Source organism: Ascidia mentula, chromosome 2 (genome assembly GCF_947561715.1).
Source record: "Ascidia mentula chromosome 2, kaAscMent1.1, whole genome shotgun sequence".
Lineage (NCBI taxonomy): Eukaryota > Metazoa > Chordata > Ascidiacea > Phlebobranchia > Ascidiidae > Ascidia > Ascidia mentula.
In genome coordinates this window covers 1591723-1663811 of record NC_138567.1, presented here as the reverse complement: position 1 = coordinate 1663811, position 72089 = coordinate 1591723, and the positions used below count along the sequence as shown (strand labels likewise).

The 72089-nt window shown below is 37.8% G+C and overlaps 5 protein-coding genes across 5 annotated transcripts; all 5 read right to left on the bottom strand.

Moving 5' to 3' along the window:
* Positions 1–31894: 31894 nt before the first annotated feature.
* LOC145889094 (adhesion G protein-coupled receptor E4-like) lies at positions 31895–32690 on the bottom strand. The gene is made up of 2 exons (XM_082979977.1): positions 32210–32690; positions 31895–32124 (listed from the first exon to the last, which is right to left on the bottom strand). The coding sequence occupies exons 1-2, from the start codon at positions 32688–32690 to the stop codon at positions 31895–31897; spliced, it is 711 nt and encodes a 236-aa protein (XP_082836103.1).
* A 12503-nt stretch (positions 32691–45193) lies between these two features.
* Positions 45194–47078, bottom strand: LOC145889090 (uncharacterized). Its single transcript, XM_082979973.1, has 3 exons — positions 47052–47078; positions 45646–45729; positions 45194–45545 (listed from the first exon to the last, which is right to left on the bottom strand). Coding segments are annotated over exons 1-3 (438 nt in total). The 5' UTR covers positions 47054–47078.
* Positions 47079–52256: 5178 nt separating this feature from the next.
* LOC145889088 (adhesion G protein-coupled receptor G3-like) lies at positions 52257–57524 on the bottom strand. The gene is made up of 13 exons (XM_082979970.1): positions 57442–57524; positions 57188–57256; positions 56940–56993; positions 56665–56700; positions 56408–56512; positions 56258–56317; positions 55288–55365; positions 54977–55204; positions 54011–54717; positions 53631–53856; positions 53090–53572; positions 52839–53029; positions 52257–52693 (listed from the first exon to the last, which is right to left on the bottom strand). The coding sequence occupies exons 1-13, from the start codon at positions 57500–57502 to the stop codon at positions 52673–52675; spliced, it is 2319 nt and encodes a 772-aa protein (XP_082836096.1). The 5' UTR covers positions 57503–57524; the 3' UTR covers positions 52257–52672.
* Positions 57525–60759: 3235 nt separating this feature from the next.
* LOC145889087 (adhesion G-protein coupled receptor G4-like) lies at positions 60760–67809 on the bottom strand. Its single transcript, XM_082979969.1, has 12 exons — positions 67722–67809; positions 65843–65911; positions 65597–65650; positions 65102–65140; positions 64838–64948; positions 64690–64749; positions 63684–63767; positions 63329–63583; positions 62366–63072; positions 61987–62212; positions 61446–61928; positions 60760–61369 (listed from the first exon to the last, which is right to left on the bottom strand). Exons 1-12 carry the CDS (start codon positions 67807–67809, stop codon positions 61170–61172), a joined length of 2376 nt encoding a protein of 791 aa, XP_082836095.1. The 3' UTR covers positions 60760–61169.
* Positions 67810–69720: 1911 nt separating this feature from the next.
* Positions 69721–70589, bottom strand: LOC145889086 (adhesion G-protein coupled receptor G2-like). The gene is made up of 3 exons (XM_082979967.1): positions 70547–70589; positions 70006–70488; positions 69721–69920 (listed from the first exon to the last, which is right to left on the bottom strand). Exons 1-3 carry the CDS (start codon positions 70587–70589, stop codon positions 69721–69723), a joined length of 726 nt encoding a protein of 241 aa, XP_082836093.1.
* Between the last annotated feature and the right edge of the window lie 1500 nt (positions 70590–72089).

The following is a 72089-nucleotide window of genomic DNA, read 5'->3' as shown; positions in this document are numbered from 1 at the left end:
TAATTTTCGTCGTACGATCAAATGAATGCATTTACACGACAAGATTATGAGCTTCCCTATGATTCGTAAACAGATTTAGAAAAGATATATCTTGCGAAAATAAAAGAAGTCAACTTACGAGCTTTCGATAGTGTTAAACGGACGCATCAATGTACGTGACGCCCTATTTCGGAACATTAGCCAACAATACCAAAAGAATGCTATTCAACCCTTGGCCAATATGCTGACAGAATATTGTTTAGGCAGAAGACAACAAACACACATATTGTCAAGAGCTGCCACAAACCATGTAGGTAGTTGGTTGGTATTGGCTGTTATTATTTTCAAGCAACATGTATAATTTACCCATTTAATAAATTTTCTTGCGGAAAACACAATAAAATGACCAACAACCCAGCATAATATAACAAACCAACTGCGACCATGATACCCAGTCGGAAACTATCCCTGCAATACCACCGTGCCATGTCTGCCTTCACTTGTATTAACCCCGAAATACCAACACAGTGCGGGTATGGGGTGTTTCACTAGATTTATCAACGGAATTTCGTGGATATTTCGTGCGTTAATGTGTTTTCATACCCGTGTTATCACTGTGGTGGCCTAACTAAGAAAACGTCTAGGGTATATAATGTATTGTCAGCTATATTACCACCATATTTCGTGCATGAGATGAGATACATTTAAAGACTTTGTTAAGATGCGCCAAAATAGATGTTATATTTCACTAAGTTCAAGTAAGGTTCGTCGGAAACAAAATTACCGACATATTGCGTTAACATTTCTGTGTTTGTCTAATTGTCCAAGAAAGCTGTTAATTCTAAATACTGATGCTTGCTAAAGATTGGTACAATACCTACAAAAATTAATAGTCTCGACATATTAGGCTAACTAACAAGTGTAATGGTGTTTCGTCACCATAGCAATGACGTGTAGACCGCCTGTTACCGGCAAACAACCCCCAAACAAAGCGAAAATCGTCAGCTTCGGTTGAATTGCAATATGTAATCCTAAGGGGGCCTGTGTTACTTTAAAGATGGTGTTTAATTATTCAACAATGCAAACAATTGTAAAACGGTATTTAAATTACAGGATGTTACGGACTGTCAGTGTGATTTGATTTCTATCACTGATTTTTGTGTTTAACGATGCGTGAAAATTGCCTCGTGGTTTTCGATTGCGATGATGCGATGTCGTCAGCATAGTTTGAAATCTTTTGTAATCGTTGCCGTTGGTCAATAATGTAAGTTTAATGTTTGAAATAGGGGTAAAAGTGATAGCATATACATTGTATTACTTTTGTGTTGGAATAAACAGGTAAGTGGGTTGAATGTTGAAGTAATATTTGTATTCTTCAAACTGAGGAAATATTTTAGTTCAAATAGGAACTTTATTAATGTGCTGTTAGCTAAATATTTATTTAATTTTTGTATTTGGTTTTGTCACATCACCATAACATGAATAAATATTACATTTCAGTTTGTATGGCTGGCTACAGAATAACAAATTAAGGCCCATCGTAATTTATGCCAAGACGTAAAAGTCGACGCACATACTATAAAAAGTATGATGCTTTGTCAGCTAAACAAAAGTGGGTAAGAAGAAAAGCTGAAAAACTGGCTTTGAGCAATGGTTTAGAACCAGAAAGACTAAATGAGGAAGCTGACCATTTGGTTATTCATGATGAATGTGGATTTAATGAAACTTCTAGTGTAACTGATGATGAATGTGAATTTAATGAAACTTCTAGTGTAACTGATGATGAATGTGGATTTAATGAAACTTCTAGTGTAACTGATGATGAATGTGGATTTAATGAAACTTCTAGTGTAACTGATGATGAATGTGAATTTAATGAAACTTCTAGTGTAACTGATGATGAATGTGAATTTAATGAAACTTCTAGTGTAACTGATGATGAATGTGGATTTAATGAAACTTCTAGTGTAACTGATGATGAATGTGAATTTAATGAAACTTCTAGTGTAACTGATGATGAATGTGGATTTAATGAAACTTCTAGTGTAACTGATGATGAATGTGAATTTAATGAAACTTCTAGTGTAACTGATGATGAATGTGGATTTAATGAAACTTCTAGTGTAACTGATGATGAATGTGGATTTAATGAAACTTCTAGTGTAACTGATGATGAATGTGAATTTAATGAAACTTCTAGTGTAACTGATGATGAATGTGGATTTAATGAAACTTCTAGTGGAGGTTATCCCTCCTTTAGACCGGGGACACGTGCGTAAAATTGGGATGTGCACTGGATAATTCAGATATTAACCGTGGATAATGCAGTATTAAACCAGATGTTTACAATAGTTTATATCAGTACTTGCCACGGCAAATCATAGGTTTTCACCAGATGTATTATGCCATGGCCATGTGCGGCCGGACATTACCTTTCGTGATATAATCCAGGCATATATACCAAGGCAATGTCCGTTTGGCCAGGTATGGGCATGGTGATATAACAAACATAGTACGGGTATAAATTTCCGACTGGGTACCTCCAACATTATCAAATTTTCCACATCGGCAATCGGGTTCATTTCGTTTACGTCATCATGTTGTCATAAAATGTGATAGGAGAAATTGTTGCGACAAAACGCGACAAGCGTTCGTCATGCGCGTTAATAACAAGAAGAGGAGAATTGTAAACTCGCTTTACTCGCGTTCCATGGAAGAAATCCGGAATAATTACCACAAATTTGTGGAGGGAGCATTAGCGTTCATTTACGTGCGACTGCTGTTTATCAGTGAGATGAAACAACAAATGGTAAAACCAATGTAAAATATACGAATGCATCGAATTAAATGTAGATACAAGGAGACAATCTTTAACTCTGTCTCTATCCAAATTTTTTTGGGTTCCAAATCTGTCATTTCTGGAGAACTTAATATTGCAGGTTTCCAAGGTGCACAAAATTCCGAAAATATCTGATTGCGAACAAATGTATAAAAGTTTTCTGCAAACAAACTAACATTCATGACAACGATGAAACACCACTCATATCAACTCTACTCATTGTTCATATGTTGCATCACCATTAATGACAACAAGTTATATCTTCAAAAAAGACAATCATTCAAAAACATACACAGAATCTCTAAGAACACTGAAGAACACACAGGTTATGAAGTTTAAACGAACACACAAGTCAATGACAAAAACGTTTCAGAATTTAAGCTTGAACAAACGTTTGTTACAATCCGCACTGTAGCAAATTTACAACAGAAATTGGAAAACTTGTAGCACAAATATATTGGTACAAGGTGGAAAGACACAAATACTCAGTGATGGACAAAGACGATATTTCCCACTCAAATCCATTCTACTCATTGTTAATACGTTGCGTCACCTCCTCACGCACACGCATATCTTCCATAGCAACGTTTCCTCCACTTCTATCATCACGTTTCGGTTTCTTATTGTCGGGAAGGAAGCGCTTTCTGATGGCGTCATCCATTATGCAGTAGATAACAAACAGGACGAATCCCTGCATCCCGTTTACCAAGCTGTGAATGTACATGAAAACCTCGTTCGAGATTTCGTTTCCAATTCCTGAAAAAGATTACGTTTTTTTATAACTCACATAATTTTGGGGAATAGATTCACACGAAGAAATGCTGAGAATATCGAAACTCACCAGTGAACAATGCCAAGCTCCAGGTTCCACCGAGCATCAAGAAGAGGAAAATGAACGTCTTTGCAGCTCTCTTTGCATCCTCCTGATCAGGTTCATCTCCTCTGTTCCGCATTCTTCGGGAGGTTAATGCTACATAAGATGTTTTCCCGATAATGAAGAGGTTGATGAGAAGGACGAGAGCAAGAGGAGTGATGACGGAAGTGTAGAAAACCGGAGTGTTGGGAGCCAACCAGGATCTGTCGTACTTGGGAATTGGTGAAGTGTTGTTTTGGTATTGGTGGCACGCCTCGTAATAAGGCTGTGGTTTCATGTAGACGCCGAAGTGGAATCCTGTTGGTGCGGATATTCCCACAATCAAGGCGGGAAGAAGCCACCCGAAGGTCATAGAGCAATTGAGTCGTTTTTTTGAATCCTGGGCTTGGAAGTTGATTGGATTGGAGGTAGCCATGAAGAGTCGTATTCCCTCGATCAGAAACCACATTCCTATGGTAAGAAAAGGCTCTGTAAACTGTTTGATTGGTTGTTATTTAAACATCTTTACCTGAACACATCAAGAAAAAATGGTTTAGCACTGTAAACGCCATGCATGGCTTATCGTGCGTGACGATAATATCGTGCAATAAATTGACGCCGTGAAGAAGCAGAAGTGATGACGTCAAACTTATCTGGATGTAAATTCTGTCCCCTCCCTCATTGAAACAGAGCAGGATGATTGCGGTGAGCAGGAGGAAGAAGACGGATGTTGATTCTGTGACGTATGTTGTAATCTGGAACAATTAATGCATTAAGAAGTCATAAATGTTGCAAGTATTTCCAAAAAACGACCTTAAACCAATTTATCATCTGTCAATATAATGGAACTGAATAATCGAATAATCGTCCACTTACCTTAACACCGTGTGGAACGACGATGGATTTTACCGCCAGGAGGACGGAGAAAACAGTGAGGTGGTTGCAACTGCACGTCACGTGATCAGGGCTTGCTTCGGTGGTACAGCCCTCATCCGAATATAAAGACACTGCTCCGTCGAAGAATGTGCATCTGGGAGAAAGTTGGGAGATTTTCTGGTTGCTTCCGTTTTTCTTCATGTTTTCAATTTCTTTGCACGCTGATTGTGGTAACGTGGTAGGAAGGACGAATCTCACGTTGCCTTGCAGATGATTGTTGAGTTTTGCTTTTCCAAGAGGTGGGAAAATTTCGTCCACGTTCAAACCGACAATAACAATGTAGCTCGTATTTTTGATGGCTATGTAACGTGTTGTGGCGAGGGAACCAACTTGGTCATTCGGACCTTCAACCTCCAAATCCTCTGGAATCTTAAACTGGAGAACTGAAAATGCGACTTGGTTTGCTCCGTTTGTTTCCAACGTTAAGTCGATGCGAGTTGAACCAAGCAAGATATTGGCAGTGAGTTGGGTCTGGGGACCGTTCAATGTCGTATGATTGAAGTAAAGTTGGGCATTACCATTGTGGAATGTGATTATGTTTGAAGTTTGAGAGAATCGGGTGATATTTTCCACAAGTTGGTCGATGTTTGTTAAATCATCCGGGTTAGTCGGTTGCATAGAAATCAGATTACTTTCCAAACCTGAGCAAATGTTATGTTGAGTTTCTTAGTTTGCAGTTTCAACTGCTGTTTGGTGTTTTTTGTAGGTGCCACGGTTTACCAAGCCATAAATATATTTAAACATTTTTTTGAGGATGTTCAAGTTTTAGAAAATATGTACTCACTACGAATAATTTCATTCCAGTTGGTGTTTGTTGTGGTCGATAGTTGGTTTGTTATTGGGATGGTGGTTGGTTGGGTAATTGTCGTTGATTGTAGAGTTGTCTGTGGGATGTTGGTTGTTTGCGAATTTAGTGAAAAATCTGCAATATTTTTTAATGGGAGACCCATAACAAAAATTGCTTTAATAAAATTTGACCGTATATTTTTTGTATTTTGAGAGTTCACTTACTGCAGTAAAGTGATAGATTGAGGCAAGTGGTTGGTTCTTGTGATAAGTAAGCTGATAAGAATGGGGGGGAAATCCCTGGAAAACCTGTAATAATGAACACAATTAAACTTGATGTAAAAACCAACACATAAAAGCATATTTTTTTAAATAGTAGGAATTGCGCATAAAGTAAAGATATTTTGATTAAGATTCCCAAATCCCGATATAAATTTTATTATGAGTGGTTAGTTACAAAACAAAAAGTTGTTTTAAATATTGTTTAAACCGGATAATGTGACATGCCAAGCTTTGATTGTACGCCCTACTGTGTTTTCAAAACTGCATTACAACAAGTTTAAGCATTTTTACTTTCACTATAATCGAGCATATATTCCACAGTCAATGTTAAAAAAGCAATGCATCTTACACTTTTCATATCCTTGTATGGAAATTGTATATCCCGAACCTGGAACACTGGGGATGGATCCTGCAATTATAAAGGGTTAGCATTGTTTCTCATTAGGTATATTTTATTGCAACTATAACAGACTTTACAATAAAAAAGGTGTGTGTAAAAATTGCTCATATATACAAAAAAGGTTGTAATGTGCTCATATAGACTTAAATGACAACCATATGCACAAGTATATTTTTATGGTAGAAAGTTGCTTGGGCGGGAAATCACCATGTAATGCGCATTTTTTTGTTCGGTTAGTGCAATTTTGTTCAAACAAAACAGAAATTTTTGTCGAAAGGGAAGAAAGCATTTGAATATTTAGGTCATCAAAGGGTTTGTATGTTACTTACAATTTTATGTTACCGTTTCTTTTCTAAAATCATACCACAAACTTTCCCGACGTAAACAAAGGCTTATTTTTAGGTCCGGGTCCACAAACACTCTTTGTTTGTTTCATTGCAGCGATCGTACGCTCGCGAGAAAGCTGGGAAGCGTGAGCGTTTGGTCACGAAATTTCGCGGGCTTGCAAGCGCTCGGCGTAATACGCCAGCATTGTCGCTGAGCGTATACGCCGGCAAAATCATTTTCATTTAGCTCACGCTCGCAAGCTTTGAAAATAGATTGAACGTCCAAGGTTTAGGCGTTGTAAATTGAAGTTTGATGTGGGTATCAGAAATTTTATTGGGGGAATTCATAACATCATCGTTTTTTTGAATTAAATTTTGGTCGTTGTATGAAGTTTTTGTGACATTTCTAGTTACAATCAGCTTTACAGGCAAGTTCTGTGTCTATGAAAGATATATTACCAGAGATATAGTGGTATATATAGGAGGAAACTGATGGTAAGTTAAACATTTGACCATGACAAGATTATATCTTACAGCTTTTACATAGTTTAGGTAGTTTCTTTTAATCAGAATAATGCTGTTGACATAAAAAATATAAATTGTCATCTGGCCTAATCACCTTAAAACAGAGTGTTCGGCAATTGGTTTTATTTGAATTAGTTTTGACAAACCTGCTGCCTCTCATAAGGTGAAGTTCATATCATTTTGATATGTACATGCACCCACTAACATCGAATAACTTTCCAATCCAAGTCAATTCAACTTTCGGGCTAAACCAGAAGTTGGAAACCTATGGCTCGCGAGCCAGATTTCGCTCTTTTGATGACAGGATCTGACTCGCAGATAAATCTAAGGTTCTCCATAACGTAACAATCAACCAAAACCATCCATTCGAAACAATCATGCTAAAATATGCCAGGCGTTATGAAACACATAAGATAAAATCCTTTGTTTATGCGCCAGATGTCGCCCGAAAAACCTCCCACAAAAATTCATAGCTGTGATTCAGCATAACCAAGTACTGCAAATAACTATATTTAGTGCAAGAAATGTAGAACCATTAGTGACATATTTTTGAAATAGATTTCGTGAGAAACCCTGTGAGAGGATAAATTTTCCATATTGCGGATTATGTCTGGTAAACTTTCCATTTTAAACTTTGTTTTAACTTAAACGCGACGAACATAATTATCAAATTTGTTTACATTAATTCGTGCTTTGCACACTTCATATGATTTGCATTATAAGTCTGTGGGTGTTTTAAGGAACAGAGATATGAAATATTTTAACTCAAATTGTTCTTACCTCCTGTCAAGAACTGCATCAATACGTTGACGGGAGGCTGTGGAGCTGTGGGGGCTTGGCCATTGATGGAAGTCATACAACATCCACTACCAGTGCACGTATGTTCTGCATTGAAGTTGAATTTTATCGGGAAAATTCTGATCAAAGTTTCAATAAATAATTTACCTGTTATATTTAGGCTTAGTATGTTGGGGGCATTCCCTGCAATGAAACGACAACGTTTATAGTTTATATAAAATTAACTCATCCACATTCAAACCGAAACAGCACTTCCATGTTATTGTATGGGACACACGCAAATATTATGAAGCAAAACGGAATAATTTGAAATGTACGTAACGCAGTCTAGATGCTATGTTCTCATTTAGGTCAATAGTGCCAGAAGAGCAATACCGATTAATTAACGTAACAAGAGTTTACTTACACGACCCACCAGATCCATTGTAAACTTCGTGTGATTCCTTTCGAGGAGCGAAAACTGAAAAAGTCAAAAGGAACTTTTCATTTCAATCTGGAAATATTTTATCAAACAAACTATAGCTTTCCTAGCTTCATGTTGGTTGTGTTATATTCAAAAGGTGAGCAGCATGTACAACGTTGTGGGATTATTTTGTTTATCAGCATCAAATATTACGGAGTCACCTCACACATTTTTTTAATTTAACGATAAAACGTCACACACTTGTGGCGCATACCCGAAATATTGAAACCATATATATATTGTTCGTAAACACATTTCTTCGCTTTATGCCAATAGTTCCTAAAAATGGCTAAAAATAGTAAATATTTACCACAGGGAAATGTCGTTCCACCGGTGTAGTTGCACAGGAGGACCACGCAATCTCTCGGTCCACGACCTGAAACACAACAGCATTCTATTTTAACCCAATAAATATAAATAATGCCACCTTTATTTCAAAATACTTGACAAAAAATGCGAAGATGGATTTAGTTTCAGTTTCCAGGAAACTTCGGCACCAACTTAAACCGACTTAATTTTTAAACGAACTTACCGCAGTAATCCGACGGATCGAGGGTTAAAACTCCACCAAATAATGAACAGATTAAAACCAAAGCAGTGACGTAACGAACCAGAAATACGTCACGAATTTTGCGACGCAGAACACAACGATTTACCATCTTCATTCTCAAGTGGGGGAACATAATTGCAAGCTGTACAAAACCAATGTGGAATTACAATATTAGGAGTGTTGGCTTAACTAAACAAATCTTTCTCCATTTAATACATTGCATATCCATGGTACAAATCACCTTCAATCATTTCATAAATTATTAGATTTGTTTGACCAGAAGCTACCAATGGTGCGCTGTTTTTGTGTTTCTGGGGCGTCGCAGGCTAACTTGGAGGCTTTGGAGTTATTTTCTTTCTATAATAAGCTGCGTAACCTTCTTGATGTTGCAGTGATAAATAACGAATTATCGTATTACTTAGTTCATGAATGAGTCACCAGTTCAAGAAAGCATGAAACCGCTGTTCTTGAGAAAAAGTAACTGCAGTAGGGAACAAACACCAGCACTGCCGCCCCTTGCATATCACACTTCTTCTGCCAAACCAACCTCAGGCTTCAAACTGAATCCTTTGTCGCTATTCACTGCGTATTCATTCAGTAATAGTACTAAATCGTGTGGCTTCAGTCTCGTTGCGTTGAAAATTTAACTGGAATGTTGATGACGCGAAAGGAACATTCGCGCGTGTTTTCGTCATTTCTCCACTCAACCCCCCTTCTATCACCTCGCATTTTTTTATTTTAAAATCGCGTTTTCGACGGAACCACTCTCGACGACATTTTATCTCATCGTAGAGTGTTGGAAATAAAGCCACCATATCAATTCAGAAATGTTGTGCATTCACTAACAACCACAATAGTCAGAGGGGTCTAATTGATATGCTCCCGTGAACAACACAAGCAGAAATGATATCACTGCAATATGACGTGTTTTGGTGACGTCACGACACCGGTTAAACGGCAAGACAACAACTGGAAACCTTATGTTTGTAAGAATTCTGCTTTCACAACAAAATTGTATCTTAATTTTTTCCCCAACAAGCTTGCTTTTAATTTCGAGTCGTATTTACAAATACATTTTCACGCAATAAATACAAAGGTAACAGACAAGTCGGCTACCAAACACAGAAGGAAATGCACGTCTGGTGTAATAAACCGGTTCCACAATTGAGCAAAAACAACAACCTAAAAAAGCTGCTGTTTTGAAATCCTCTAAACTATTTAATTAATACTGTTGTATCAAATACTTTCAATAACCTTTGAATAAACTAAACAACATCTGTCACTCGACAGGACAAACTCGTCAGCAGGCTCCACATATGACAATACGCTTACTTCAACACGCGTACATAGGAAGTCACGCAAACGAAAAACGGTTGTTCTATTGCCGACTAAATGTAGCATACATACTGTGAGGTTAAAAATAATTAATGATACAATAGCGCCACGTAGCGCCTTAATATAGTGTCTATATTGTTGATGTTTTTGTGAAACGGCATTTTTGTGCAAATTTTTGAAGAAAAACTATTCATGTATTGAAGCAAGTGTAATTGTTTCTCATTTTGAGATTTTAGTTTCTGTGTCATTTAGCTTAATTGCAACCGATCTGTGTGCTTGGTGTTGAACCAAGCTGAGAAGAAATGTGTAAACGTTGCTTGGATGAAATGTGAAAATATGTTTGCGTGTAATTGTTAAATGCTGATAATCAGACTACATCAACAGTTTTGTCGTGAGCGATCCACAACAGCACAAAAGCTAATGATGAATTTCAATGAAAAGTAAATTGTTTTGGGAAACATTTCCTCCCCACTTCTACTTGCAAGGCATCGATGAGTGTTTAGCTACTCTGCGTTTCATCGAATCCTGATGAAGTTCGCATTCAATGGCTATGAACGTGGACGTCTTTCTTTTTATCAAACATGACTTAGAAACAACACTTTTTATGATTACACAGAACACATGGTGCGTTCTTTGTGTCTCTTCTCACACTGAAACCACAAGAATATTTTCAACACATAGGATAATCTAATGCTAAATGTCTGTAGCTTCCAGGCAAAGGTAGATCATGGCTTCAGTAACTGATCTATTTTTGTACAAAACACAAATGTATTCGTTTAATTTTGCAGAAACCGATGATGAATATGCAGGCGAAGTTGTTTTTCCGATATTTTTAAATAATCTAGCTGGCATTTATCCACAGCATTTTGTTTCAAACAAATATATTCCTACACAAAGTGGAAGTCTTTGCTTGGCCGATTGGTCAGCAAAGTCGTCTTATAGTCACACCAGCTGCACTGATGAGACCTTATAGTTCGAAACTCTGGCCAGCTGTATACAGCTTAAAACAACTATATTCCTCTCGTCATAAATTGGTGTAGCTTGTATTAAAACAATGCACAATCAACGGCCAGATCTGCTACATTTAAGTATAGGCTAAGTATAGGCTTAATAATGTAACTAATGTTTAACATATGTTATAGGTATTTTTCAGGTTGGTCGCTGGCCTATTCGGCTCAAACACCAAGTCATCTGTGTACCTCCTCGTGGTGTGACTGGAAGCAGTTTCGGCTGACCGAAAATGACCACCCAACTTTATGATATCGGAAAAAATATTTTAATAAAATTTTTTATCAACTACAACTACAAAACAAATTATAATATGAACATATATCAAGGTTAGTTTTCATAGTAATTTTGAATTTTGCATAGCGTCCTCGACCGAATTAGTTAAAGTTGATGTTTGATTTCCATTGATAGGAAGATGTTTTTTTTTTAGAGTAAAACAGAAATGAAATCAAAGGACCTACAGCGCCGTACAACGAATACAAAAAAATATTATAATCAATAAGAATTCCAAACACAAGAATGAGAATTTATTCTTGTTACGTCACTGGCCGTCTCCAATCCCTTTGTACAGACAACAAGACAGCACCAATCCGAACATCTAGACAAATAAGATGCCTTTCGATGAAATGTTCACTTTCCAAATAATTTCGAATTAAGTTTTTACTTCAGGTATAAAATGTTTACTTTCAAACGTTTGCATCACAAACTTTTTTTTCTCACCTCGACGATGAAGACACACACGATAATGATTCCGAGCAACCAGAAGTAAATTCCAACTTTTCTTTTGCAGCCCTAATAAAAACGTGAGAAAAATTCATTGTAAAATTTCTTTTTTTGTATTTGAATTAAAAGATATACTGAAAGGTGTTGTTGCATTGCATTTTGAATGTAATATTTCCACCTCCGTCATGCATAATATTTCGGGTTGGGAAAAGGTAGATTTCAGAAAAAGAAAAATAATTAAAATATGAACTAGTTTTAAATATGTGCTTTTGAATTGCAATTTAAGAGAATCTGGCCCTCTGTAAGGTAGTGATGTTCTTAGTTCCAAATTATCCGGCCCGGCCGGATCCGGATAGTTATCAATCAAATCCGGCCGGATAATTTGGATCCGGCAGTTTGTTAACACCGATTCGTGTATTTTATCGGTATGTCAAAAATGTTTGATTGCCAAACAGAATGCTATGTTAAGGTTAGCTTATCAAGAGTGGAACAAATAAACGTGGGTATTTAATAATATGGTATAAGACGTCACAAAAAAACCTTAATAACCAACATCCGCAAAATCGGAAGTCGGCGAGTTTCACAAACCGGATCCCAAAAAACGAGTAATTTGCGAATGTTTGTCCGTTTTTAGGACAAAAATGCTTTCCCAACCATCCGGTAAAATCAAGTGTATTCTCCGACCGGGTCCGGGTATTGAAAATTGGTCAATATCCGGCCGGGTCCGGGTACCCGGATCCGGCGCAAGACATCACTACTGTAAGGCATTGTCTGTTTCTCAAATTTATGTGAGTGTTGCGTAAAGTGTGAAATCAACAAAAATTGCAAATTAATTTAACATCTGCAGTATAGACTTTTGTCCCTAATAATGGTTGGGATAATTTGACGATAACACATACAAGAGTGTATTTCTACAAACGTAAATGCATGTTTTTAAACCGAAGTTCCACATTTTGTTGTGGTAAGTGCTAAAATGTGGAAAAGGGAAATCCAAATCCAAACACAATTAACACAAATTAATTCTGCCATGCATTTTTAAACGAAATTTTTCAACAACACAAAATAATATAACAAAGCAACTGCGACCATGTTACCAACAAAATTATCAAATTTTCCACATCGGCAATCGGGTTCATTTCGTTTACGTCATCATGTTGTCATAGACTGTGATAGGAGAAATTGTTGCGACAAAACGCGACAAGCGTTCGTCATGCGCGTTAATAACAAGAAGACGAGAATTGGAAACTCGCTTTACTCGCGTTCCATGGAAGAAATCCGGAATAATTACCACAAATTTGTGGAGGGAGCATCAGCGTTCATTTGCGTGCGACTGCGAGATGAAACAACAAATGGTAAAACCAATGTAAAACGTACGGCAGCAACGACTTAAATGTAGATACAAGGGGACAAACTTTAATTCTGTCTCTATCAAAATTTTGCTGGGTTCCAAGTGTGTCATTTTTAGAACACTTTGCATTACAGGTTTCCAAGGTGAACAACATTCCGAAAATATCTGATTGCGAACAAATGTATAAAAGTTTTATGCAAACAAACTAACATTCATGAAAACGACAAAATACCACTCATATCAACTCTACTCATTGTTAATACGTTGTATCACCTTTCATGACAACAACTTTTATCTTCAAAAAAAGTCAACCATACAAAACATACACAGAATCTCTGAGAACACTGAACACAGGTAATGAAGTTTAAACGAACACACAAGTCAACGATAAAAACGTTTTAGAATTCAAACTTAAACAAACGTTTGATACAATCCGCACTGTAGCAAATTTACATCAGAACTTGGAAAACTTGTAGCACAAATATATTGATACAAGGTGGAAAGACACAAATACTCAGTGTTGAGCAAAGACGATATTTCCCACTCAAATCCACTCTACTCATTGTTAATACGTTGCATCACCTCCTCACGTACACGCATATCTTTCATAGCAACGTTTCGTTCCCTTCTATCATCACGTTTCGGTTTCTTCTTGTCGAGAAGGAAGCGCTTTCTGATGACGTCATCCATGACGCAATAGATAACGAACAGGACGAATCCCTGCATCCCGTTCACCAAGCTGTGAATGTACATGAAAACCTCGTTCGAGATTTCGTTTCCAATTCCTGAAAAGATTACGTTTTTGTAGTACACACATAAACTTTGGGAATAGATTCACACGAAGTGCTGAGAATATCGAAACTCACCAGTGAAGAATGCCAAGCTCCAGGTTCCACCGAGCATCAAGAGGAGGAAAATGAACGTTTTTGCAGCTCTCTTTGCATCTTCCTGATCAGGGTCATCTCCACTGTTCCGCATCCTTCGGGAGGTTAATGCTACATGAGATGTTTTCCCGATGATGAGGAGATTGATGAGAAGGACGAGAGCAAGAGGAGTGATGACGGAAGTATAGAAAACCGGAGTGTTGGGAGCCAACCAGCATCTGTCGTACTTGGGAATTGGTGAAGTGTTGTTTTGATATTGGTGACACGCCTCGTAATAAGGCTGTAGTTTCACGTAGACGCCAAAGTGGAATCCCACGGGTGCGGATATTCCAACAATCAAGACGGGAAGAAGCCACCCGAAGATCATAAAGTACTTGAGTCGATCTTTTGAATCCTGGGCTTGGAAGTCGATTGGATTGGAGGTAGCCATGAAGAGTCGTATTCCCTCGATCAGAAACCACATTCCTATGGTAGGAAAAGGTTCTTTAAATTGTTTGATTTGTTGTTATTTAAACATCTTTACCTGAACACATCAAGAAAAAATGGTTTAGCACTGTAAACGCCATGCATGGCTGATCATGCGTGACGATAATATCGTGCAACAAGTTGACGCCGTGAAGAAGCAGAAGTGATAACGTCAAACTTATTTGGATGTAAATTCTGTCCCCTCCCTCATTGAAACTTAGCAGGATGATTGCGGTGAGCAGGAGGAAGAAGACGGATGTTGATTCTGTGACGTATGTTGTAATCTGGAAAAATTAAAAATGAAGAAGTCATGAATGTTTCAAATATTTTCAAAACACGACCTCGACCTCCATTTTTCAAGTTTGAATATATTCGAACTGACTGATTTTATAAAGCACAAGGTGCAACTATGAATAAAATATTATGTGTACTTGCCTTAACACCGTGTGGAACGACAATGGATTTTACCGCCAGGAGGACGGAAAAAACAGTGAGGTGATTGCAACTGCAGGTCACGTGATCAGGGCTTACTTCTGTGGTACAGCCCTCATCCGAATATAAAGAAGCTGCTCCATCGAAGAATGTGCATCTGGGTGAAAGTTGGGAGATTTTCTGGTTGCTTCCGTTTTTCTTCATGTTTTCAATTTCGTCGCACGCTGATTGTGGTGACGTGGTAGGAAGGACGAATCTCACGTTGCCTTGCAGTTGATTGTTGAGTTTTAATTTTCCAGGCTGTGTACGTGGGGGAATTTCATCTACGTTCAAACCGACAATAACAATGTAGCTCGTATTTTTGATGGCTATGTAACGTGTTGTGGCGAGGGAGCCAACTTGGTCAGTCGGGCCTTCAACCTCAACATCCTCTGGAATCTTAAATTGGAGAACTGAAAATGCGACTTGGTTTGCTCCGTTTGTTTCCAACGTTAAGTCGATGCGAGTTGAACCAAGCAAGATATTGGAAGTGAGTTGAGTCTGGGGACCATTCAATGTCGTATGATTGAAGTAAAGTTGGGCATTACCATTGTGGAAAGTGATTATGTTTGATGTTTGATAGAATCGGGTGATATTCTCCACAAGTTGGTCGATGTTTGTTAAATCATCCGGGTTAGCCGGTTGTGTAGAAGTCAGATTACTTTCCAAACCTGAGCAAATGTTATGTTGAGTTTCTTAGTTTGGAGGTTCAACTGCTGTTTAGTGTTTTTTAATCTTAACTGTATATAAACCAAGTGTTTGCCACTTGCATAACAATGCATGTTTAAAAACTCTGTAATTGATTTTTCAAAATGATTTGTTACCACTTGTAGTTGCCACGGTTTATGTCAATGCACTAAATATATTAAAACAATTTTAGTCATTGGATTATTCGTCGACTCACTAGGAATAATTTCATTCCATCTTGTAGTGGGTTTGGTCGATTGTTGGTTGGTTATTGGGATGGTGGTTTTCGATACTTGTGCAGATAGGAGTTGAGTGGTTGGGATAGTTGATGCTTGTGGAGTAGTCGGTGGAATTTTGCTTGTGAAAAATGAAAAATCTGTAATATTTCAAATGCGGAACGGTAAAAAAATTGTGTCAAAAAACTTTAATCATATCGCAAAATATTAGTTTATTACATTTTGATTGTAAATTCACTTACTGCAGTAAAGTGATATATTGAGGCAAGTGGATGGTTCTTGTGATAAGTAAACTGCTACGAATGAGGGGGAAATCCCAGGGAAACCTGTAATATTGAACACAATTAAACTTGTAAGAAAACAACAAATACAAGCATGAGATTTTCTTGTAGTAAGTAGTAGTTATTGTGCATCAAATAAATATTTTTTTAATTAAAATTCCCATATAAATTTTAAGATGTGTTGTAAGTTACAAAACAAAAAGTGGTTGGAAATGTTATTTAAACTGGAAAATGTAACATGCCAACTTTGAATTGTAGGCCTTACTGTGTTTCAAATCTGCATTGCAACAAGTTTTCAATGAACTAACACTTAAATTTCTACAGGTGAATTAAGCTTTTTTGCTTTCATTGTAATCTAGCATATATTCCACAGCCAAAGTTAATGAAGCAATGCATCTTACACTTTTCATATCCTTGTATGGAAATTGTATATCCCGAACCTGGAACACTGGGGATGGATCCTGCAATGATAAAGCATTCGCATTGTTTTTGCATTTAGTACATTTCAATACAACTACAACTGGTTTTACAATAAAAGAAAGGTGTGTTTAAAAATTGTTCATATATGCAAAAAACGTTTGTTTTATGCTCATATAGACTTAAAATTTGTTTGTTTCATTGAAGCGGTTGCACGCTCGCAAGGTTAGAAAATAGATTGTATGTCCAGGGTTTGAGTGTTGTGGGTGGAAGTTTGATGTGGATCAGAATATTATTTTGGGAATAATAAACACAGCATTTTTCAAATTAATTTTTATCAAATAGAGGTCGTTTTGTCAGGATGCAGTGATATTTCTAGTTACTATCACAGCTTATCACGCAAGATCTGTGTCTATGAAAGATATATTATAAAATATATAGTGTTATATGGATGGGAAAAGCTAATGGTAAGTTAAACATTTGACTATGCCAAGATGATATCTTACAGCTTTTGCATAGTTTAGGTAGTTTCATTTAATCAGAATAATGCTGTTGACATTGAAAATATAAATTGTCATCTGACCTATTCACCTCAAAACAAAGTGGTCGGCATTTGGTTTTATTTGAATTAGTTTTGGCAAACCTGTTGCCTCTCATAAAGTGAAGTTTATAACATTTTGATATGTACATGCACCCACCAACAATGAATGAATGTGAATATTGCAGAGATATGAAATATTTTAACTCTAATTGCTCTTACCTCCGGTCAAGAACTGCATCAATACGTTGATAGGAGATGGAGGTGAATGAAGGACGTTGTTGATGGCAGTCATACAACATCCATTACCAGTGCATGTATGTTCTACATTGGGAGAGTTTTTTATCGGGAAAATTCTGATCAAAGTTTCAATAAATAATTTACCTGCTATATTTAGTCTGTGTATGTTGGCGTTACTCCCTGCAATGAAACGACAACGTTTATAGTTTATATAAAACTCAACCCATCCACGTCAAACCGAAGCAGCACTGCTATGTTATTGTATGGGACACACGTAAATATTGTGGACTAAAATGCAATAATTTGAAATGTACGTAACCCTGTCTGGATGCTATTTTCCCAATGAGGTCAATGGAATACTTTGTTTTGAGTATATTTTTAGTTCTCGGCATTTATAACAATGCATAGATAAGTCCTTCTGACTAAATCCGATTTTCGCGTACCATTTATTACCACTTATTTTGCTTTTTTATCGAAACGAAAAAACGATACTCCTGTTCTTCGTGGCGCAATCGTCCCCGAATTATTAATCTCGGTTAGTTCGACTCATCCGACGATTTTCACACAAATTTGTTCACACCACCATCAATCATCAACTGCCTTAACCAACAACCAAGTAGTTCAAGCATAATACCCAAACTAAACGTCAACAACGTAACAAGAGTTTACTTACACGCCCCACCAGATCCATTGTAAACTTTGTGAGATTCGTTTCGAGGAGCGAAAACTGAAAATGTTAAAAGGAACTTTTCATTTCAATCTGAAAACGTTTTATCAAACAAACTATAGCTTTCCTAGCTACATATTGATTGTTTTATCAACAAAACGTGAGCAGCATGTACAGCGTTGTCGGATTATTTTGTTACTCAGCGTCAAATATTACGGATTCACCTCACACGTTTTTTAATGTAACGATAAAAACATCACACATTTGTGGCGCATACACGAAATATTGAAACCTTAGATATACATTTGTGAAAGCTGCGGACAGATGGCCACTGTTTCGATCTAAAAGATCTCATCAGTGCAGCTGGTGTGACTATCAGACGACTCTGCTGACCAAATGGCCAAGCAAAGACTTCCACTTTGTGGTGACTATACAATCACCGTCATCCGTTGGGCACCAAACTAGGTGCAACCTTACGGAGAAAACAATGTGGAAACACTATGGCCAAGCAATGCTCAACCAATAGAGCCGTCAGGCCCCGTGTCACAGCAAAATAGTAAATATTAACTGCTGCTGTCTGCAGCTTAGACAAATGATATTATTGGTTCCACTTTGCTTATCATATATTATTGTTCGTCAACTCATTTTTTCGCTTTATGTCAATATTTCATAAAAATGGTTTAAAATAATTAATACTTACCACAGGGAAACGTTGTCCCACCACCGCTGTAGTCACACAGGAATACGACGCAATCTCTAGGTCCACGACCTGAAACACAATAACATTATATTTTAACCCAATAAATACAAAAATGCCACCTTGTTTCAAAATACTTGATAAAAAATGCGAAGATGGATTTAGTTTCAATTTCAAGAAAACTTCGACACAAATTTAAACCGACTTCATTTTTAAACGAACTTACCGCAGTAATCCGACGGATCGAAGGTTAAAACTCCACCAAATAATGAACAGATTACAGTAAAAGCAGTGACGTAACGAACCAGCATCACTACGTCACGAATTTTGTGACGTAGAACACAACGATTTACCATCTTCATTCTCAAGTGGGGGAACATAATTGCAAGCTGTACCACACCAATGTGGAATTATAATAACATGAGTGTCGGCTTAACTAAACAAAATTTTCTTCATTTAATTCATTGCATTTCCATGGTGCAAATCACCTTCAATCATTTCATAAATTATTAGATCTGTTTGACCAGAAGCTACCAATGGTGCGGCCTTTTTTGTGTTTCTGGGGCGCCGCACGCTTCTTCGGGGGCTTTGGAATAATTTTGTTTCTATAATAAACTGCGCAACCTTCTTACTGTTGCAGTGATAAACAACGAATTATCGTATAACGTAGTTTATTTCGTACAAACAAAAAAGGTTCAACATTATAAATATCTCTAAACACGTGAAAATCTTTTGGGGTGTGTCGAAATAACGTTTTGTTATTGCTTAAAGAGTCACCAGTTCAAGAAAGCATAAAACCACTGTTCTCAACAATAAGTAACTGCAGATGGGGACAAACACCAACACTGCCGCTCCTTGCATATCACACTTCTTGTGCCAAACCAACCTCAAGCTTCGCAATTAACTGAGTATTCATTCAGTAATTATATTAAATCGTGTGGCTTCAGTCTCGTTCCGTTGGAAATTTAACTGGAATGTTGATGACGCGAAAGGAGCATCGCCCGTGTTTTCGTCATTTCTCCACTCAAACCCGCTCCTATTACCTCGCATTGTTATATTTTCGAATCGCGTTTGCGACGGAAGCACTCTCGGTGACGTTTCGAATCACCGTTTTGTGTTGGAAACAAAGCCACTATATTTCATTGCAAGTCGCGGTAAAGTTCAATCTATTACACGAAAAACCACCGCTGTGAACCGATGTGACTTGGCAGTACCTTTCTGCACATTCTGCACATTCTGCACATTACGAAGGTAAATATATTGCACAAATGTATAGAAATCAACGGAAAGTCGTCGGTAAGCAATGAACACTTTACAGAGCTGCAAATAAATAACATGCGCCATAAAGTTGATAGAAACAAATTAAAAGGAACAATATCTCCAGGATAACGTATCAATCCGCATTTGGTTAAATAATCACAAAATTATCAATACACAAAAATCATAAACAAGTACATCGAGTTTTGAGTTAATCAATGAGAGTCAAACAGAAATGAGGAACTGCGGAATTCTTCGAGATATTTTTTACTGCCCCGAATTCGGATGAAGTGATACAACTGAATTATTCAAACTTTACAAACTTTATGTAATTATAAACCGATGTTTTATTGTTTGTGATATCAAGATAACGAAATTTTTCTGACGGGGATTGGATGTTGATATCCCGCCAACTCGTGCCGATATTTACGAAGCTACTGTGGTGAAGTAAGTGCTTGTGAGTCCTTGTGTCTTGGATGGATCATCAGACGAATATCGGAGCTTAATACTGTCGTAGGATCGACCGACCGCCTCCTACACCTCGCTTACCTACGGAGGAATATTTCCAATTGATATATTTCAGTGAGGCGAAAACAACCGCTTTTAGCAAATGTTTAGTTTCGACGTACTATTAAACGCAGATTGATACGAATCATTAACACCACGAGATTGTGAGCTTCCCTTTGATTTGCAAAAGGATTCACAAATCGTATATCTTGCGAAACTAGAAAAGTCAACTTACGAGGTTTCGATATTGTTAAACGGACTCATCAATGTACGCGACGCCCCATTTCGGAACGTTAGCCAACAATACCAGTGAGTGCTATTCAACCCTTGGCCAATATGCTGACAGAACATTTCGCCAGAAGAAAACAAACACACATATTGTTAACAGCTGCCAAAAACCATATGTAGGTAGTTGGTTGGTATTAGCTGTTATTATTTTCAAGCAACATGTATAAATTGCCCAACTAATTAATTTTCTTGCGGAAAACACAACAAAATGATCAACAACCCAGCATAATATAACAAAGCAACTGCGACCAAGTTACCACCAACATTATCAAATTTTCAAACATTGGCAATCGGGTTCATTTCGTTTACGTCATCATGTTGTCATAAACTGTGATTGGAGAAATTGTTGCGACAAAACGCGACAAGCGTTCGTCATGCGCGTTAATAACAAGAAGAGGAGAATTGTAAACTCGCTTTACTCGCGTTCCATGGAAGAAATCCAGAATAATTACCACAAATTTGTGGAGGGAGCATCAGCGTTCTTTTGCGTGCGACTACTGTTTACCAGTGATATGAAACAACAAATGGTAAAACCAATGTGGAATATACGACTGCATCGAATTTATTATAGACACAAAGAGACAATCTTTAATCCAAATTTTTTTGGGTTCCAAGTGTTTTATTTCTGGAGAATTTAATATTACAGGTTTCCAAGGTGCACAAAATTCTGAAAATATCTGATTGCGAACAAACGTATAAAAAGTTTTATGAAAACAAACTAACATTCACGACAACGATGAAACACCACTCATATCAACTCTATTCATTGCTAATACGTTGCATCACCTTTCAAGACAACAACTTATTTCTACAAAAAAGACAATCATTCAAAAACATGCACAGAATCTCCAAGAACACTGAAGAACACACAGGTTATGAAGTTTAAACGAACACACAAGTCAATGACAAAAACGTTTCAGAATTCAAGAACAAACGTTTGTTACAATCCGCACTATAGAAAATTTACATCAGAACTTGGAAAACTTGTAGCACAAATATATTGGTACAAGTTGGAAAGATACAAATACTCAGTGTCGAGCAAATACGATATTTCCCACTCAAATCCACTCTACTAATTGTTAATACGTTGCATCACCTCCTCACGTACACGCATATCTTCCATAGCAACGTTTCCTCCACTTCTGTCATCAAGTTTCGGTTTCTTATTGTCGGGAAGGAAGCGCTTTCTGATGGCGTCATCCATTATGCAGTAGATAACAAACAGGACGAATCCCTGTATCCCGTTCACCAAGCTGTGAATGTACATGAAAACCTCGTTCGAGATTTCGTTTCCAATTCCTGAAAAAGATTACGTTTTTTCATAACTCACATAATTTTGGGGAATAGATTCACACGAAGAAATATTGAGAATATCGAAACTCACCAGTGAAGAATGCCAAGCTCCAGGTTCCACCGAGCATCAGGAAGAGGAAAATGAACGTCTTTGCAGCTCTCTTTGCATCCTCCTGATCAGGGTCATCTCCTCTGTTTCGCATTCTTCGGGAGGTTAATGCTACATAAGATGTTTTCCCGATAATGAAGAGGTTGATGAGAAGGACGAGAGCAAGAGGAGTGATGACGGAAGTGTAGAAAACCGGAGTGTTGGAAGCCAAAAAGCATCTGTCGTACTTGGGAATTGGTGAAGTATTGTTTTGGTATTGGTGGCACGCCTTGTAATAAGGCTGTGGTTTCATGTAGACGCCGAAGTGGAATCCTGTTGGTGCGGATATTCCCACAATCAAGGCGGGAAGAAGCCACCCGAAGGTCATAAAGTACTTCAGTCGTTTTTTTGAATCCTGGGCTTGGAAGTCGATTGGATTGGAGGTAGCCATGAAAAGTCGTATTCCCTCGATCAGAAACCACATTCCTATGGTAAGAAATGGCTCTGTAAACTGTTTGATTTGTTGTTATTTAAACATCTTTACCTGAACACATCAAGAAAAAATGGTTTAGCACTGTAAACGCCATGCATGGCTTATCGTGCGTGACGATAATATCGTGCAATAAATTGACACCGTGAAGAAGCTGAAGTGATGACGTCAAACTTATCTGGATGTAAATTCTGTCCCCTCCCTCATTGAAACATAGCAGGATGATTGCGGTGAGCAGGAGGAAGAAGACGGATGTTGATTCTGTGACGTATGTTGTAGTCTGGAACAATTAATACATCAAAAAGTCATAAATGTTTGAAACATTTCCAAAACACGACCTTATACCAATTTATCATCTGTCAATATAATGGAACTGAATGATTCAAGCACAAGATACAAACATATGAACGAAGCAATATACGTCCACTTACCTTAACACCGTGTGGAACGACGATGGATTTTACCGCCAGGAGGACGGAGAAAACAGTGAGGTGGTTGCAAATGCACGTCATGTGATCAGGGCTTGCTTCGGTGGTACAGCCCTCATCCGAATATAAAGACACTGCTCCGTCGAAGAATGTGCATCTGGGAGAAAGTTGGGAGATTTTCTGGTTGCTTCCGTTTTTCTTCATGTTTACAATTTCTTCGCACGCTGATTGTGGTGACGTGGTAGGAACGACGAATCTCACGTTGCCTTGCAGATGATTGTTGAGTTTTGCTTTGCCAAGAGGTGGGAAAATTTCGTCCACGTTCAAACCGACAATAACAATGTAGCTCGTATTTTTGATGGCTATGTAACGTGTTGTGGCGAGGGAGCCAACTTGGTCATTCGGACCTTCAACCTCCAAATCCTCTGGAATCTTAAACTGGAGAACTGAAAATGCGACTTGGTTTGCTCCGTTTGTTTCCAACGTTAAGTCGATGCGAGTTGAACCAAGCAAGATATTGGCAGTGAGTTGGGTCTGAGGACCATTCAATGTCGTATGATTGAAGTAAAGTTGGGCATTACCATTGTAGAAAGTGATTGTGTTTGAAGTTTGATAGAATCGGGTGATATTCTCAACAAGTTGGTCGATGTTTGTTAAATCATCCGAGTTAGCCGGTTGTATAGAAATCAGATTACTTTCCAAACCTGTTCAAATGTTATGTTGAGTTTCTTAGTTTGCAGTTTCAACTGCTGTTTAGTGTTTTTTGTAGGTGCCACGGTTTACCAAGCCATAAATATATTTAAACATTTTTTTGAGGATGTTCAAGTTTTAGAAAATATGTACTCACTACGAATAATTTCATTCCAATTGGTGTTTGTTGTGGTCGATAGTTGGTTTGTTATTGGGATGGTGGTTGGTTGGTTAATTGTCGTTGATTGTAGAGTTGTCAGTGGGATGTTGGTTGTTTGCGAATTTAGTGAAAAATCTGTAATATTTTTTAATGGGAGACCCATAACAAAAATTGCTTTAATAAAATTTGACCGCATCTTTTTGGATTTTGAGAGTTCACTTACTGCAGTAAAGTGATAGATTGAGGCAAGTGGTTGGTTCATGTGATAAGTAAGTTGATAAGTATTGAGGATCAACATTGGGAAAACCTGTAATAATGAACACAATTAAACTTGATGTAAAAACCAACAAATAAAAGCATATTTTTTTAAATAGTAGGAATTGCGCATAAAGTAAAGATATTTTGATTAAGATTCCCAAATCCCGATATAAATTTTATTATGAGTGGTTAGTTACAAAACAAAAAGTTGTTTTAAATATTGTTTAAACCGGATAATGTGACATGCCAAGCTTTGATTGTACGCCCTACTGTGTTTTCAAAACTGCATTACAACAAGTTTAAGCATTTTTACTTTCACTATAATCGAGCATATATTCCACAGTCAATGTTAATGAACCAATGTATCTTACACTTTTCATATCCTTGTATGGAAATTGTATATTCCGAACCTGGAACACTGGGGATGGATCCTGCAATTATAAAGGGTTAGCATTGTTTCTCATTAGGTATATTTTATTGCAACTATAACAGACTTTACAATAAAAAAGGTGTGTGTAAAAATTGCTCATATATACAAAAAAGGTTGTAATGTGCTCATATAGACTTAAATGACAACCATATGCACAAGTATATTTTTATGGTAGAAAGTTGCTTGGGTGGGAAATCACCATGTATGCGCATTTTTTTGTTCGGTTAGTGCAATTTTGTTCAAACAAAACAGAAATTTTTGTTGAAAGGGAAGAAAGCATTTGAATATTTAGGTCATCAAAGGGTTTGTATGTTTCTTACAATTTTATGTTACCGTATCTTTTCTGAAATCATACCACAAACTTTCCCGACGTAAACAAAGGCTTATTTTTAGATCCGGGTCCACAAACACGCTTTGTTTGTTTCATTGCAGCGATCGAACGCTCGCGAGAAAGCTGGGAAGCGTGAGCGTTTGGTCACGAAATGTCTCGGGCTTGCAAGCGCTCGGCGTAATACGGCAGCATTGTCGCTGGGCATATACGCCGGCGAAATCATTTTGATTTAGCTCACGCTCGCAAGCTTTGAAAATAGATTGAACGTCCAAGGTTTAGGTGTTGTACATTGAAGTTTGATGTGGGTATCAGAAATTTTATTGGGGAATTCATAACATCATCGTTTTTTTGAATTAAATTTTGGTCGTTGTATGAAGTTTTTGTGACATTTCTAGTTACTATCACAGCTTTACAGGCAAGATCTGTGTCTATGAAAGATATATAACCAGAGATAGAGTGGTATATGTAGGAGGAAACTGATGGTAAGTTAAACATTTGACCATGACAAGATTATATCTTACAGCTTTTACATAGTTTAGGTAGTTTCTTTTAATCAGAATAATGCTGTTGACATGGAAAATATAAATTGTCATCTGGCCTATTCACCTCAAAACAGAGTGGTCGGCAATTGGTTTTATTTGAATTAGTTTTGACAAACCTGCTGCCTCTCATAAGGTAAAGTTTATATCATTTGGATATGTACGTGAACCCACTAACAATGAATAGGTGTGACAAATTATTATTTGAAGAAGGACCTATATGCGAAATTTTCTTTCTCGGTTTGACTCAAACGTTGAAATTACTTTTGCATCAGTTACAAATAACTTCCCAATCCAAGTCAATACAACTTTCGGGCTAAACCAGAGGTCGGGAACCTACGGCTCGCGAGCCACATGTCGCTCTTTTGATGACAGGATCTGACTCGCAGATAAATCTAAGGTTCTCCATAACGTAACAATCAACCAACACAATCCATTCGAAACAATCATGCTAAGATATGCCAGGCGTTATGAAAAACATAAGATAAAATCCTTTGTTTATGCGCCAGTTGTCGCCCGAAAAACCTCCCACAAAAATTCATAGCTGTGATTCAGCATAACCAAGTACTGCAAATAACTATGTTAAGTGCAAGAAATGTAGAACCATTAGTGACATATTTTTAAAAAAGATTTGGTGAGAAACCCTGTGAGAGGATAAATTTTCCATATTGCTTATTATGTCTAAGATACTTTCCATTTTAAACTTTGCCTCAACTTAAACGCGACGAACATAATTATCAAATTTGATTACATTAATTCGTGCTTTGCACACTTCATACGATTTGCATTATAAGTCTGTGGGTGTTTTAAGCAACAGAGATATGAAATATTTTAACTCTAATTGTTCTTACCTCCGGTCAAGAACTGCATCAATACGTTGACAGGAGGAAGTGGAAAGAAAGATTGGCCATTGATGGAAGTCATACAACATCCACTACCAGTGCACATATGTTCTACAATGAGACAGTTGAATTTTTGTCGGTAAAATTCTGGTTAAAGTTTCAATAAATGATTTACCTGATATATTTAGTCTGTGTATGTTGGCGTCATTCCCTGCAATGAAACAACGTTTGTAGTTTAAATAAAATCAACTCATCCACGCTAAAACCCAAGCAACACTGCCATGTTGTTGTATGGGACACACGCAAATATTATGAAGCAAAACGGAATAATTTAAAATGTACGTAACGCAGTTTGGATACTATTTTCTCATTGAGGTCAATAGATACTTTGTTTTGAGTGTATTTTTAGTTTTCGGTATTAGTAACGAAACATGGACAAGTCTATCTGTCTATATCCGGCTGTCGCGTACCGCTTGCAACTTATTTGGATTTTTATCGAAACAGAAAAACGACACTCCTGTTCTCTGTTGCCCAATCGTCCCCGAAGTAATAATCTCGGTTAGTTCGACTCATCCGACGATTTTCACACAAATTTGTTCACACCACCATCAATCATAAACTGCCTTAACCAACAACCAAGTAGTTCAAGCTTAATATCCAAACCAAACGTCAACAACGTAACAAGAGTTTACTTACACGCCCCACCAGATCCATTGTAAACTTTGTGTGATTCGTTTCGAGGAGCGAAAACTAAAAATGTTAAAAGGAACTTTTCATTTCAATCTGGAAATGTTTTATCAAACAAACTATAGCTTTCCTAGCTTCATATTGGTTGTATTATCAACAAAAAGTGAACAGCATGTACAACGTTGTCGGATTATTTTGTTTCTCAGCGTCAAATATTACGGAGATACCCCACACATTTTTTTCAACGATAAAAACGTCACTCACTTGTGGCGCATACACGAATTATTGAAACCATATATATATATTTGTGTAAGCTGCAGACAGATGGCCACTGTTTCGACCTAAAAGGTTTCATTATTCATTGGGCACCAAACTAGGTGCAACCTTACGGAGAAAACAAGGTGGAAACACTATGGCCAAGCAATGCTTAACCAATAGAGCCGTCAGGCCCCGTGATACAATAAAATAGTAAATATTTACTGCTGCTGCCTGCAGCTTAGACAAATGATATTATTGGTTCCACTTTGCTTATCATATATTGTTCGTAAACTCATTTTTTCGCTTTAAGTCAATAGTTCATAAAAATGGTTTCAAACAATTAATATTTACCACAGGGAAACGTTGTCCCACCACCGCTGTAGTCACACAGGAGTACGACGCAATCTCTAGGTCCACGACCTGACACACAATAACATTCTATTTTAATCCAATAAATATAAATAATGCCACCTTTTTTCAAAATACCTAAGAAAAAATGCGAAGATGGATTTAGTTTCAATTTCAAGAAAACTTCGACACAAATTTAAACCGACTTCATTTTTAAACGAACTTACCGCAGTAATTCGACGGATCAAGAGTTAAAACTCCACCGAATAATGAACAGATCAAAACCAAAGCAGTGACGTATCGAACCAGCACTACGTCACGAATTTTGTGACGTAGAACACAACGATTTACCATCTTCATTCTCAAGTGGGGTAACATAATTGCAAGCTGCACAAAGCCAATGTGGAATTGTAATATTAGGAGTGTCGGCTTAACTAAACAAATTTTTCTCCATTTAATTCATTGCATTTCCATGGTGTAAATCACCTTATCATTTCATAAATTATTTGATTTGTTTGACCAGAGGCTCCCAATGGTGCGACCTTTTTGTGTTTCTAGTTCGTCGCACGCTTACTTGGAGGCTTTGGAATAATTTTGTTTCTATAATAAACTGCGTAACCGTCTTGCTGTTGCAGTGATAAATAACGAATTATTGTATTACGTGGTTTATTTCGTCCAAACAAAAAAAGAAACTGCCGAAGGGACAAACACCAACACTACCGCTCCTTGCATATCACACCTCCTGTGCAAAACCAACCTCAAGCTTCAAACTGAATCCTATGTCGCAATTCACTGTGTATTCATGCAGAAATTGTGCTAAATCGTGTGGCTTCTGTCTCGTTGCGTTGAAAATGTAGCTGGAATGTTGATGACGTGAAAGGAACTGCGCGCGTGTTTTCGTCATTTCTCCACTCAAAGCCGCTCTTATTACCTCGCATTGCTATATTTTCGAATCGCGATTCGGACGGAAGCACTCTCGGTGACATTTCGTCTCACTGTATACCGTATACACTATAGTGTGTTGGAAGTAAAGCCACCATATTTCATTGCAAATCGCAGTAAAGTTCAATCTATTACACGAGTAACCACCGCTGTGAACCGCTATGACTTGTCACTACCCTTTTGCACACTCTACACGTTACAAAGGTAAATGTATTGCAAAAATGTACAGAAAAGTTGTAAAAAAAGTTTCTGTTACAGAAACACAGAAACAAATTAAAAGGAACAATATCTTCGAACGTTGTACAGCATCACGTAACAATCCGCATTGCGGTAAATGACCACAACATTATTAATACACACATATCATAAACACGTACATGGAATTTTGATTTAATCAATGAGATTTAAAGGGAAATAAGAAACTGCGGAATTTTTTAGATTTGAAACAGCCACAAGCATCCGTCAAAGTGATGAGTTATCGAAAACTTTACGAACTTTAATTGAATATAAGTTTGATGTTATGGGCGTATTTAATTGTGCAAACCGATATAGCGTTGCTCGCATTTCGCATTGACAATGATTTACAATCGAAAACATTTGCAAATTAATTTAACATCAGTTGTATAGACTTTTGTCCCAATAAGGGTTAGGATTATTTGACAATAACATTAACAAGTGCGTATTTCTATGAAAATAAATCTAAGTTTTAAACCGAAGTTCAACATTTCGTTGCGGTAAATGCTAAAATGTAGAATAGAAAAATTAAAATCCAAACACAATCAACACAAAACAATTCTGCCATGCATTTTTTTTCTGACGGCCATTGGAATGAACACAGACGCGAGTAGAGCGTTGTAATCGTTTCCCACCCAGCAGCGAAGATATTCCCGGTACTGCTGTGATTGACTTTCGTCCATGTAACGTCCAGTGGAAAATCCGATCGCCGCCGAGAGACCCACGATAAGCATGGGAATTCCCCAACCTAGGAGGAGCTTGCCAAGTGCGATTTTTCTTTGTCCTTTTTTGTTCATGGAAAGAATTTGGTCGGTGGATTTTATATAGAGAGTCAGACCTTCCAGCAACATCCAAATTCCTGGGAACAAAAGAGGGTGAACAATTTTTTTAACAAGTCATTATAAACCAACGTGCAGTCAAAAGTTTGGTATTTTTTGATACGTTGAGGACATTACGGCGGCTCGTTTAATTCCATTTTCTGGCACATATGCAGGATTTTATGTAAACTTTGTTGCAGTATGTCACCAACGTCACAAACACACAAGCTTCCTTGCTCTCTAGCGCCCACTCGTTGACGATATTGAGCACGTGAAAACACAACAGCGAGATTGAGAGGTTTATCTGCACAACGGTTCGATCACTGCGAACTTTCTTCCGCACCGACGTCAACGTTGCTATGGTTACGACGAGACAGACCACGCTGATCGATCCTTACATAAACGAAGTCATGATAATTTAAGCATTTTCGTTGTTCCAGTTATACATCCACTAAAACAGCCAATGTGTCGAAGACAAGACGCAAAATAACTTCTTAAAATCGATTCGCCCCATCCCCTGTTCCAACTGGTGTCAACCCACTGAAGGAAGTGCTGGAAAGAGTCGCTTTGGCTTTACCTGTGGCGTTTTTGATGATGACGGTTTCGTTTTTGACTTGTGTCAAGTTCAGATAGGAGATTTCCACTGCGTTGGACGAGTTGACAATTTCCTTCAACTTCTGGTCTGTGATTAGTTTATTTCTTTTGTAAATCACTTGCTGTGATAAAGTTATAGATTGATACAAGTGCCTGGTTGTTGTTTAAAGAAAGTTGATGCATAATAAGTTCCCTGGGAAACCTGTAATAATGAACGCAAAGATAAGGGGAACCCCCAGAACAAAGAAGAGCATGGGGAAAACTTTCATGGCTGCTCCGATGTTTTCAACATTTCCACCTTTATCACTTCCAGATGGTCTCAGTTTTCGTTGCTCTTCAGTTTGTGAACGATAGAGATGACGCGCGCTGATATTTCGTCATCACAATCCCACTGGATTTATTTCAGTTGCGGCGAAAACAACCGTCTTTAGCCAAAGTTAAGTTCCGTCGTACGATCAAACGAATGCATTAACACGACAAGATTGTTCCCTTTGATTCGTATACTGATTAGGAAAAGATATATCTTGCAAAAATAAAAGAAGTCAACTTACACGAGCTTTCGATAGTGTTAAACGGACTCTGCAATGCACCTGACGCCCCATTTCGGAACGTTAGTCAACAATACCAAAAGAGTGCTGTTCAACCCTTGCCCAATATGCTGACAGAACATTGTTTCGTTAGAAGACAACAAACACACATATTGTCAATAGCTGCCAAAAACCATACGTAGGTAGTTGGTTGGTTGGTATTGGCTGTTATTATTTTCAAGCAACATGTATGATTTGCCCGTATAATAAATTTTCTCGCGGAAAACACAATAAAACGACCAACAACCCAACATAATATAACAAAGCAACTGCGACATTATAAAACTTTCCACATCGGCAATTGGGTTCATTTCGTTTACGTCATCATGTTGTCATAAAATGTGATAGGATAAATTGTTGCGACAAAACGCGACAAGCGTTCGTCATGTGCGTTAATAACAAGAAGACGAGAATTGTAAACTCGCTTTACTCGCTCTCCATGGAAGAAATCCGGAATAATTACAACAAATTTGTGGAGGGACCATCAGCGTTCATTTGCGTGCGACTGCTGTTTACCAGTGAGATGAAACAACAAATGGTAAAACTAATGTAAAATATACGAATGCATCGAATAAAATGTAGATACAAGGAGACAATCTTTAATTCTGTCTCTATCCAACTTATTTTGGGTTCCAAGTGCGTCATTTCTGGAGAACTTAATATTGCAGGTTTCCAAGGTGCACAAAATTCCGAAAATATCTGATTGCGAACAAATGTATAAAAAGTTTTATGCAAACAAACTAACATTCATGACAACGATGAAATACCACTCATATCAACTCTACTCATTGTTAATACGTTGCATCGCCTTTCATGACAACAACTTACATCTACAAAAAAGACAATCATTCAAAAACATGCACAGAATCTCTAAGAACACTGAAGAACACACAGGTTATGAAGTTTAAACGAACACACAAGTCAATGACAAAAACGTTTCAGAATTCAAAAACAAACGTTTGTGAAAATCCGCACTGAAGCAAATTTACATCAGAACTTGGAAAACTTGTAGCACAAATATATTGATACAAGTTGGAAAGACACAAATACTCAGTGATGAGCAAAGACGATATTTCCCACTCAAATCCACTCTACTCATTGTTAATACGTTGCATCACCTCCTCACGTACACGCATATCTTCCATAGCAACGTTTCCTCCACTTCTACCATCACGTTTCGGTTTCTTATTGTCGGGAAGGAAGCGCTTTCTGATGGCGTCATCCATTATGCAGTAGATAACAAACAGGACGAATCCCTGCATCCCGTTCACCAAGCTGTGAATGTACATGAAAATCTCGTTCGAGATTTCGTTTCCAATTCCTGAAAAAGATTACGTTTTTTTATAACTCACATAATTTTGGAGAATAGATTCACACGAAGAAATTCTGAGAATATCGAAACTCACCAGTGAACAATGCCAAGCTCCAGGTTCCACCGAGCATCAGGAAGAGGAAAATGAACGTCTTTGCAGCTCTCTTTGCATCCTCCTGATCAGGGTCATCTCCTCTGTTCCGCATTCTTCGGGAGGTTAATGCTACATAAGATGTTTTCCCGATAATGAAGAGGTTGATGAGAAGGACGAGAGCAAGAGGAGTAATGACGGAAGTGTAGAAAACCGGAGTTTTGGGAGCCAACCAGCATCTGTCGTACTTGGGAATTGGTGAAGTATTGTTTTGGTATTGGTGGCACGCCTCGTAATAAGGCTGTGGTTTCATGTAGACGCCAAAGTGGAATCCTGTTGGTGCGGATATTCCCACAATCAAGGCTGGAAGAAGCCACCCGAAGGTCATAAAGTACTTCAGTCGTTTTTTTGAATCCTGGGCTTGGAAGTCGATTGGATTGGAGGTAGCCATGAAGAGTCGTATTCCCTCGATCAGAAACCACATTCCTATGGTAAGAAAAGGCTCTGTAAACTGTTTGATTTGTTGTTATTTAAACATCTTTACCTGAACACATCAAGAAAAAATGGTTTAGCACTGTAAACGCCATGCATGGCTTATCGTGCGTGACGATAATATCGTGCAATAAATTGACACCGTGAAGAAGCAGAAGTGATGACGTCAAACTTATCTGGATGTAAATTCTGTCCCCTCCCTCATTGAAACAGAGCAGGATGATTGCGGTGAGCAGGAGGAAGAAGACGGATGTTGATTCTGTGACGTATGTTGTAATCTGGAACAATTAATACATCAAGAAGTCATAACTGTTTTAAACATTTCCAAAACACGACCTTAAACCAATTCATCATCTGTCAATATAATGGAACTGAATGATTCAAGCACAAGATACAAACATATGAACGAAGCAATATACGTCCACTTACCTTAACACCGTGTGGAACGACGATGGATTTTACCGCCAGGAGGACGGAGAAAACAGTGAGGTGGTTGCAACTGCACGTCACGTGATCAGGGCTTACTTCGGTGGTACAGCCCTCATCCGAATATAAAGACACTGCTCCGTCGAAGAATGTGCATATGGGAGAAAGTTGGGAGATTTTCTGGTTGCTTCCGTTTTTCTTCATGTTTTCAATTTCGTCGCACGCTGATTGTGGTGACGTGGTAGGAAGGACGAATCTCACGTTGCCTTGCAGATGATTGTTGAGTTTTGCTTTTCCAAGAGGTGGGAAAATTTCGTCCACGTTCAAACCGATAATAACAATGTAGCTCGTATTTTTGATGGCTATGTAACGTGTTGTGGCGAGGTAACCAACTTGGTCATTCGGACCTTCAACCTCCAAATCCTCTGGAATCTTAAACTGGAGAACTGAAAATGCGACTTGGTTTGCTCCGTATTTAAACATTTTTTTGAGGATGTTCAAGTTTTAGAAAATATGTACTCACTACGAAAAGTTCATTCCAATTGGTGTTTGTTGTGGTCGATAGTTGGTTTGTTATTGGGATGGTGGTTGGTTGGTTAATTGTCGTTGATTGTAGAGTTGTCAGTGGGATGTTGGTTGTTTGCGAATTTAGTGAAAAATCTGTAATATTTTTTAATGGGAGACCCATAACAAAAATTGCTTTAATAAAATTTGACCGTATATTTTTGTATTTTGAGAGTTCACTTACTGCAGTAAAGTGATAGATTGAGGCAGGTGGTTGGTTCATGTGATAAAAGAGCTGCGGCATATGAGTAACCTGGGAAACCTGTAATAATGAACACAATTAAACTTGATGTAAGAAACCAACAAATAAAAGCATATTTTTTTAAATAGCAGGAATTGCGAATAAAGTAAAGATATTTTGATTAAGATTCCCAAATCCCTATATAAACTTTATGATGAGTTGTTAGTTGCAAAACAAAAAGTTGTTTTAAATATTGTTTAAACCGGATAATGTGACATGCCAAGCTTTGATTGTACGCCCTACTGTGTTTTCAAAACTGCATTGCAACAAGTTTAAGCATTTTTACTTTCACTGTAATCGAGCATATATTCCACAGTCAATGTTAATGAACCAATGTATCTTACACTTTTCATATCCTTGTATGGAAATTGTATATCCCGAACCTGGAACACTGGGGATGGATCCTGCAATTATAAAGGGTTAGCATTGTTTCTCATTAGGTATATTTTATTGCAACTATAACAGACTTTACAATAAAAAAGGTGTGTGTAAAAATTCCTCATATATACAAAAAAAGGATGTTATCTGCTCAGAAAGACTTAAATGACAACTATATGCACAAGTATATTTCTATGGTAGAAAGTTGCTTGTGCGGGAAATTCTCATGCATGAGCATTTTTTTGTTCAGTTAATGTAATTATTTAGGTCATTAAAGGGTTTGTATGTTACTTAAAATTTTATGTTTCCATCTCTTTTCTAAAATCATACCACAAACTTTCCCGACGTAAACAAAGGCTTATTTTTAGGTCCGGGTCCAAACTCACGCTTTGTTTGTTTCATTTTGCCGCGGTCGCAAGCTCGCGAGAAAGCTTGGAAGCGTGAGCGTTTGGTCACAAGTCGCGGGCTTGCGAGGGCTCGACTTGGTTGCTGGGCTTACACGCCGGCGAAATCATTTTGATTTAGTTCAAACCCGCAAGCTTCGAAAATAGATTGTACGTCCAAGGTTTAGGTGTTGCAAATTGAAGTTTGATGTGGCACAGAAAACGTTTTTGGGGATATTAATCACAGCATTTATTTAAATTAAATTTTATCAAATGGAGGTCGTTTTATGAAGTTGTAGTGACATCACAGATTAACAGACAAGATCTGTGTCTATGAAAGATATATTATCAGAGATATAGTGCTATATGGATGGGAAAAGCTAATGGTAAGTTAAACATTTGACCATGACAACGTTATATCTTACAGCTTTTGCATACTTTATGTAGTTTCATTTAATCAAAATAATGCTGTTGACATGGAAAATATAAATTGTCATCTGGCCATTTCACCTCAAAACAAAGTGGTCGGCAATTGGTTTTATTTGAATTAGTTTTGACAAACCTGTTGCCTCTCATAAAGTGAAGTTTTTAACATTTTGATAGGTACATGCACCCACCAACATGAATGAATGTGAATATTGCCCAATTTTTATTTGAAAAATGACCTATATGTGAAATTTTCTTTCTAGGTTTGACTCAAACGTTCCGATTTGTTTAGTGCTCAACCTGTGAAATTACTTTTCAATAAGTTACAAATAACTTCCCATGCCACGTCAATACAACTTTCGGGCTAAACCAGAGGTCGGGAACCTATAGCAAGCGAACCAGATTTCGCTCTTTTGATGACGGCATGTGGCTCGCAGATAAATCTAAGGTTCTCCATGACGTAAAAATCAACCAAAACAATCCATTCGAAACAATCATGCTAAGATATGGCAGGCGTTATGAAAAACATAAGATAAAATCCTTTGTTTATACGCCAGATGTCGCCCGATAAACCTCTCACAAAAATACATAGCTGTGATTCAGCATAACCAAGTACTGCAAATAACTTTTAGTGCAAGAAATGCAGAAACCATTAGTGATATATTTTTGAAACAGATTTGGTGAGAAACTCTGTGAAAGGATAAATTTTCAATATTCCGAATTATGTCTTGTAAACTGTGCAGTTTAAACTTTGCAGCTTTGCCTTAACTTTAAAGCGCCGAAGCTTTGCACATTTAATATGATTTGCATGGTAAGTCTGTTGGGTGTTTTAAGGAACAGCAAAGATATGAAATGTTTTAACTCTAATTGTGCTTACCTCCGGTCAAGAACTGCATCAATACGTTGACGGGAGGTAGAGGTGAATGAAGGGCGTCATTGATGGAAGTCATACAACATCCACTACCAGTGCACGTATGTTCTACATTAACAGTTGAACTTTATCGGGAAAATTCTGGTTAAAGTTGAAATAAATAATTTACCTGCTATATTTAGGTTTTGTATGTTGGTGTTACTATTCCCTGCAATGAAACGACAACGTTTGAAGTTTATAAAAACTCAGCTTATCCACATTAAACCGAAGCAGTACTGCCATGTTATTGTATGGGACACACGCAAATACTATGAAGCAAAACGGAATAGTTTAAAATGTACGTAACGCAGTCTGAATACTATTTTCTCATTGAGGTCAATAGAATGCTTTGTTTTGAGTATATTTTTAGTTTTCGGTTTTAGAAACGATACATGGACAAGTCCTTTTGACTAGATCCGGCTGTCGCCTTCCGCTTGCCACTTGCCACTTATTTGGCTTTTTATCGAAACAAAAAAACGATACTCCGGTTCTTTGTGGCCCAATCGTCCCCGAATTAATAATCTCGGTTAGTTCGACTCATCCGACGATTTTCACACGAATTTTTCCACACCGCCTTCAATCATAAACTGCCTTAACCAACAACCAAGTAGTTCAAGCTTAATATCCAAACCAAACGTCAACGACGTAACAAGAGTTTACTTACAAACCCCACCAGATCCATTGTAAACTTTGTGTGATTCGTTTCGAGGAGCGAAAACTGAAAATGTTAAAAGGAACTTTTCATTTCAATCTGGAAATGTTTTATCAAACAAACTATAGCTTTCCTAGCTTCGTATTGGTTGAGTTATCATCAAAAGGTGAGCAGCATGTACAACGTTGTTGGATTATTTTGTTTCTTAGCGTCAAATATTACGGAGTCACCTCACACATTTTTTAATTTAACGATAAAAACGTCGCACACTTTTGGCGCATACACGAAATATTGAAACCATATACATATATTGTTCGTAAACACATTTCTTTGCTTTATGCCAATAGTTCCTAAAAATGGCTAAAAATAGTAAATATTTACCACAGGGAAATGTCGTTCCACCGGTGTAGTCACACAGGAGGACGACGCAATCTCTCGGTCCACGACCTGAAACACAACAGCATTCTATTTTAACCCAATAAACATAAATAATGCCACCTTTTTTTCAAAATACTTTCAAAATCAGATAAAAAATGCGAAGATGGATTTAGTTTCAGTTTCAAGAAAACTTCGGCACCGACTTAATTTTTAAACGAACTTACCGCAGTAATCCGACGGATCGAGGGTTAAAACTCCACCAAATAATGAATAGATTAAAACCAAAGCAGTGACGTAACGAACCAGAACTACGTCACGAATTTTTTGACGCAGAACACAACGATTTACCATCTTCATTCTCGAGTGGGGGAACATAATTGCAAGCTGTACAAAACCAATGTGGAATTACAATATTAGGAGTGTTGGCTTAACTAAACAAATTTTTCTCCATTTAATACATTGCATTTCCATGGTACAAATCACCTTAAATCATTTCATAAATTATTAGATTTGTTTGACCAGAGGCTCCCAATGGTGCGCCGTTTTTGTGTTTCTGGGGCGTCGCAGGCTAACTTGGAGGGTTTGGAGTTATTTTCTTTCTATAATAAACTGCGTAACCTTCTTACTGTTGCAGTGATAAATGACGAATTATCGTATTACGTAGATTATGAATGAGTCACCAGTTCAAGAAAGCATAAAACCACTGTTCTTGACAATAAGCAACTGCAGAAGGGAACAAACACCAACACTACCGCTCCTTGCATATCACACCTCTTGTGCCAAACCAACCTCAGGCTTCAAACTGAATCCTTTGTCGCAATTCACTGTGTATTCATTCAGTAATTGTATTAAATCGTGTGGCTTCAGTCTTGTTGCGTTGAAAATTTAACTGGAATGTTGATGACGTGAAAGGAACAGCGCGCGTGTTTTCGTCATTTCTCCACTCAAACCCGCTCCTATTACCTCGCATTGTTATATTTTAGAATCGCGTTTTCGACAGAACCACTCTCGACGACATTTTATCTCATCGTAGAGTGTTGGATATAAAGCCACCATAACAATTCACAAATGTTGTGCATCCAGAAACAAAAGTGACAAACTAACCACAATAGTCAGACGGGTCTAATTGATATGCTCCCGTGAACAACACAAGCAGAAATGATATCACTGCAATATGACGTGTTTTAATGACGTCACGACACCGGTTAAACGGTAAGACAACAACTGGAAACTTCATGTTCGTATGAATTCTGCTTTCACAACAAAATTGCGTCTTAATTTTTTCCCCAACAAGCTTGCTTTTAATTTCGAGTTTTATTTACAAATACATTTTCACGCAATAAATACAAATGTAACAGGTCGGCTACCAAACACAGAAGGAAATGCACGTCTGGTGTAATAAACCGGTTCTACAATTGAGCAAAAACAATAACCTAAAACAAAGCTGTTTTGAAATCCTCAACACTATTTAATTAATACTGTTGTATCAAATACTTTCAATAACATATAAAACAACATCTGCCACTCAACAGGACAAACTCGTCAGCAGGCTTCACATATGACAATACGCTTAGTGCAACACGCATATATAGAAAGTCACGCGACAAACGAAGAAAGGTTGTTCTATTGCCGACTAAATGTAGCATACATACTGTGAGGTTAAAAAAAATGAAATGATACAATAGCGCCACGTAGCGCCTTAATGTAATGTCATGTATTGTTGATGTTTTTGTGAAACGGCATTTTTGTGCAAATTTTTGAAGGAAAACTATTCATGTATTGAAGCAAGTGTATTTGTTTCTTATTTTGAGATTTTAGTTTCTGTGTCATTCAGCTTAATTGCAACCGATCTGTGTGCTTGGTGTTGAACCAAGCTGAGAAGAAATGTGTAAACGTTGCTGAGATGAAATGTGAAAATATGTTTGCGTGTAATTGTTAAATGCTGATAATCAGCCTACATCAAAAGTTTTGTCGTGAGCGATCCACAACAGCACAAAAGACAAATGACGAGCGTTCGTCGCGTTAATAACAAGAAGACGAGAATGGTAAACTCGCTTTACTTGCGCTCCATGCAGAAAATCCGGAATAATTACCACAAATTTGTGGAGGGAGCATCAGCGTTCATTTGCGAGTGTTTGCTATTTACCAGTGAGATGGAACAACAAATGGTTCAACCAACGTAAAACGTACGGCAGCATTGAATTAAATGTGGATACAAGGAGCACTTCATATTACAGGTTTCCAAGGTGCACAACATTCCAAAAATAACTGATAGCAAACAAACGCACCAAGAGTTTTATGCAAACAAACTAACATTCACGACAACGATGAAACACCACTCATATCAACTCTATTCATTCTTAACACGTCGCATCACCTTTTATGGTTGGTTGGTTGGTTGGTTGGTTGGTTGGTTGGTTGGTTGGTTGGTTGGTTGGTTGGTTGGTTGGTTGGTTGGTTGGTTGGTTGGTTGGTTGGTTGGTTGGTTGGTTGGTTGGTTGGTTGGTTGGTTGGTTGGTTGGTTGGCCACTTTTGGTTGTTTGCGAACTATCTATAATATAACTTAATAATCTGTTCTTCTGACAAAGATAAAACGTAACTTTATTCACCGACGTTTCGCCTGTGTGCTGTACCATTACCTTGAGGAAGCCTTGTTGAATAACAGGCGAAACGTCGGTGAATAAAGTTACGTTTTATCTTTGTCAGAAGAACAGATTATTAAGTTATATTATAGATAGTTCGCAAACAACCAAAAGTGGTTTGGAATGTTGATATTGTCGTTGCTGGTAGTGTTGTCAGTGAGATTTTGGTTGTTTGCGAACTATCTATAATATAACATAATAATCTGTTCTTTTGACAAAGATAAAACGTAACTTTATTCACCGACGTTTCGCCTGTGTGCTGTACCATTACCTTGAGGAAGCCTTGTTGAATAACAGGCGAAACGTCGGTGAATAAAGTTACGTTTTATCTTTGTCAGAAGAACAGATTATTAAGTTACAATATGCCTGGCAGCAACAAAAACATTATATTAATTTACACTGTTAAAATCATGTAATGAATCAAAATGACTTGTTTGTCAACCATGAAATATCGCAAATGTGAATCGATTGCGATCCAACAGATTTCCATTATTATACATTTTCCAATGGACGCGTTTAACGCAGGGTGACCGTCATTTCCGACCAGCTATCAACTTGATTAATTACTTTCACGCCTTTAATGATCGAGTACAAAAAAACAACTGCTAGCATAACTTGCTTTGTAAGAAGCTGCTCAGAGTTGCACCGAATGCAAAAGGATATTTACTACAGGTATTTATTTCTGTTATTGTGCCTGTGGTTACAAGCAAGTTGCGCAATTGTGTTTAACCAAGCAACCTCATCCCAAACTCAACACATAGTAAAACACGGCACATAGCGACAACAAAGATACCGATTAAGCCAACTTAAGTACTCACAGAAACATTCGAGAATTGCACAAGGGCATGAAACTTGCTGCACGTTACTGCAATGGTTCATCGAAACCGGTCAATAAAAGTTACAGGTAAATACTTTTTAATATGTATTGTACAAACAGGAAGGCAATATACATTTTCATTAAAAGTTCCCAAGTTTCATGGAATACGAGAGCTGAGATCGCCAAATATAAAGGGCCTACTTAGTGGGGCAATCCTGTTTTGCTATGCGAAAGCATGGTAACTATTCCGCGTTGGATTGTGCAGGAATGAATTTTATCCACATTATGGCGCACACGAGCATACATTTTCTGGGTTTGTTTACCTTTTTTGCTTTGGTTTACGTTGCGTCGGGTAACTGAGTATTAAGTGTCAACGGTCATTTATAAAGCGCAGTTCCAACTCCAAAGAGTTAAAAATGGAAATGACGTGGTTAAATCCTGTGCGCTACTGCGATTTAACTGCTGATAAATTGCAGAATCCATTTAACTGCTAAAGTAGCTGCAGTTATAACTTGCATCTATTAAATACTTTCACTAATCAACATTTCACTGAATTGAAATGCAAATACCAAAATTAGATATACTAGTAAATATATTATGCTCGCAAAACTCGTGCAAAAAAAAGGGTTTTAACAGTCAGCCTGTCCAAAACAGTGCACCAGCAATTAAGTTGTAGACCTCAGACTGACATGGCGTATTGAAGAAATACATAAATATATCTTTGTCGTTGTTCCAATAATAGAAAATCACGATCCACATCAAGAACAAAATTTTGGTTAAACTTGTATGCGATACTGTTACGGAATTATTTCGGCAGCTTTGCAATTTTAAACGGTCAGATGTTTTTGGGTGGCAATTTTAACCCCCAATTAACCCTTCTACCTAATTCGGTACTTTTCACAAAGCTGCCTTCCTAATTCTGATACGTGGAGGATGTCGACTGCGGCATTGAATACATTGCTATCTTATGTGATGATTGTTGGTGAAGAAACTATTTTTCAATTTCGAAAAGGTCGGATTGTGTTGGAATTAGGATCTTCCAGGAAAAGTTAAAACTCACATTGGTCATAATGCGATACTGACATTCTACAGCTTAGGGGCATTGGCACAGGTAGGGAAATATTCATTAACTCCAAATGTTTCCACAGAAAACGCATTTTGGACTTCTCAAACCGATGGAAATCGTAAATCATTGATAAAGTGCGAAGAACCGTCACCGTTTTTTCGACATCTTTTGTCAGTACTTCAACCGAATGTTGAGAAGCAGAAATGAAGTAGGAAAACCAAGCGCTTTCCGTACCGGAACAGCCGATCGGTCGCGCAATCGCAAGTTAAACTGCTGGCTATTTAACAGACAATTAACTGAAACAATTAAATCCTTGCCAAAAATAACAGCATAATGCGAATGAATCATTGTTTGTAAGTTGTTCTGAAGAAGTGTTTCTTTGGACAAACAAATCCATGTTTGTATAGTCTTTGCATGAAGTTTGCTTCCGCGGTTAACAACCGAACAGGTACCACAAAGTGGAAATCTGTGTGTCTAGTAGTCTACGGGTTAGTCTGTGTCACAGTTATCAGCTGCACTGATGAGACCTTGCAGGTCGAAACAGTGCGTACACTTGTCTGCAGCTCTAATTGGTAATTATGACTCTTCTGCGTATATAAGATGAAAATTATGGCATGCATGTATCTAATTTAAAGCTAACAGTATTCATAAAAACATTCCAAAGTGATTCCAAATAAACAATGGTAAAAAAAGGCTCACATAAATATACAAGGTGTAGTGGTCCTATAGTGGGTGATCTATCAAAACACAGCGTGAAATATTTTGTTATTGCAACATGGTAGACTTTACTTAAATCAATAAAATCTTACAATCAATCAAGACGTTACGCTTGTCAACTCCGCAATACCTCCGCAAAGATAAACGCATTGCAGTCGAATCAATTTCTATTTTGATAGATTTTCTACCGGCCGAGTGTACACAAAGGTGACCGCCATTTCCGATCCGTCATTAACTTGATTAAATCAACTTAAATTAATGAGTTTTTTGCCGATTGAGGACTGCGAAAAATCAACTGTTGCTGCTGCCTCACGTTTAAAGTGCATCTGCCTTAACCTGTAGATCAACGTAATGCGAAACACTTTCACAGTTGCTTATTCCGTATATTATGCCTATCACATTGTCACAATTAAACAAATTCTGTGTAATACAAGGTACATAGCAACAACGGAGAATAACAAGGGATTTGAAGCATAAAGCTGGTGCATTACATACATACATATCACTGCAATGGCGCATTGAAACCAGACAAAGGGGCACGAGTGACACAAAATATACTTACTAATATTTATACAACAATGTTGAAACGAACAAACGATCTGTATTTGTACACACAAAACCCATACTCAAAATATTATTTACTCAAGCGCTGCAAAACCTTTTTAACGCACGCGCGTATCTTCGGTAGGTATGCTGCCTGTACTTCTATCTGCTATTATTCGGTTCATTTTGTCACCAATTAAGCGATTTCTGATGACGTCATTCATGACGCAGTAGATAAGAAACAATACGAATCCTTGCATCCCGTTCACCACGCTGTGAATGTACATGAAAACTTCGTTCGAGATTTCGTTTCCAATTCCTGAAACAGATTAAGATATTTTACTTTAGAAGAGGGCGAGCAATTCATATGACGGATTAAATTAGAGGGAAAATTTGTAGATTTTAGATTCACCGTAACTCACCTGTGAAGAATGCCAAGCTCCAGGTTCCACCGAGCATCAAGAAGAGGAAAATGAATGTCTTTCCAGCTCTCTTTGCATCTTCCTGATCAGGATCTTTTCCTCTATTCCGCATCTTCCGGGAGGTAAAGTTAACATACGATGTCTTTACGATAATGAGGAGGTTGATGAGAAGGACGAGAACAAGAGGAGTGATGACGGAAGTGTAGAAAACCGGAGTATTGGGAGCCAACCAGCATCTGTCGTACTTGGGAATCGGTGAAGTGTTGTTTTGATATTGGTGGCACGCCTCGTAATAAGGCTGTGGTTTCATGTAGACGCCGAAGTGGAATCCCACAGGTGCGGATATTCCCACAATGAAGACGGGAAGAAGCCACCCTAAGGTCATAAAGTACTTCAGCCGATCTTTGGAATTTTGTGACCGAAAATTGATTGGATTGGAGATAGCCATAAAGATTCGTACTCCCTCGATGAGAAACCACATTCCTATGGTGAGAAAAGCTTTCTTAAATTGTTGGATTTGTTGTTATTTAAAAAACTTTACCTGAACACATCAAGAAGAAATGGTTTAGCACTGTAAACGCCATGCATGGCTGATCATGCGTGACGATAATATCGTGCAATAAGTTGACACCGTGAAGAAGCAGAAGTGATGACGTCAAACATATCTGGATGTAAATTCTGTTCCCTCCCTCATTGAAACAGACCAGGATGATTGCAGTGAGCAGGAGGAAGAAGACGGATGTTGATTCTGTAACGTATGTTGTAATCTGGAACAATTAATACATTTAGAAGTCATAAATGTTTCAAGTATTTCCAAAAAACGACATCGACCAAGTTTTTTTAAGTTTGAATGTAACGGAACTGACTGATTTTATAAAGCACAAGGTGTAATTATGAATGAAATATTATATGTGTACTTGCCTTAACACCGTATGGAACGACGATGGATTTTACCGCCAGGAGGACGGAGAAAACAGTGAGGTGGTTGCAACTGCACGTCACGTGATCAGGGCTTACTTCGGTGGTACAGCCCTCATCCGAATATAAAGACGCTGCTACATCAAAGAATGCGCATCTGGGAGAAAGTTGGGAGATTTTCTGGTTGCTTCCGTTTTTCTTCATGTTTTCAATTTCGTCGCACACTGATTGTGGTGACGTGGTAGGAAGGACGAATCTAACGTTGCCTTGCAGTTGATTGTTGAGTTTTACTTTTTCAGGCTGTGCACGTCGTGGAATTGAGTCCACGTTCAAACCGACAATAACAATGTAGCTCGTATTTTTGATGGCTATGTAACGTGTTGTGGCGAGGGAGCCAACTTGGTCAGTCGGACCTTCAACCTCCACATCCTCTGGAATCTTTAAGTGGAGAACTGAAAATGCGACTTGGTTTGCTCCGTTTGTTTCCAACGTTAAGTCGATGCGAGTTGAACCAAGCAAGATATTGGCAGTGAGTTGGGTCTGGGTACCGTTCAATATCGTATGATTGAAGTAGAGTTGGGCATTACCATTGTGGAAAGTGATTATGTTTGAAGTTTGAGATAATCGGGTGATATTTTCCACAAGTTGATCGATGTTTATTAAATCACCCGAGTTAGCCGGTTGTATAGAAGTCAGATTACTTTGCAAACCTGTTCAAATGTTATGTTGAGTTTCTTAGTTTGTAGCTACAACAACTCTTTATTGTTTTTTAACTCTCAAGAAAAACAGCACGTGTTTGCTCATTTGGTTACAAACCAAGCATTTACTGCTTCCATAACAATGCATATTTAAAAAATTATGAGCAAACACGTGCTGCAAATTTATGCCATAACTTCTTCAAAATTTGTGATCCATTTTGTTACCACTTGTAGGTGCCAAGGTTTATTTTAAGCCAATAAATAGATTTAAAACATTTTTCATTGGATTCTGTGTCAACCCACTGGGAATACTTTCATTCCAGCTTGTAGTGGGTTTGGTGGTTGATTGGTTGGTTATTGGGTTGGTGGTTGATTGGTTGGTTATTGGGTTGGTGGTTGGTTGGTTGATTGTTGGGATGGTGGTTGCTTGGTTGGTTATTGGGTTGGTGGTTGGTTGGTTGGTTATTGGGTTGGTGGTTGGTTGGTTGATTGTTGGGATGGTGGTTGCTTGGTTGGTTATTGGAATGGTGGTTTGTTGGTTGGTTGTTGGGATGGTGGTTGTGGACGCTTGTGCAGTTAGGAGTTGAGTGGTTGGGAATGTTGATGTTGTCGTTGCTTGTAGAGTTGTCGGTGGGATTTTCGTTGTTTGCAAATTTAGTGAAAAATCTGAAAAATGTTTAATTGGGAACGGTAACAAAAATTGCTTCCGTAAAATTTGACTAGGTATTTTTTTATGTTTTGATTTGATTTTGTTAAAATCACTTACTGCAGTAAAGTGATAGATTGAGGCAAGTGGATGGATCTTGTGACAAGTAAACTGGTGCGAATGAGGGGGAAATCCCTGGGAAACCTGCAATAATGAACGCAATTAAACTTCATGTAGGAAATCAACAAAAACAAACATGAGTTTTCATTTCATCACAGTATGTTTTTGTTTCATAACAAATAAAACTTCGGAACAGCGTTTTTTGTTAAGAACGTTTACCCTTGTTTTATGTTTGTTGTTTTTAGATGATGGGAGAAATATATATATTATTACGATTAGACGACTTGGTCGATATTGCAATAACCTAATATTGTTTAATCCGACACCCACTATTCATAACACATAAATAAATGGATTGTGTTAAAAATACTGCTTTTTCACCTAGATAACCAGGAAAATATGCGTGGAAACACTCTATTGCAAGGATTGAGCGATAGACATGACATAACATATTTTGCAATCATTAAGTGTAACGTTTATGCTGTGACGTAGTGTTCACATTTACGTAATTTTCCATTAGGTAATGGAGAGTGACTTGCAGTTTTGTACCGCCCAGATAAATACCACAGTTCTCGGAACTGCCCAGGAAGAATTGATCGTAATCGCATAATGATAGTATCGTAGCTCACGCGACGACATTCTTACACTGTTTTGATTGTCTTTAAATCTCTGGTTTCTGTGGCCCGAAATTCATTCCACATCGTGGAATCGCTACTCTGCGCTGGGCTTCTGCCTAGTGTAGTTTCAACATTCCATTCTACATTTTGGTACGCCTTTAGCGTAGAATCAACGTCTGTATATTCTACTCTTGGGGCTGAATTGTATTTCTGAACATATATCTTTCGTCTTGGTGAATAAAACAAACTAACACAAGTTTGGTTAGTTACGAAGAGGAGTCCGGAGTCAGGGAAACGCATATCGCAGTTGAACACGCAGTTCAAACAAACAAACAATACACATTCCTACATAAATTATATCAGCATTTAATATTTGATAAAGCCATCTCGAAGATTTGATCGATTGTCCATGAGGAACTTTTTTACATATGTGCTTGTGATTGAAAAGTTCCCTTAGGTAAATTTAGTCATTTTAATTTTGCGTTGGCGCAGTAGTTTAATTTTGATTTTTTTCACATGTTTTCATCACAATTTTAATCGTATTTCCGACTTCATGTTAAAACTTATAAAACTTTATTCAATAATACGTAGATACACACAGACAACATTTTGAATCTAGACAGTATTTGTTCACTCATGTTGTTTGTGTGTTGCCATAAAAACCATTACTTGTTATTGGCAAGATTTGAAATTAAATATTCTTGTAATCTGATCAAATTATATTTGTACGGAGATATTTTGTTGAACTTGTTTCTTCAGACAAAATCACTATTACGAAGATTTACTCACATTTTTCGTATCCTTGTATCGAGATTACATAACCCAAACCTTGAACAAGGGGAGTTGATCCTGCACAAAACAAACGAATAGTTAACACTGCTTTGCTGATAAATAGTTATAGCGATAAAATTACTCGAAACGGTGTGACAAATTTCACCTGGTTGTAGGAATTGGATTTTTACGTTGACATGTGGTTGGGGTTCAGTGTGAACCAGAAACGAAGCACTGTTGATTGACGTCATACAGCATCCACTTCCAGTACAGTTAAGCTCTGAAGTTTAATGTATTTACCGTTATAGCGTGAAGCAAGACAAGCTTTGTTTCACGATTAACTTAAATCTAAAATATGTTTGTTTAAAGAAAGCAGGAAAGTTTTTGTCTAAATAAAGTTGCTTTAAGTTCAAACTTAAACTGAATTGCTTCACCTGTGAGATTTATTCCCTGTATATTCACACCGTTCCCTGTAATTAAACATAATGTTACACAGCAAAATCCTAATATTTTTTGGGAAAAATCAGTAAAAATCTTTTTTTTTCAACTCAACACATCAAAAAAATTAAACGTGCTACAATTGATGCCAAAAGTAAATTATAGTGCATTTCTTGCTGCCATAGGCATAGTAATTTACAAGAATTGTTCTTGCGGCACTTAAGTTACGAAAGTGTTTATTGGAACTAACGTTTCGTCTACCATCCGGCGAGACTTCCTCAGGGTTATGTCCAAGAAACACATTCGTAAATTAATCATATTTGAAAACTTCATTGTTGCGAATCAAACTGTTTTATCGAGCTGCAAACAGGGTGTGTACTGTTTCCACCTGTAAGGTCTCATCAGTGCAGCTGTTGAAGGGGCACTGTGCTAGCTTCTGAACTAGCACGCACACTAAATTCCACTTTGTGGTACCGTTCCGATCTGTTGGGTACCCTATACTGAGTACCAAACAACAGAGACGAACCACTGTGGAGCGCACTATGGCCAAACAGATCTGCTCGGTAACCGATAGCGCTAAAGGCAGAAACACCATTGCTTTTTTTGTACCTAAAGTGTTTTATTTTACCTGAAACACAATTGCCTGCCCACTGAAAACAGCTAGAGTTGCAAGCAATAAGAATAAACAGAGAGATATCCCAATCCCTACTTAGGTAGCCATGTAATAAATACACATCTACTTCAAAATAAAGAAACTTACAACTCCCATCCGATCCGTAGTAAACTGGTTGTGATTGATTGCGAGGAGCGAGAACTACAACACAGAAAACTTTAATATTTGAGCATTGCATTATACCAGAACTGATAATTTACAACATTATGCGTAATATGACCTTCACTAAATTGTGATTTGAACAAGTTTATATAAACTATGTTGCTTACCACAAGGAAACGTTGTTCCACCTGAAGTTGAGTTGCACAAAAATATCACGCAATCCTTCGGCCCACGACCTAATAAGGCATAATAGAAAGGAAAAAAGAAATCTCTGTAACCTTAAATTTAAATCTAATTTTAGAATGTTATTTGCTTTAAATACTTTCCTCAATATCGAAATTTTTGGTTGCACTTGTATCAGAAATACGTCACAATCAATCGTTATACGTCACAATCAATCGTGGAATTTATATTAAACTCACCACAATAGGCAGAAGGATCCAATTGATAAGTTGCTGTAAACAACAGTAGCAGAAGTGACATCACTGCAATGTGACGTGTTGTGGTAACGTCATGCCGCCGGTTAAAGGGCGAAACTAACATTGAAATAGTCATATTTGATATTCCAGTAATTGTTTCACTTTTGCCCTGAACAGATTCGTATTACTTTTGTTTGTTCTTACTTTTTTAACTCAAATGTGTTTCGTGATATCGCATGGCAAGGCAGAATCACACCAGTACGCAAGTCCTGATTTGGAGATCTCAGATATTGTATCAAGATCATTAGGTTCACTGACATCTCAACGATTGCAACCAAGTTTCCAGCTTTTTTCATTAATAAAATGACGATTAATTTAGTCATGTCAACGCACTGCACACAGTATAGCTGATTTGGCGATAACTTGGGTTCAGCAGCTGAAACAACCGCATATCTGGTCCAGAAAACTTTCAGAATAAAACGAACAGAAAGTAATACTCAGTTTGAAAACTAATTTTGTCTACTCTCTTGTAATTCTGTTGTTTCAAATCTATCGAGCTTCACGAATTAAGTTCTAATAAAAGATTTTCCACTTGTTTTACTGGGCATCGAAACCATTAACAGATTCTTCATGCGCAAATTTAACGACGTCCTTATATCTAACATCACGTCGCAGGAAGGAAGAAGTCTTTCGTATTGCGTATAACATGCAATACATCATGTCGTGACGTCAACAAAATAAAATAAAATTATACGATTTAATAGCGCCACGTGGCGGATAAAATTATCTAGATTTAAAATGCTTCTATAAATTAAACAAGCAATTAAGCAAGACAATAAGTTTGGGAATAACTTCAACATAAAAAGTTTTCGGACGTAAACAACTTCCGAACAAATGATTCGATACAGTCAGGATGCGACAACGATAATGTAAATTCTGTGCAGTATCGGATACATTACTATCTCATATCACGACTATTTATGCATGAGATTTTCCGCATTTACGGTCTTTCAGTAAAAGTTACTTTTTCAATCTTGTCACAAAAGACAAGAATTGAAATCTGCTGACCGCATATTAGTCTTAATTCGACACTCACATTCTACAGCTCAGCCACATTGCCATGGGTAAAGTTTATGAAAACAATCATTTACAATAAATTAATCTATAGACAACCTGTTTTGGTTTTAGTGGATTTGTCAGGGTTTCTGAACTCGATTGGGTCCGTAAATACCAACAATGAAATTTCAGTGTTTGACCTTAACCGCTAGCGACACGCCCCACTGGTTCTAAACCACTATTCAAGCATTTACATGCAAGTCTGCTTAGTAATGAGCATCATGGCCACTTTTCAATCGTGGGAACTTCGCCCGAAGGTAGGGAAGCGGAAATGACGCAGGGAAACCAGGCGCTTTACAGCACCTTAAATATCGATCGGTCGCGTAGTCCTTTTTGTGTAATAAACGCTTTACACGTCTACTTTAACTCGAAAACAACACTTAACAATATTGTTTTGAACATACCAAAATGGTTTAAGATGGTTAAGTTTTACTTTAATTTTCTGATTCTAAGCCTGCGATTTCCTACGTTTTTCCTCTATATAGTTTCTCCTGTGCGCCCTGCGTCATCACTCGAAAACACCTGGTTGATCATGTCAGTAGTCATATGCTTGTCTCAAAGATATAGCCATGTAAGTCTAAGTACGCGCTCTCGTACAGTAAAAAAAAAAAACCATTTACACTATATTGTTGTGTTGAAATCTAATTCTAATGCCGCATATTCATATCCCGGATTGTGCGGTTGCGTGGAAGCGCCCACATGTGCAACGGATGTGAAGCCCATTGTACGTGGGTTCGACACAGCGTGAACCACTGTAGGTTGACTGGTTTGCCCACGCCCGCTAACACACTTACAATGCACCGTGTGGCAACGGCACAGGGACGTCATTTTGTCGTCGGGGAGGATGGTGCAAGAGCACTTGGTGTGCTGTTTGTTGGGGGAGGTGAATTCTTTCTCTTCTTATTCCCAGAGGTCTTGTAAGAGGTGGAAGTTGATGGGATGTCCTTTGTCTTCACCATGGCGGTCTTCGGTGAACGTTCAAGGAAAATCGGTTTGGGCAGTGAAAAAGTTGAAGACGTTGATGTTGGTGGGGAGTATGACATATGCGGGAAAGAGTCGGATGACTCCTCACCTGATGGTGTTTGTTCAACGGTTTGTTCAACTGAAGAGGACCGTTCCCCAACATATGTCGTGGAGGATTGGTCTTCTTCCGCCTCTTCAATTGCTTGGAGGTCTTTCTGGTTGTCGACTTTGTCGAGCTTGGGCGGTTCTTCGGTGGTAGTTGTTGGGGTGTTGCTCGCCATTGTCAGAGGAGGTGGGCGCCTTGTATGCTGGCTTGTTCGTTTGCCTTGCCAGGCGGATTGGACAGGAGTCCGTTAGGTGGCCGTCTTTGCTCTGAGTCACCACTCGAAAACATCTATGGTTGATCATGTCAGTAGTTATATGCTTGTCTCAAAGACATAGCCATGCAAGTCTAAGTACGCGCTCTCGCACAGTGAAACTGCGAATGGCTCATTAAATCAGTTATGGTTGATTTGTTCGTATATCGAACTTGGATACCTGTACAAAGTTTGGTGTTAATACATGCGGTCGTCGCCTGCTTTGCGGCGGTTATCTGTAAAAAAACAAGGTCGGCTTCGGGTCGCGCCCGCAACGTTTTGGCGACTCTGGCTGAATAAGCGGAACGCAAGGTCTCGAACCAGTGAAAGATCATTTTAGTGTCTATCCTGAGTAGGATATTGGCCTACACAGGTTCTTACAGGTGGCGGGGAATCAACCGCCAGACGGCGTAAACGAGCACATTTCCCCCCTTTACAAACATGTTAATGTATATCTCTTGTGTGGCCTTACTTTTTAGAGGTATTACATTGTGTGATCTTACTATCTAGTACCGTTGACGGTCCACTGGTTTAGAAACATCGTTTTAGGCATTCACAAAATGTAATGTCTGCGTGGTGTTGTGCGAGGTATCACAAGGGTAATATCGTTGCCCCGAAAGTCGAGAAGCGGAAATGACGTAAGTTATTAGTAAAACGAGACGCTTTACTGCACTTGATTGGCCCAACAGGCGCGCGTCCATGTTTACATTTTAACTTATTCTTCTACTTGTTCTTCAACATTTGTTCTCAATTCTTGTTTGTTTTTCGATCAACGTTTTCATGTTTTTTTGTCAATTATAAGGCCACTTAAACCAAATCTGTAATTCTGACGAAAATCATGCTTAAGTTTTACAGCCAGTGTCACAAGAGTTTAAGTAAATTTAAACTGTGTGTTTCGTTCTATTCTTATCGTTATTTCCCCTGCCGAGTTTGAACCAGGGTGACCGCAATTTCCGACCCGTCATCAACTTGATTAATGAGTTTTTTAAAGGGGAGAACAAATTATCACCAAATGCACTGGCTTGAGAAACTACAGAATACAGAACACTTTATAGTTATTTATTTCGCATCTTGACCCTGTTGAAGAAGCAAATGTGAAATTCAGTTTAATCCATTTCCATCTCCACAGCTCAACAAATAGTGATATATGGACATGGTGACGTATAACACACCATAATACAAAACAAAAGCAAAGTTACTTCCTTAAGACAGCGCACATTTAAGCAGTGGCTGGTTCCAAAGTGGTTGGATGGAGTGAAGAAATTTAAACTTACTTAGGGCCCCAAATTACCTTATATCCGTCGTACACATATCACAAACTAATAAGGAACGCATTGTCCGCATACAAGAACATATCTTCTTATTCCACATAACCGATATTCATCATTGATTCAAGCGTTGCAAAAACAGTCGAATCGATTTCTGTTTAGATCGATATTTTTGTAAAGACCGAGTTTATACCAGGGTGACCGCCATTTCCGATCCGTCATCAATTTTATTAAATCAACTTAATTAATGAGTTTTTTGCCGATTGAGGACTGCGAACAATCAACTCTTGCTACTGCCTCACGGTTAGTGTGCATCTTCCTTAACCTGTAACATAGGGGCGAGTGACACGAAATATACTTACTAATATTTATGTAACAAACTATAAACGAACAAACGATCAGTATTTGTACACACAAAGCTAATAATCAACATAATATTTATTCAAGCGTTGCAAAACCACTTAACGCACGCGCGTATCTTCGGTAGGTATACTGCCAATACTTTTATCTGCCAGTATTTGATTCATTTTGTCACCAATTAAGCGATTTCTGATGACGTCGTTCATGACGCAGTAGATAAGGAACAGAACGAATCCCTGCATCCCGTTCACCAAGCTGTGAATGTACATGAAAACCTCGTTCGAGATTTCGTTTCCGATTCCTAAAACATCAGGAACATGTTAACTTTAAAAAAAGATTGATCAAAAGCTTTGTAACTCACCAGTGAAGAATGCCAAGCTCCAGGTTCCACCGAGCATCAGGAAGAGGAAAATGAACAACTTTGCAGCTCTCTTTGCATCTTCCACATCTGGATCTTTCCCTCTGTTTCGCATCTTCCGGGAGGTAAAGTTCACGTACGATGTCTTTACGATGATGACGAGGTTGATGACGAGGATGAGAGCAAGAGGAGTGATGACGGAAGTGTAGAAAACCGGAGTGTTGGGAGCCAACCAGCATCTGTCGTACTTGGGAATTGGTGAAGTGTTGTTTTGATATTGGTGGCACGCCTCGTAATAAGGCTGTGGTTTCATGTAGACGCCGAAGTGGAATCCCACGGGTGCGGATATTCCCACAATCAATACGGGAAGAAGCCACCCGACCATCATAAAGTACTTGAGTCGACATTTTGAATCCTGGGTTTGGAAGTTGATTGGATTGGAGGTAGCCATGAAGAGTCGTATTCCCTCGATCAAAAACCACATTCCTATAGTGAGAAAATGTTTCTTAAATTGTTTGATTTGTTGTTATTTAAACATCTCTACCTGAACAAATCAAGAAGAAATGGTTTAGCACTGTAAACGCCATGCATGGCTGATCATGCGTAACGATAATATCGTGCAATAAGTTGACACCGTGAAGAAGCAGAAGTGATGACGTCAAACTTATCTGGATGTAAATTCTGTCCCCTCCCTCATTAAAACATAGCAGGATGATTGCAGTGAGCAGGAGGAAGAAGACTGATGTTGATTCTGTGACGTATGTTGTAATCTGGAATAATTGATGCACCAAGAAGTCATAAATGTTTCAAGTATTTCCAAAAACAACATTTACCAAGTTTTTTCAAGTTTGAATGTAATGGAACTTACTGATTTTAAAAAAGCACAAGTTGCCATTATGGATGGAACAATATATGTGTACTTGCCTTCACACCGTGTGGAACGACGATGGATTTTACCGCCAGGAGGACGGAAAAAACAGTGAGGTGGTTGCAACTGCAAGTCACGTGATTTGGGTTTGCTTCGGTGGTACAGCCCTCATCCGAATATAAAGACGCTGCTTCGTCGAAGAATGTGCATCTGGGAGAAAGTTGGGAGATTTTCTGATTGCTTATGTTTTTCTTCATGTTTTCAATTTCGTCGCACGCTGATTGTGGTGACGTGGTAGGAAGGACGAATCTCACGTTGCCTTGCAGTTGATTGTTGAGTTTTACTTTTCCAGGCTGTGTACGTGAAGATATATCTTCCACGTTCAAACCGACAATAACAATGTAGCTCGTATTTTTGATGGCTATGTAACGTGTTGTGGCGAGGGAGCCAACTTGGTCAGTCGGACCTTCAACCTCCACATCCTCTGGAATCTTAAACTGGAAAACTGAAAATGCGACTTGGTTTGCTCCGTTTGTTTCCAACGTTAAGTCGATGCGAGTCGAACCAAGCAAGATATTGGCAGTGAGTTGAGTCTGGGGAACATTCAATGTCGTATGATTGAAGTAAAGTTGGGCATTACCATTGTTGAAAGTGATTGTGTTTGAAGTTTGAGAGAATCGGGTGATATTCTCCACAAGTTGGTCGATGTTTGTTATGTAATCCCAGTTAGCCGGTTGTATAGAAGTCAGATTACTTTCCAAACCTGAGCAGATATTATGTTGAGTTTCTTAGTTTGGAGATACAACAACTGTTTATTTTTTTTAAGATTAACTTTAAAAAAAAGCACGCGTTTGCTTAGGTGGTTACAAACCAAGCGTTTGCCGCTTTCATTACAATGCATATTTCAAAATTATGCCGTATCTTTTTCAAAAATGACTTTTTACCACTTGAAGGTGCCACGGTTTATGTCAAGCCGATAAATATATTTAAAAAAATTTTTATTGAGTTCTGCGTTAACTCACTAGGAATAATTTCATTCCAGCTTGTAGTGGGTTTGTTCGATGTTTGATTGGTTATTGGGATGGTGGTTGGTTGGATGGTTGTTGGGATGTTGGTTGATTGGTTGGTTATTGGGATGGTGGTTGTCGACACTTGTTCAGTTAGGAATTGAGTAGTTGGGAATGTTGATGTTGTCGTTGCTTGTAGAGTTGTAAGTGGGATTTTAGTTGTTTGCGAAGTTAGTGAAAAATCTATAATGTGTCAATGAAATTTTGATCATATGTTAAACTTTTGTTAATTTTAATTTTTTGGAAGTGTTTTTTCATCCACTTACTGCAGTAAAGTGAAAGATTGAGGCAAGTGGTTGGTTCATATGATAAAAAAGCTGCGGCCAAGGATTCACCTGGGAAACCTGTAATAATGAACACAATTAAAGTTCATGTAAGAAACCAACAAATAAACGCATGACTTTTCCCTACATTAAAAAGTATGGTTTTGTTTCATAACAAATAAAACTTTGGAATCAACAGCGTTTATTGTTGATAAAATTAACTGCTCTTTTCCTGTTTTTTTTTCGCGTTCAAAATTAAGTTATGTCTGGATGTTAACTCTTTTTTTATTTTTGTTGTTTTTAAAATACTGATGATGTCCTAAGGGTGAAACATATATATATTATTACGATTTGGCGACTTGGACGATTTTACAATACCTTAATATTGGTTATCCTAACGCTCACTTTTCATAACGCATAAATATATGTATTGTTGTGGTAAGAACACTGCTTTTGCACCTGGGTAACCAGGAAAACATGCGTGGAAACACTTTATTGCAAGGATTGAATGATAGATACGACGTAACATATTTTGCAATGATTAAACTATATTTGCAATTAATATTTGAAAAAGCCATATCGAAGATTTGACCGATTTTCCATGAGGGACTTCCCCGATTTAGATTTATGCTTGTTATTCGAAAGTCCCGCAGTTAATTTTATTCATTTTAACTTTGCGTTGGCGCAGTAGTTTAGTTTCGATTTCTGTCAAGTGTTTCATCACAATTTTAATCGTGTTTCCGCATGTTAAAACCTATACAACTTTATTCAATAATACGTAGATACACACAGACAACATTTTGAATCTAGACAGTATTTATTTCACTCATGTTGTTTGTGTGTTGCCATAAAAAACTTGTGACAAGATTTCAAATTAAATAATAAATCGAATTATGCCGAATTATATTTGTACGGAGATATTTTGTTGAACTTGTTTCTTCAGACAAAATCTCAATTACGAAGATTTACTCACATTTTTCGTATCCTAGTATCGAGATTTTATAACCCGAGCCTGGAACAAGCGGAGTTGATCCTGCGCAAAAAAACGGTTGAAACAATCGTAAACTATTCACATAAATAGTTGTAGGGATAAAAATACTCGAAACGGTGTGACAAATTTCACCTGATGGTTGTAGGAATTGGATCTTTACGTTAACAGGTGGGTATGGTGGAAGTGAAGCACTGTTGATTGACGTCATGCAGCATCCACTTCCAGTGCAGTTAAGTTCTGAAGTTTAATGAATTTACCGTTATAGTGTAAAGCAGGACAAGCCTTGTTTCACGATTAACTTAAATCTAAAATATGTTTGTTTAAAGAAAGGAGAACAGTTTTATCTAATGAAGTTGCTTCAATTTCAAACTTCATATGAATTGCTTCACCTGTGAGATTTATTCGCTGTATATTCGCACCGTTCCCTGTAATTAAACACAAAGACACCTTAATATCCTAATATTTATTGGGTGAAATCAGTTAATATAGCTCAACTCAACACATCAGAAAAATTAAACATGCTACGATTGATGGTAAATTACATTTCCCTGCCCACTGAAACCATTTAGAGTGACAAGCAATAAGAATAAACATAATATCCCTTATCTCTACTTAGGTAGCCTATGCAATAAATACACATCTACTTCAAAATAAAGAAACTTACAACTTCCATCCGATCCGTAGAAAACAGGTTGTGATTGATTGCGCGGAGCGAAAACTAAAACACAGAAAACTTTAATATTTGAGCATTGCATTACACTAGAACTGATAATTTACAACAATATGAGTAATAGGACCTTCACTAAATTGTGATTTAAACAAATTTCTATATATTATAAAACTTTAACAACATGCCTTTTTTAAAGTTATAACGATTATTTTACAATCAATCTAATAAACTATGTTACTTACCACAAGGAAACGTTGTTCCACTTGAAGTTGAGTTGCACAAAAATATCACGCAATCCTTCGACCCACGATCTAATCAGACAGAGTGGAAATAAAAAAAAAAGAAATCTGTGTAATCTTATATTTAAATCTAACTTCAAAAATGTTATTTGCTTTAAATACCACAACATCGAAATTTTGGGTTCACCTAACTGAGGTAAACGTCACAATTAAACGTGGGACGTCACAATCAGTGGTGATAGTTATATTAAACTCACCACAATAGTCAGAAGGGTCCAATTGATAAGTTGCTGTAAACAACAGAAGCAGAAGTGACATCACTGCAATGTGACGTGTTGTGGTAACGTCATGCCGCCGGTTAAAGGGCAAAACTAACAGTGAAATTGTCATTGTTACGATTTCCTATATTTGATATTCCAGTAATTGTTTCACTTTTGCCCTGAACAGATTCCTATTACTTGTTTGTTCTTACTTTTTCAACTCAAATGTGTTTCGTGATATCGCAAGGCAAGGCAAAATCACACCAGTACGCAAGTCCTGATTTGGAGATCTCAGCTATTGTATCAAGATCATTAGGTTCACTAACATCTCAACGATTGCAACCAAGTTTCCAGCTTTTTTCACTAATAAAATGACGATTAAATTAGTCATGTCAACGCACTGCACACAGTATAGCTGATTTGGCGACAACTTGGCTTCAGCAGCTGAAACAACCGCATATCTGGGCCAGAAAACTTTTAGAATGAAACGAATGAAAAGTATTACTCAGTTTTAATAATATTTTTGTCTACTCTCTTGTAATTCTGTTGTTTCAAATCTATCGAGCTTCACCAATTAAGTTCCAATAAAAGATCTCCGAGCACCTTACTGGCCATCCAATCCATCAACAGATTCTTCATGCGCAAATTTAACGACGTCCTCATATCTAACATCACGTCGCAGGAAGGAAGAAGTCTTTCGTATTGCGTATAACATACAATACATCATGTCGTGACGTCAACAAAAGAAAATAAAATTATACGATTTAATAGCGCCACGTGGCGGATATAAATATCTAGATTTAAAACGCTTCTATAAATTAAACAAGCAATTAAGCAAATCAAAAAGTTTGGAAATAAAAATGATTCGATACAGTCTGGATACGACAACGATAATGTAAATTCTGTGCAGTATCGGATACATTACTATCTCACATGACGACTATTTATCTGCATTTTAGATAAGGACGAATTGTGTTGGAATTACGGTCTTTCAGCAAAAGTTACTTTTTCGATCTTGTTACAAAAGACAAGAATTGAAATCTGCTGACCGCATATTAGTCTTAATTCGATACTCACATTCTACAGCTCAGCCACATTGCCATGGGTAAAGTTTATGAAAAAATCATGTACACTAAATTAATTTATCGACAACGTATTTTCTTTTCAGTGGATTTGTCAGGGTTTCTGAACTCGATTGGGTCCGTAGATACCAACAATGAAATTTCAGTGTTTGACCTTCACCGCTAGATAGCGTAGCGAAGAACATAGTTTCATATTTTTGGCCACTCCACACTTTTCCTTACGTGCCATTGATTTTTTGTGGTATTACCAACTTCTTTTTAACTATATAGAGTGTCTTTTCTGTGTTTGGGTTTTCAGACATGTATTTGACTCCACTAAGACCGAGCGACACGCCCCACTGGTTCTGAACCACTATTCTTCAATCATTCACATGAAAGTCTGCTTCGTGAGCATCATGGCCACTTTTCAATCGTGGGAACTTCGCCCGAAGGTAGGGAAGCGTAAATGACGCAGGAAAACCAGGGGCTTTACAGCTCCTCAAGTGGCGATCGGTCGCGTAGTCTTGTTTGTGTAATAAAGACAAACGTCTACTTTAACTCGAAAACAACATTTAACAATATTGTTTTGAACATACCAAAATGGTTTAAGATGGTTAAGTTTTACTTTAATTTTCTTATTCTAAGCCTGCGATTTCCTACGTTTTTCCCCGATATAGTTTCTGTGCGCCCTGCGTCATCACTCGAAAACACCTGGTTAATCATGTCAGTAGTCATATGCTTGTCTCAAAGATATAGCTATGCAAGTCTAAGTACGCGCTCTCGTACAGTGAAACTGCGAATGGCTCATTAAATCAGTTATGGTTGATTTGTTCGTATATCGAACTTGGATACCTGTACAAAGTTTGGTGTTAATACATGTGGTCGTCGCCTGCTTTGCGGCGGTTATTTGTACTAAAACAAGGTCGGCTTCGTGTCGCGCCCGCAACGTTTTGGCGACTCTGGCTGAATAAGCGGAACGCAAGGTCTCGAACCAGTGAAAGATCATTTTAGTGTCTATCCTGAGTAGGATATTGGCCTACATAGGTTCTTACAGGTGGCGGGGAATCAACCGCCAGACGGCGTAAACGAGCACATTTTCCCCCTTTACAAACCTGTTACTGTATATCACTTGTGTGGCTTTATTTTTGAGAGGTATAACATTGTGTGATCTACTATCTAGCAGCGTTGACGGTCCACTGGTTTAGAAACACCGTTCTAAGCATTCACAAAATGTAAGGTCTGCATGGTGTTGTGCAGGGTATCACAAGTGTAATAACGTTGTCCCGGAAGTCGAGAAGCGGAAATGACGTAGGTTAGTAGTGAAACTAGACGCTTTACTGCACTTGATTGGTCCATCAGGCGCGCGGTCTTGTTTACATTTTAACTAATTCTTCCGCTAATTCTTCAACAGCTGTTCTCCATTCTTGTTTGTTTTTCGATCAACGTTTTCATGTTTTTTCGTCTTGTTCGTTTCAATAACTTACCATTTGTGTGAACCCAATAATTATGGCAGGCCACTTAAAACGAAACAAACCTGTAATTCTAACGAAAATCATGCGTAAGTTTTGCTGCCAATGTCGCAAGATTTTAAGTAAATTTAAACTGTCTATTTCGTTCTATTCTTACCGTTATTTACCCTGCCGAGTTTGAACCAGGATGACCGCCATTTCCGATCCGTCATCAACTTGATTAAATCAACTTAATTAATTAGTTTTTTTACGGAGGGTTGCAGACAATCGCCTGTAAATCGTCGCCTTTTGTTTGTTTATAAATCATCACTAAATAATGCACTGACTTGAGAAACTACAGAATATAGAACACTTTTATAGTTATTTATTTCGCATCGTGACCCTGTTGAAGAAGCAAAATTTAATCCATTTACATCTCCACAATTCAACAAATAGTGATATATGGATATAGTGACGTATAATACAGCATAAAACAAAAGCAAAGTTACTTCCTTAAGACAGCGCACATTTTCACTGGAATATTAGGGGTTTGAACAAAAACAAGAAAATTATTATCTTACAAAAACATTACTGCATTAGCAAAGTGGAGCCAATAATATGAATTGTGCAAGCTGCATGCAGATGGCCACTGTTTCAACCTATAAGGTATCATCAGTGCAGCTGGTGTGACAATCAGACGACTTTCCTGACCAAGTCACCACGAAGTCTTTGCTTGGCCGTTTGGTCGGCAAAGTCGTCAGATAGTCACACCAGCTGCACTGATGAGACCTTACAGGTTGAAACAGTGGCCGTCTGTATGCAGTTTAAACCTTTACTGCATTAGTCAAAACTGACTAACGTGAACGAACAGGCGAAAAAGGTGCCTTCAGTGAAAGATGAGCACAAATATTTTCATAAAATATTCAAGAAAATTGTGACAGCAGAATTTTCCACATTATACAATAACAAACAAAACGATTCAAGAAAAAGTGTTTTTCTGTTAAAAAAGCACTTGGTATTCCATAAAGAGTGTTTGGATGGCAGAAAGTGGTTGGATGGAGTGAAGAAATTTAAACTTGCCCAGAGCTAAAAATTACCTTATATCCGTCGTACACATATTGCAAACTAATAAGGAACGCATTGACCGCATACAAGAACAAATCTTATTATTCCACATAACCCATATTCACCATTTATTCAAGCGTTGCAAAACCTCTTAACGCACGCCCGTATCTTCGGTAGGTATGCTGCCTGTACTTCGATCTGCTATTATCTGATTTATTTTGTCACCAATTAAACGGTTTCTAATGACGTCATTCATGACGCAGTAGATAAGGAACAGAACGAATCCCTGCATCCCGTTCACCACGCTGTGAATGTACATGAAAACCTCGTTCGAAATTTCGTTTCCAATTCCTAAAACATTAGGAACATGTCTAAGACCAGTTGATTAATTTGAAAAAAAACATTGGTCACAAGTTTCATAACTCACCAGTGAAGAATGCCAAGCTCCAGGTTCCACCGAGCATCAAGAAGAGGAAAATGAACGACTTTGCAGCTCTCTTTGCATCTTCCAGACCAGGATCTTTCCCTCTGTTTCGCATCTTCCGGGAGGTTAAGTTCACGTACGATGTCTTTAAGATGATGAGGAGGTTGATGAGAAGGACGAGAGCAAGAGGAGTGATGACGGAAGTGTAGAAAACCGGAGTGTTGGGAGCCAACCAGCATCTGTCGTACTTGGAAATTGGTGAAGTGTTGTTTTGATATTGGTGGCACGCCTCGTAATAAGGCTGTGGTTTCATGTAGACGCCGAAGTGGAATCCTGTTGGTGCGGATATTCCCACAATGAAGACGGGAAGAAGCCATCCGAAGATCATAAAGTGCTTGAGTCGATCTTTGGGATTTTGGGACCGAAAGTTGATTGGATTGGAGGTAGCCATGAAGAGTCGTATTCCCTCGATCAGAAACCACATTCCTATTGTGAGAAAAGGTTGTTTAAACTGTTGGATTTGTTGTTATTTAAACATCTTTACCTGAACACATCAAGAAGAAATGGTTGAGCACTGTAAACGCGATGCATGGCTGATCTTGCGTGACGATAATATCGTGCAATAAGTTGACACCGTGAAGAAACAGAAGTGATGACGTCAAACTTATCTGGATGTAAATTCTGTCCCCTCTCTCATGGAAACAGAGCAAGATGATTGCGGTGAGCAGGAGGAAGAAGACGGATGTTGATTCTGTGACGTATGTTGTAATCTGGAACAATTAATACATTAAGAAGTCATAAATGTTTCAAATATTTTCAAAAAAAGGCATCGACGAAGTTTTTCAAGTTTAAATATAATGGAACTGACTGATTTTTTGAAGCACAAGGTGCAATTATGAATAAAACATTATATGTGTACTTGCCTTGACACCGTGTGGAACGACGATGGATTTTACCGCCAGGAGGACGGAAAAAACAGTGAGGTGGTTGCAACTGCACGTCACGTGATCAGGGCTTACTTCGGTGGTACAGCCCTTATCCGAATATAAAGACGCTGCTTCGTCGAAGAATGTGCATCTGGGAAAAAGTTGGGAGATTTTCTGGTTGCTTCCGTTTTTCTTCATGTTTTCAATTTCGTCGCACGCTGATTGTGGTGACGTGGTAGGTAGGACGAATCTCACATTGCCTTGCAGTTGATTGTTGAGTTTTACTTTTCCAGGCTGTGTACGTGGGGAAATTTCGTCCACGTTCAAACCGACAATAACAATGTAGCTCGTATTTTTGATGGCTATGTAACGTGTTGTGACGAGGGAGCCAACTTGGTCAGTCGGACCTTCAACCTCCACATCCTCTGGAATCTTAAACTGGAGAACTGAAAATGCAACTTGGTTTGCTCCGTTTGTTTCCAATGTTAAGTCGATGCGAGTTGAATCAAGCAAGATATTGGCAGTGAGTTGAGTCTGGGGACCATTCAATGTCGTGTGATTGAAGTAAAGTTGGACATTACCATTGTGAAAAGTGATTATCTTTGATGTTTGATAGAATCGAGTGATATTCTCCACAAGTTGGTCGATGTTTGTTAAATCATCCGGGTTAGCCGTTTGTATAGAAGTCACATTACTTTCCAAACCTGAGCAAATGTTATGTTGAGTTTCTTAGTTTGGAGATACAACAACTGTTTATTTTTTTTTGACTCTCAAGAAAAACACGAGTTTGCTTAGTTGGTGACAAACCAAGCGTTTGCTGCTTGCATAATTATGCATATTTTAAAATTATGCCATAGATTTTTCAAAATGACTTGTTACCACTTATAGGTGCAACGGTTTATTTCATACCAATAAATATATTTAAAAAAATTTTTTTCATTGGATTCTACGTCAACTCACTAGGAATAATTTCATTCCAGCTTGTATTGGGTATGGTCGATGGTTGGTTGGTTATTGGGATGGTGGTTGGTTGGATGGTTATTGGAATGGTGGTTTGTTGGTTGGTTGTTGTGGTGGTCGATGAGTGTTTGGTTGTTGGGATTGTGGTTGTCGACACTTGTGCAGTTGGGAGTTGAGTGGTTGGGAATGTTGTTGTTGTCGTTGTTGGTAGAGTTGTCAGTGGGATTTTGGTTGTTTGCGAATTTAGTGAAAAATCTGTAATATTTTTTATAGGGAACGGTATCAAAAATTGCTTTAATAAAATTTGACCAGATATGTTTTAATTTTTTTAAGTAATTTCATTAAATTCACTTACTGCAGTAAAGTGAAAGATTGAGGCAAGTGGTTGGATGTTGTGTAATGGAATATGATGCGTATAAAAGGGAAATCCCCGGGAAACCTGTAATCATAAACTCAATTAAACTTCATGTAAGAAACCAACAAATAAAGCATAAGCCTTCCTTTCATTAAAAGTATGTTTTTGTTTCACAACAAATAAAACTTTGGACGCAACAGCGTTTTTTTTACAACGTAAACTGTAAACTGCTTTACTTCTGATTTTTTTCGTGTTGGATATTGAGTTGCTGTCAGGATATGCGTGTTTGATTTTACCTTAAACGTTTACTCTTGTTTTATGTTTGTTGTTTTTAGAATACTGATGATGCCATAAGTGTACAATATATACATTATTACGATCAGGCGACTTGGACGAATTTGCAATAACCTAATATTGGTTAGTCCGACACTTACTTTTCATATCACATAAATAAATGGATTGTTGTGGTAAAAATACTGCTTCGGAACTTGGACAACCAGGAAAACGTGGAAACACTTTATTGCAAGGATTGATCGATAGATATGAGGTAACATATTTTACAATCATTAAATTATATCAGCAATTTATATCTGAAAAAGCCATCTCGAAGATTTGACCGATTGTCTATAAGAGACCCCGATTTACATATATGCTTGTTATTGGAAAGTCCCTTAATTAAATTTATTCATTTTAATTTTGCAATTTCAGTTTAATTTTTATTTTTTGAAGTGTTTTCGTTACAATTTTATTCGTATTTCCGACTTCATGTTAAAACTTATACAACTTTTTTCAATAATACGTAGATACACACAGACAACATTTTGAATCAAGACAATATTTGTTTCACTCATGTTGTTTGTGCGTTGCCATAAAAAACTTTACTTTTCATTGGCAAGATTTTAAATTAAATAATCTCGCATAATCTAATCAAATTATATTTGTATAGGGAGATATTGTGTCGAACTTGTTTTTTCAGTTAAAATCTCTATGACGAAAATTTACTCACATTTTTCGTATCCTTGTACCGAGATTTTAAAACCCGAGCCTGGAACAAGGGGAGTTGATCCTGCACAAAACATACGATTAGTTAACACTCCTTTGCTCATAAATAGTTAAAGCGATAAAAATACTTAAAACGGTGTAACAAATTTCACCTGGTTGTAGGAATTGGATTTTTATGTTAACAGGGGGGTATGGAGGAAAAATGCTCAGCGAAGTCCCATTGATTGACGTCATGCAGCATCCACTTCCAGTACATTGATGTTCTGATTTTTAATGTATTTATCGTTCAAGCGTGGTGTAAGACAAGCTTTGTTTCACGATTAACTTAAATCTAAAATATGTTTGTTTAAAGAAAGGAGGAAAGTTTTTGTCGAAATTAAGTTGCTTCAAGTTCAAACTTCAATGAATTGCTTCACCTGTGAGATTTATTCGGTTTATGTTCGCACCATGATACCCTGTAATTAAACATAAAGTTACACATCAAAATCCTAATATTTGTTGGGTGAAATCAGTAAATATAGCTCAACTCAACACATCAGAAAAATTAAGTGTACTACGATGGATGGTAAAAGTAAATTATTATGCTATTCTTGCTGCCAGGCTTGAAAATTTACAAGAATTCTTCTTCTAGCATTTAAGTTACGAAAGTGTTTATTGTAACTAACGTTTCGTCCACCATCCTTCCTCATGGTTATGTCCTTTAAACACATTCGTTATTTAAGTTCCAGAAGAACAATTGTAAATGTAAATTATATTTGAAAACTTTCTTGTTGTTCTGAATTACAGTCACCTGCCCACTGAAAACCACCTAGAGTTGCAAGCAATAAGAATAAACAGAGTGATATCCCTTATCCCTACTTAGATAGCCATGCAATAAATACACACATCCACTTCAACATAAGGAAACTTACACTCTCCTCCCGATCCGTAGTAAACTGGTTGTGATTGATTGAGAGGAGCGAAAACTACAACACAGAAAACTTAAATATTTGAGCATTGTATTATACTACAACTGATAATCACAACAATATGCGTAATAGAACCTTCACTAAATTGTACTCAAAACAAATTTCTATATGATAAAAGTTTGACAACATTGTCGTTTTTTGAGTAAAAACGATCGTTTTACAAGAAATCTAATAAACTACGTTATTTACCACAAGGAAACGTTGTTCCACCTGAAGTTGAGTTGCACAAAAATATCACGCAATCTTTCGGCCCGCGATCTAATAAGACATAATATAAAAGAAATAAAGAAATCTTTGTAACCTTATATTAAAATCTAACTTCGAAATGTTATTTGCTTTAAATACCACAATATCGAAATTTTTGGTTGCACTTAATTTAGAAATAAGTCACAATCAATCGTTAAACGTCACAATCAATCGTGGAATTTATATTAAACTCACCACAATAGTCAGAAGGATCGAATTGATAAGTTGCTGTAAACAACAGAAGCAGAAGTGACATCACTGCAATGTGACGTGTTGTGGTGACGTCATGCCACCAGTTAAACGGCAAAATTAACAGTGAAACTTTCATTGTTACGATTTCCTATATTTTATATTCCAGTAATTGTTTTACTTTCGCTCACTTTTGTTTTTAAATGCTACTTTTTCAACTCAAAAGTGTTTCGTGATATCACATGGCAATCGCACCACTGCGCAGGTCCTTACTTGGCGATCTCAGTAATCGTATCGAGATCATTAGGTTCACTGACATCTCAACGATCGCAACCAAGTTTCCCTCTTTTTTTCATAAATCAAACGACGATTAAATTTGTCATTTCAACGCACTGCACACAACAAAGCTGATATGGCGATAACTTGGGTTCAGCAGCTGAAACAACCGCATACCTGGGCCAGAAAACTTTTAGAATAAAACGAATAGAAAGTAATACTCAGTTTGAAAACTAATTTTGTCTACTCTCTGTTGTTTCAAATCTGTCGAGCTTCACCAATTAAGTTCCAATAAAAGATCTCCCACTTTACTGGCCATCAAAACCATTAACAGATTCTTCATGCGCAAATTTAACGACGTCCTTATGTCTAACATCACGTCGCAGGAAGGAAGTCTTTCGTATTGCGTATAACATGCAATATATCATGTTGTGACGACAGCAAAAGAAAATGAAATTATACAATTCAATAGCGCCACGTGGCGGATAAAAATATCCAGATTGAAAATGCTTCTATAAGTTAAACAAGCAATTAAGCAAGACAAATGTTTGGGAATAACTTCAACATAAAAAGTTATCGGACGTAAACAACTTTCGAACAAATGATTCGATACAGTCAGGATACGACATCGATAATGTAAATTCTGTGCAGTATCGGATACATTACTATCTCACATGACGACTATTTATCTGCATTTTAGATAAGGACGAATTGTGTTGGAATTACGGTTTTTCAGTAAAAGTTATTTTCTCGATCTTGTTACAAAAGACAAGAATTAACATCTGCTGCCCGAAATTAGTCTTAATTCGACACTCACATTCTACAGCTCATCCCCATTGGCACAGGTAAGGGTTTATGAAAACAATCATTTACACTAAATTAATCTACAGATAACCTGTTTTCGTTTTGGTGGGTTTGTCAGGGTTTCTCAACTCGATTGGGTCCGTAAATACCAATAATGAAATTTCAGTGTTTGACCTTAACCGCTAGATAGCGTAGCGAAGAACATAGTTTCATATTTTTGGCCACTCCACACTTTTCCTTACGTGCCATTGATTTCTTGTGATATTACCAACTTCTTGTTAACTTCAGTGTCTTTTCTGTGTTTGGGTTTTCAGACATGTTTTTGACCAAGCGACACGCGCCACTGGTTCTGAACCACTATTCTTCTAGCATTTACATGAAAGTCTGCTTAGTGATGAGCATCATGGACACTTTTCAATCGTTGGAACTTGGCCCGAAATTAGGGAAGCGGAAATGACGCAGGAAAACGAGGCGCTTTACAGCACATCAACTGGCGATCGATCGCGTAGTCTTGTCTGTGTAATAAAGACTCTGTTTGTTGAGGGAGGTGCACTTCTTTCTCTTCTTATTCCCAGAGGTCTGGTAAGGGGTGGAAGTTCTTCGTCATCACCACGGTGTTCACCGGAGGACGAATACGCCATGTTAACTTTAGTCGGCACCTGTTTCTCTATATCTCTTACGTGAATCTTTTGAGGTATTGCATTGTGTGATCTACTATCTAGTAGCGTTGACGGCCCACTGGTTTAGAAACACCGTTCTAAGCATTTACAAAATGTAAGGTCTGCATGGTGTTTTGCACGGTATCACAAGGATAATACCGTTGCCCCGAAAGTCGAGAAGCGAAAATGACGTAAGTTAGTAGTAAAACCAGACGCTTTATTGCACTTGATTGGCCCATCAGACGCGCGGTCTTGTTTACATTTTAACTTATTCTTCTACTTGTTTTTCAACAGGTGTTTTCCATTCTTGTTAGTTTTTCGATCAACGTATGCATGTTTTTTGGTCTTGTTCGTTTCAATAACTTACCATTTGTGTGAACCCATTAATTATGGCAGGCTACTTAAAACAAAACAAACCTGTAATTCTAACGAAAATCATGCGTAAGTTTTGCAGCCAATGTCACAAGATTTTAAGTAAATTTAAACTGTGTGTTTCGTTCTATTCTTATCGTTATTTTCCCTGCCGAGTTTAAACCAGGGTGACCGCCATTTCCGATCCGTCATCAACTTGATTAAATCAACTTAATTAATTTTTTTAGTTTTTTTAAGGGGAGTTGCAGACAATCGCCTGTAAATCGTCGCCTTTTGTTTATTTATAAATCATCACCATATGCACTGGCTTGAGAAACTACAGAATACAGAACACTTTATAGTTATTTATTTCGCATCGTAACCCTGTGAAAGAAGCAAATGTGAAATTCAATTTAATCCATTTACATTGCCACAACCCAACAAATAGTGATATATGGATATAGTGACGTATAATACTGCATAATACAAAACAAAAGCAAAGATACTTCATTAAGACAGCGCACATTTTCACTGGAATATTAGGGGTTTGAGCAAAGACAAAAAACTTATTATCTTTCAAATATTACTGCATTAGTCAAAACTGACTAACGTAAACAAAAAGGCGGAAAAGGTACCTCTCAGTGAAGGGCCATCATAAACATTTCTTAAAATATTATTTTAATGCATGAAAATTGTGACAGCATTAATTTCCACATTTACAATAACAAACAAAACGATTCGTAAAAAGTTTTCTGGAGAAAAAACATTGGGTATTCAATAAACAGTGTTTGGGTGGCAGAAAGTGGTTGGATGGAGTGAAAAAATTTAAATTTACTTAGGACCCCAAATGACCCTTTATCGGTCATGCACATATTACAAACTAATCAGGAACGCATTGTCCGCATGCAAGAACATATCTTTTTATTTCACATAACCATATTCACCATTTATTTAAGCGTTGCAAAACCTCTTAACGCACGCCAGTATCTTCGGTAAGTATGCTGCCTGTACTTCTATCTGCTAGTATTCGGTTTGTTTTGTCACCAATTAGGCGTCGTTAAAATCTTGCGATCAATCAAGATAATTCAACTCCCCAAGACCTCCGCAAATATGAACGGATTGCAGTCGAATCGATTACTATTTAGATAGATTTTCTACCGGCCGAGTTTATACCAGGGTGACTGTCATTTTCGATCCGTTATTAACTTGATTAAATCAACTTAATTAATGAGATTTTTGCTTAGTGAAGACTGCGAACAATCAACTGTTGCTACTGCCTCACGGTTAATGTGCATCTGCCTTAAACTCAACAAATTGTGTGTAATACACTACACATAGTGACAACAAAGATACTACTCACGGAATACATCGAATTTAAACCCCAAAGCTGTTGCATGCCATACACTGCATTGGAATTGAAACCGAACACGTGGGCGAGAGACACGAAATATTCTTAGTAATATTTGCAACGAACAAACAATCAGTATTTGTACCCAAAACCCAATACTCAACAAATTATTTATTCCAGCGTTGGAAAACCTCTTAACGTACGCCCGTATCTTCGGTAGGTATGCTGCATGTACTTCTATCTGCTAGTATTCGGTTCATTTTGTCACCAATTAGGCGATTGCTAATGACGTTATCCATGACGCAGTAGATAAGGAACAGGACGAATCCCTGCATCCCGTTCACCAAGCTGTGAGTGTACATGAAAACTTCGTTCGAAATTTCGTTTCCAATTCCTGAAAAAGAATACTTTTTTTTATTACACACATAAACTTGGGGAATAGATTCACACGAAGAAATACTGAGAATATCGAAACTCACCAGTGAAGAATGCCAAGCTCCAGGTTCCATCGAGTATCATGAAGAGGAAAATGAACGACTTTGCAGCTCTCTTTGCATCTTCCACATCAGGATCTTTCCCTCTGTTTCGCATCTTTCGGGAGGTGAAGTTCACGTAAGATGTCTTTACGATGATGAGGAGGTTGATGAGAAGGACGAGAGCAAGAGGAGTGATGACGGAAGTGTAGAAAACCGGAGTGTTGGGAGCCAACCAGCATCTGTCGTACTTGGGAATTGGTGAAGTGTTGTTTGGATATTGGTGGCACGCCTCGTAATAAGGCTGTGGTTTCATGTAGACGCCGAAGTGGAATCCCACGGGTGCGGATATTCCCACAATCAAGACGGGAAGAAGCCATCCGAAGATCATAAAGTACTTGAGTCTATCTTTGGGATTTTGGGACCGAAAGTTGATTGGATTGGAGGTAGCCATAAGGAGTCGTATTCCCTCGATCAGAAACCACATTCCTATGGTTAGAAAAGGTTTCTTAAATTGTTTGATTTGTTGTTATTCAAACATCTTCACCTGAACACATCAAGAAAAAATGGTTTAGCACTGTAAACGCCATACAAGACTGATCATGCGTGACGATAATATCGTGCAATAAGTTGACGCTGTGAAGAAGCAGAAGTGATGACGTCACACATATCTGGATGTAAATTCTGTCCCCTCCCTCATTGAAACAGAGCAGAATGATTGCGGTGGGCAGGAGGAAGAAGACGGATGTTGATTCTGTGACGTATGTTGTAATCTAGAACAAGTATTTTCAAGAAACGACCTCGAACAAATTTGTTCAAGAACATAATGGAACTGACTGATTTAATAAATGTGCAATTATGAATGAAACATTATATGTGTACTTGCCTTAACACCGTGTGGAACGACGATGGATTTTACCGCCAGGAGGACGGAGAAAACAGTTAGGTGGTTGCAACTGCACGTCACGTGATCAGGGCTTACTTCGGTGGTACAGCCCTCATCCGAATATATAGACGTCGCTCTGTCGAAGAATGTGCATCTTGGCGAAATTTGGGTGATTTTCTGGTTGCTTTCGTTTTTCTTCATGTTTTTAATTTTGTCGCACGCTGATTGTGGTGACGTGGTAGGAAGGACGAATCTCACGTTGCCTTGCAGTTGATTGTTGAGTTTTACTTTTCCAGGCTGTGTACGTGGGGGAATTTCGTCCACGTTCAAACCGACAATAACAATGTAGCTCGTACTTTTGATGGCTATGTAACGTGTTGTGGCGAGGGAGCCAACTTGGTCAGTCGGACCTTCAACCTCCACATCCTCTGGAATCTTAAACTTGAGAACTGAAAATGCGACTTGGTTTGCTCCGTTTGTTTCCAACGTTAAGTCGATGCGAGTTGGACCAAGCAAGATAATGTATGTGAGTTGAGTCTGGGGACCATTCAATGTCGTATAATTGGAGTAAAGTTGGGCATTACCATTGTAGAAAGTGGTTATGTTTGATGTTTGATAAAATCGGGTGATATTCTCCACAAGTTTGTCGATGTTTATTAAATCATCCGGGTTAGCCGGTTGTATAGAAGCCAGGTTACTTTCCAATCCTGAACAAATGTTATGTTGAGTTTCTTGGTTTGGGACTTCAATTACTGTTTTTTCAAGCTTAACTCTCAAACAAATAACGAGTTTGTTTATGTGGTGACAAACCAAGCACTTCCTGTTTCCACAACAATCCATATTTTAACAAAACGAAAATTTTTTTTAAATTGTGATTGGATTCTACGTCAACTCACTAGGAATAATGTCATTCCAGCTTGTAGTGGGTATGGTCAATGGTCGGTTGGCTGTTGGGATGGTGATTTGATGGTTGTTTTTCGGGATGTTGGTTGGTTGGCTGGTTTTTAGGGTGGTGGTTGGTTGGTTGGTTGTTGGTGTGGTCGGTGATAGTTTGGTTGTTAGGATGGTGGTTGTGGAAACTTGGTAAGTTAGGAGTTGTTGAGTGGTTGGGATAATTGTCGATGTTTTCGTCAGTATATTTTTGGTGGTCTGGTATGTTGATGTTGTCGTTGCTTGCAGAGTTGTCAGTGGGATTTTGGTTGTC

Bases quoted from the DNA above. Each gene is read 5' to 3' on its own strand.
- LOC145889087 (XM_082979969.1), bottom strand. From the start codon at position 67,809: ATGGCGTATTCGTCCTCCGGTGAACACCGTGGTGATGACGAAGAACTT. The intron at 65,912-67,721 runs GTGCACCTCCCT...ATGTCTTATTAG, and splicing joins GGGAATAAGAAGAGAAAGAA to ATCGCGGGCCGAAAGATTGC. The intron at 63,768-64,689 runs GTGAGTAAATTT...TTATGATTACAG, and splicing joins GGTACAAGGATACGAAAAAT to GTTTCCCGGGGATTTCCCTT.
- LOC145889094 (XM_082979977.1), bottom strand. From the start codon at position 32,690: ATGTGGTTTCTGATCGAGGGAATACGACTCTTCATGGCTACCTCCAAT. The intron at 32,125-32,209 runs GTGAGTTTCGAT...AATCTTTTTCAG, and splicing joins GAGCTTGGCATTGTTCACTG to GAATTGGAAACGAAATCTCG.
- LOC145889090 (XM_082979973.1), bottom strand. The intron at 45,546-45,645 runs GTAAGTGATTTT...AACATTTTTCAG, and splicing joins CAATCTATCACTTTACTGCA to ATTTTTCACTAAATTTGCAA.
- LOC145889086 (XM_082979967.1), bottom strand. From the start codon at position 70,589: ATGGCGTTTACAGTGCTAAACCATTTTTTCTTGATGTGTTCAG. The intron at 70,489-70,546 runs GTGAAGATGTTT...TTCTAACCATAG, and splicing joins TTTTTTCTTGATGTGTTCAG to GAATGTGGTTTCTGATCGAG. The intron at 69,921-70,005 runs GTGAGTTTCGAT...ATTCTTTTTCAG, and splicing joins GAGCTTGGCATTCTTCACTG to GAATTGGAAACGAAATTTCG.
- LOC145889088 (XM_082979970.1), bottom strand. From the start codon at position 57,502: ATGTCACTTCTGCTTCTGTTGTTTACAGCAACTTATCAATTGGACCCT. The intron at 55,366-56,257 runs GTGAGTAAATCT...TCATTATTACAG, and splicing joins GATACTAGGATACGAAAAAT to GTTTCCCAGGTGAATCCTTG. The intron at 53,573-53,630 runs GTAGAGATGTTT...TTCTCACTATAG, and splicing joins TTTCTTCTTGATTTGTTCAG to GAATGTGGTTTTTGATCGAG.